The sequence below is a fragment of the Trichosurus vulpecula genome, chromosome 8 (assembly GCF_011100635.1).
Source record: "Trichosurus vulpecula isolate mTriVul1 chromosome 8, mTriVul1.pri, whole genome shotgun sequence".
NCBI classification, from domain to species: domain Eukaryota; kingdom Metazoa; phylum Chordata; class Mammalia; order Diprotodontia; family Phalangeridae; genus Trichosurus; species Trichosurus vulpecula.
Window position 1 is genome coordinate 184,933,309 of NC_050580.1, and position 72,089 is coordinate 185,005,397.

At 37.1% G+C, this 72,089-nt stretch overlaps 1 protein-coding gene and 1 pseudogene across 1 annotated transcript; both read left to right on the forward strand.

The window, feature by feature from the left end:
- The first annotated feature begins 835 nt into the window (after positions 1-835).
- Positions 836-42,215, forward strand: KATNBL1 (katanin regulatory subunit B1 like 1). Its single transcript, XM_036737226.1, has 10 exons — positions 836-960; positions 32,341-32,468; positions 33,019-33,059; positions 33,459-33,738; positions 35,517-35,635; positions 36,012-36,062; positions 36,138-36,227; positions 36,530-36,619; positions 38,070-38,163; positions 40,973-42,215. Exons 2-10 carry the CDS (start codon positions 32,355-32,357, stop codon positions 41,003-41,005), a joined length of 912 nt encoding a protein of 303 aa, XP_036593121.1. The 5' UTR covers positions 836-960; positions 32,341-32,354; the 3' UTR covers positions 41,006-42,215.
- A 13,130-nt stretch (positions 42,216-55,345) lies between these two features.
- LOC118830079 lies at positions 55,346-55,784 on the forward strand (annotated as a pseudogene).
- The last annotated feature ends 16,305 nt before the right edge of the window (positions 55,785-72,089 follow it).

A 72,089-nucleotide genomic window follows, 5' to 3' on the forward strand; every position in this document is an offset into this window, starting at 1 on the left:
ATCTTACCCCAAAATATTTCTCCTGATAGTCCATTACTATTTTCTGGGACTTAAGTAAGTCACTTTATCCTATTGGATCTCAGTTCCCTTAGTTATAAGATGAAGTTGGTGGACCAGATGATCATCAAGCTCCCTTCTTGAACTAAAATACTGTTAATTTTTGATGAATTCTCTATGTAGGTTGAAGGAACATCAAGGAGAATTTCTGATTACTTTAGGATATTGTTTACAGACAGTTCCATTTAAGGGTCATCACCTTAAAGGTGGAGATCCTTGGGTTCAAACCCCACCTTTTACACTTAACTGTAATCCTGAATAAATCACTGAACCTCTCAGTCTCCATTTTCTTATCTGTAAGATGAGGTGTTTAGACTAGGGTGATTTTAAGGTCCCTTCCAGCTCTAAATTGATAATCCCATAATCTCTGAGACGTTCCCACAAATGGAGCATAGGGAAGATAACTTCTATTCTGATAAGTTATCATCATCATGGTATAGAGATCAGAAGGTTGCAACAGGGGATTTAGGGATGAGCCAGTCCATTTGATTGTAAGCTCCTGAGGGCAGGAACTGTTTTTTGCCTCTTTTCATCCCAGCGCTTAGCACAGTGCCAGGTATAAAGTAGGCGCTTCATAAATGTTTATGAATTGAGAATAGAATTGGTCCAGGGTTCCAGCTCTAAGGAAAGAGCCAAAGGGACAAAGCGACCGCAGTGCGCAGATATTGCCGCCAGGGGGCGATGTAGCAGAAAGTGGGGCACTAGAGCCCTTGGAAATGCGGGCTGCTCGTCCCTTCCCCTCCTCCCGAGGGGCGGGGCCGGAGCAGGGCGAGTTGCTATCCCAGCTGGCTGCGCGGCCGCTTTTGAATGGCGCTGCGTGGGGGCCGCACTCTGGGGGCCGCGGAGACGCTCTAGGCCGTCGGGGCTGCAGCTGAGGAGGCGCCGCTGTACCATGAGCCGCCGGTGAGTGACCTCTTACTCCCCAGAACCCCGGCTGCCCCCTCCACCCAGCCAGGCTGGGAGGCCTCCCTCTGAACCCTCTGCTGCCCAGCCCCGGGGCGGCTGTCTCGCTGTTCCTGCTGGGCCTGACTCCCCTTCCTCGGCGCAGCCGGGGAAGAGGCCGCCGCCCCCTCGCAGCTCCCGGCTCCCTTCCGTCTCGTGAGCGCGAGCGCGAGCGCGGGGCCGCGCGCTTCCCGGGCCTCTTGGCTGGGGGCGGGGGGAGGAGAAGGGAGGGGGCGAAGGAGAAGGAGAAAGCGGGGTGTCACGGAGGAACCCGCCGTCTCTGCTGTCCCAGGGCGAGGAGCAGCGTCTTCTGGGGCCGGGACCTGGGGTGGCCCGAGCGAGGCGGCTGGGCCGCTCCTACGGCAGCATCCTGAGCTATGCGAGCGGGGGAGAAACTGAGACCCTCTGTCACGTAATAAATTGATCCTTTGGGTGGAGCTGACATCTGCAGGGTGCTTTAAAAAACCCAAAAACCCAAACCCAAAACATTTGTGTTTCGGGAGGGGAAAGACTAAAGGTGTTTCAGGTTGGCCATTTAAAGATCAGTGAACTTGATTTTGCAGAAAGTGCCCTGTGCCCACACACTGGATTTCTCTGATGGCACTTTGGCATCTTTCTTTTCTGTTTGTTTTTTTTTTTTAAGTTAGACTTTTGTTTTGCCAGAGAGAAACTTGGAATAGTTGCAAAAAATTTGCTGACTGCGCCTTTGAAAACCCTCATTGTGTATTTTCTGAAAAGTTGCTCTTCTGTTACAGTACTCGCGCATGGTACCTTCTTAGGTAACTTAAATATAGCGATAACAAAGAATTGTTTTGTTTTTCTTTTCTTGTTGCCTTTTGAAGTTCCTTGAAAACAGAAGTGTTCAAGCTACTTGCTGAATAATTTTAAAACACACACACACGCACACGCACACACACACAGCTGGAAGAGAGATTTATTTTTAAGTAATTTCGATTTTAACCATTAAAAACGGTCTGGAATCTCATCAGTAGCTTAAAATACAAAAGAAAGTCGGAGATCAAATTCTTGGTGGGAGAGTGGAACTTGGAAGAGTTCCCCCTACTCACTCCTCCCCACACTCACTCAAAAAAAAAATCTGCCCCTCAATTAGAAATTACCTAGCTTTGACACAATTTTGGCATTTCTTCTAAGCAGGGATTCATTTGGGTTGAATAATAAAATCCTTTTTGTAAATGCTCTCATAAGAGGTATCAGTCTTTACCACCTTAATTAGTTTAGCATTTTCTTCTGAACTACAAGAGTTTTTATGGGGCAGGGCAGTAATTCGGGGAGATTGAGGCACTAAGGAGAGGCTTTGGGAAGCTTGCGGCTTTTAAAAACCTAGTGGTATGAGGGAGATAATGAAAGGGGTGTGAACAGGGTGATCATACTTACAACTTAGTCTAGGGCTGGCCCTTTGACTCTTCAAGCAGGGGCCTATTAGGACTACAGGTAGTGATATTCATTATTGGTACTGGTGATGACTTTGGAAAGCTAGATTTAGAGGGGATAGGATTGATCATTAGTCTCCCATTTCTGCGCCCCACCCCCCCACCCCCATTAGCCTAAGTGCCAAGACATACACTCCCTGGATGTTACCATAATGGAAATATCCCAAATTTTAGATATAGAGGTTTTAGAGTCAATGCCTTTTCAAAAGTGTGTCTGAAGATTTTGTCTTAAGAAAATGAGGAATGCTCTGTCAGAAGAAGGAAAGAAAAGATTGTGAGTTGCAGCTTTCTATGGTGGGTTTTTTTCGATTTCTACATTTCATAAGGTTAGTGCTGTGTTAAAAGTGGTTATTAGAAGATACAGAATAAATTAAAAGGGAGTGAGAAAAAATAAGTATTTATTTAGTGATTACTACATCCTAGGCACTGTGCTAATACTTTTACAACTATTATCACCTTTGATTTAATTATAAGACTTTTATAGCAGTGTTGCCCAAACTAATTTGGTCATGCAACTTTTTTTTACTTAAAATACATTGATGTATGAGTATGGGAAACTTCTGGGAAAGGTGGGAAAGGTAGGAAGGGGCCAGGTTATAAATGCTTTGTATGTCATATAGACTGTTGCTGTAGACCAGGAATGAGGTGATAAGGGTTTGTACCAGTATGGAGAATGGGGCACAAATGAGATGTTGCAAAGTTAGAATCAACAGGACTTGGCAACAGATTGGATGGGGATGGGATGGAGGGGTGAGAGAGAGTTTGGAATTGAGGATGACACCTAGTTTGAGAGCCTGGGTGACTGGGAGGCTGCTGGTGCCATTGACAGTAATAGGAAAGTTAGGAAGTGGGGAAGGTTTGGGGGAACAGATAATGAGTTCACTTTTGGACTTGTTGAATTTAACATGTCGTTCAGAGACCTATTTGAGATGTCCAATAAACAGATGGAGATGTAAGACTAAAGGTATGGAGAGTGGCAAGGGATGAGTAAATTTAAGAATAATCAGCAGAAGGAAAGATGTAGTAAGAGACTATCCTACACATAAAGGAGGATATAGTGAAATGTAAATGGTTTAGTTGAGTTTGGTTAGAATAGTTAGCTGTGTGATGGCAGTATGTGGTTAAGCTGGTTGAAGCCAGATTATGAAGGACCTTCTTTGTTAGACTAAGGAATTTATATTTTATTTGTAAGCAGTGGTGAGACATTGCAGATTTTTTGAGCAGGCAATTGATATGGTTGGCCTTGTGCATTGGAATTATTATTATGGTATTGTAAAGGCTAGATTGGAGAAGGGGAAGATGGAAGGAGCACATTTAGGAGGCTATTACCTAAGATTAGAGGTAATGAAGTCCTAAACTAAGTTGCTTGTAATAACTGGAAATGGAGGGTATGAATGTGAGAAATATTAGAGGGGAGGGAGATTGACAGCATTTGGTTGCTGATTGGATGTAGGAGAGGGAGATTTGAGAAGGAGGGAGGAGTGGAAGATAAGAGCTGGTATTTATATGGAGCCTTAAGGTTTGCAAAGCATTTTAGAAATATATTATGAAATATGCTTCTGACAACTCTGAGAAGTAAGTGCTATTACTGTCCCCAGACCGAGGCTAAATGACTTGGGTCACACAGCTAATAATTGGCTGAGGCTGAATTTAAACTCAAAACCTCTTGACTTTAGCTCCAGACCTCTAATCAGAGTGCCACTTACCTGCCTCTGAAGAGCATGGATGACTGGAAGAACAGTCTTTGGTGCCATCAACAGAGATAGAGAATTTGGGGATATGTTTTGAAGAGAAGATGAGTTTAGTTTGGGAAATAATGAATTTGAGGTCATGGCAGGACTTTTGAGTCTAACAGGTAGTTAGAAATGAAGGACTGGAACTCAAGATTAAGGCTAGAGATACAGATTTAGGATTCATTTGCTTAGGGGTGATAATTGAAACTATGCAATATAGATCGTCTTCATGGGACTTGGAATTGAATGTTGCCTCTAACAGATTTGATGGCTCTGTTTTCTCATGTAAAATAGGAATAATATATGAACATTCTGTTTGGTGGGGTGTGGAAAATGCTTTGCAAACTTCAGAGTACTACATAAATATAAATTATTTTCCATTTCATTAGAGATAAAGTCATTGCTAAAGGAGCAGTGAAATAGAAATGAAATTCTTTGTTTGAGTAGAGTAGTTACTACAGGGAATCTGTTTGGAGAATCAAGATGAATGACAAATTATTTCTTTGTATCCTTGAGGGCCCATTTGAGGTTAAATGGGGGTAACCTTATAGTGGATCCAATTCGGATCATTTTATGACTTCTTGATATAGCCTGGTGGCTTGGAAGTAGGAATAGAGAAGTCTGATGGTGTGGGTTATCCGGTGCTGGGGATTGAGTGGAAATAGCAGAGGGATGAGAAAGTATGGGATTAAACAGTAAAGAGCAACATTGAAGTAGCTAATTATCGAGTGAGATTTGGGCTGGGAAAGAAGTAAGGCTAGAATGGGAGTCCTGGGGCTCAACAAAAGAGGGAGGGGTCAAGAAATTGGAGGTTGTGGTGAGAATGAAGATCAGTTTAGAGAGGAGTAAGCATGTGGAAAGGTAGAAGGATGGGAAATTGTGGTTAGAGAGGGCTATTGAAAAATTCAAGATCTTGGAGGGGGAATAGTTTCAAATGCTGGTGAGGTCTGAGGTATCCATTTGGGGAGCAGAAGTAGAATACAGGTGGTGGTTCCTGGATTTGAAGAGTTGGAGATACTTAAGTGTATCATGATTATTTGTGTACATTTCTTATATCCCTTCTAGATTGTAAGCTCTAGGAAGTAAAGGACCTTATTTAAACTCTGTATCTCCTTCAATAGCTAACACAGTGCTCAGCACACGATAGGTGCTTACTGTACATGGAAGAGTAATGTCAGAAATAAATTTCTAGATTTTTAAATTTTTTCACAAAATAGATTTTACACAAAGGAAAATTTGAGGTTATTTGTATATAATGTAAAGTAGGGCTGATGAGCTTCCTTTTGGATCTAGAATCCAGTCCCCAAGCATAGGGGGCAAAAAGATTTATTTTTAAAAATTGCTCAAAAAAATACTTTTTGTTCAAATATATTTTTAGCATTTAAAAAATGCTTATAGTTAAGTAAATGGGAGGAAAGAGCAGGCACTGTAAGGCATTATGGTTTAGTAGAAAATGGGCTTGACTAGGAGTCCTCAGGAGTCATGGATTCTTGTCCCAAACTTTTTACAAATAGTCAACTTTTGTAGGTGATGTTGGGCAATTTACTTAAATCTTTTTGGGCATTACTTTCCTCATCTTTAAGCTGATTTGGACTGGAACATATCTCTAAGACCCCTTTCAGGTCTATGTTTCTATGGCTTTAGGGTCATAGTTCCACCCCAGTGCACAACTAAGTTTACAAAAGATTTTTCCCCTGCTTGTTGCAGATATCCTCCTTTTTCTAACCTATATGAGATAGACTGGGAAGAAAGACTACAGAAATTCGAGGCAGTAACAATAACTTTATATTGAGGAGCATCATGGCTTAATAGAGAACCAGTCTGAATTAGGAATACTAGGATTCAGAGCCTTCCTCTGATGTACCCTAGCCGTGTGACACTGGACAAGTTGCTCATATGCATCGGTAGAGGGACTTCCTTTACTTTTTCTTTTTTTCTTATATGAATAAAGTCAGAGGTCTGGTTTAAAAAAACATAATGCTTTATACCTCTCTCATTTCAATTTTATAAAACTTGCTTAGGAAAATTGTGCATGTAGTGTGTGTGTGTGTGTGTGTGTGTGTGTGAGAGAGAGAGAGAGAGAGAGAGAGAAATAGATAATGAGATATGAAAGGGAGGCACTATGCTGTGATCACTTCTATTTTTTCTTTAAGAACTGGCCCCCTTAGGATTAGAAGAAGAGGGGAGAAAGAAAATGACTAGCATCTAAAGGGGTGCTTTAGATTGCCTCTTAGATAATTGAAGAATGGCTGAATAAATTCTAGTATATGATTGTAATGGAATTACTATTGCACCTTAAGAAATGATGAAAGGTATTGAAGAGAATCCTGCATTATCCTGCAAGATAGCATTAATTTTGATACTCACACCTTATCTAGAGACTTAGTCTCTGAGACCCCTCTGCATGGAACATGGAATGGAGAGTTCCTCCCAGAACCTCCATTTAAGGAGTATGCTCAGGCCAACCATCTCTTCATTTTCCTACCTAGCCGTACTCTTTTGGACTTCTCCATCACGCCACCCGTATATATTCTCCATACATTTCTTTCTCTTTCTACCCTTTTCAGCTTCCTTTGTGTGTTGTCTTCCTCTATTAGTTGTAAGCTCCTTGAGAACAGGGATTGGGTTTTGTTTTGGGTTTTTTTTTGTATTTGTTTCCCCAGCATTTAGTACAGTGCTTGGCACATGATAGGTGCTTCTTCTTTGCACACCTCTTTTATGTGAGAAAAGTTTCCCCATTCTACCTTTCCCTTCTCTCAGTGAATCCCTCTTAATTTTTTTTTCAAGAGAGCATCCCAACTTAATCGACTCATACCTGCCCTCTGTCTAAGTATATTCCTTCTAACTGCCCTACTAATGATAAAATTCTTAGGAGTTACCGGTATCATCTTATATAGAAATGTAAATAGTTTAACTTGAGTCCCTTATGATTACTTTTTCACATTTACCTTTTTAATCCTTCACTTGAGTCTTGTGTTTGAATGTCAGATTTTCTATTCAGCTCTAGTCTTTTCATCAGGAATGCTTTGAAGTGCTTTATTTCATTAAATGTTTATTTTCTCCCCTCAGTTTTGCTGGGTAGGGTAGTCTTGGTTTTAATCCTAACTCCTTTGTCTTCCAGAATATCATATTCCAAGCCCTTGGTTCCTTTAACATGGAAGCTGATAAATCTTGTGTGATTCTGACTGTGGCTCCACAAAATCCAAATTGTTTCTTTCTGGCTGCTTGCAAGATTTTGTCCCTGACCTGAGAGCTCAGCAACTTGGGTATAATATTCCTGGGAGTCTTTATTTGGGATCTCTTTCAATTTCTGTTTTTTTACCCTCTAGATCTAAGATATTGGGTCAGCTTTCTTTGATAATTTCTTGTAATATGATGTCTAGGGTCTCTCTTTAATCACGGCTTTCAGGTAGTCCAGTAATTCTTAAATTCTGTCTTTTCAATCTGTTTTCCAGGTCAGTTGTTTTTCTGATGAGATTTCACATTTTCTTCATTCTTTTGACTTTGATTTATTGTTTTTTGATGTCTCATGGAATCATTAGCTTCCACTTCTCCAATTCTATTTTTTCAGGAATTATATTTGGTGAGCTTTTGTACATCTTTTTCCATTTATCATACTCTGCTTTTCAAGGAGTCTTTTCTTCAGTGAATGTTTGTATATCCTTTTTCATTTAGCCTAGTCTGCTTTTTAGGGAGTTCTTTTCTTCAGTGAATTTTTGCTCCTGTTTTACCATTAGGCCAAATTTTTTAAAGGTATTTTTTTCAGTGTTTTTTTGTGCCTCTTTCTTCAAGCCATTAATTCTCTTTTCATAATTTTCTTGCATCACTCTCATTTCTTTTCCCAAGTTTTCCTCTAACACTCTTATCTTTTTCTTTAACTCTTCTAGGAATTCTTATTGGGCTTGGATCCAATCAGCATTTTTCTTTGAGGCTTTGCTTGTAGTTGTTTTCACATTTTTTCCTTCTTTTGAATTTTATGTCTTGGTTTTCCCTTCCTCTAAAGTAGCTTTTTATGGTCAAGTTCTTTTTTTGTTGTTTGTTCATTTTTTCCAGCCTGTTTCTTGACTTTGAATTGAAGTTGAAGATGCACTTTCTCAAGCATCAGGGTTTTCATGCTGCTGTTTTCAGAGGTAGTTCTGGGAGTCTGCAAGTTTTCTGTGCCTCCAAAGTGGTATGGTCCCATAATCATACTCTTCTGGTCTACACTCTGGTCTTTACCTAGGAAGGGCCCCTGCTCACCTGCAGACACAAGCACGAGTGTTTGTCTTGGCCCTGGAGCTATGACCAGGTCCCCTGCTCTCCTGCAACCTACAAGTGTTGGTGTTCCTCTCTTTCTTGGAACTGGGAACTGCCTTGTGACCGACCATAAGCATTTCTGAAATCTGTGCCCTGGAACTGTGACCTAGAACTGCCTATGGTAATAAAAGTTGCCAAATAGTGCCAGCAAAGGGTCCACTGTAATCTGTTTTCAACCAGTTGCTTGATCGGCTTACTGTATGTGGGTTGAGAGCTTTTGAAGCTACTGCTGCTGCTGCTGCTCTGGCAACCTCTAAAACCTGCTGTTGTTGCTGTTGTGCTCTGGGTTTGCACTTAACCTGGTATTACAGACTTTTCCTACAGACTTTCCCTCTTAAGTTGTCTTAGGCTGGAAAAATGTCTCCCTTTTGTTGGTTCTGCTACACCAAAATTTGTTTTGAGGAGTTTTTTTTTTATAAATTTATTTTTTATTTTTAGTTTACAACAGTTCCACAAGCCCTTGGGTTCCAAATTTTCTCCCCCTTCTTCTCCTCCCCCTTCCCCCCAAGACAGCATACAATCCAATGTAGGTTCTACCTATACCTTCACATTGAACCCATTTATATAATAGTCCAGTTGTAAAGAAAAATTATAACCAATGGAATGAATCATGAGAAAGAAGAAATGAAACCAAAAAAGAAGGGGGAAAAAAAGAGAGCAAATAGTTTGCCTCAATCTGCATTCAGACTCCATAATTCTTTCTCTGGATGTGCATAGCTTTTTCCATCATGAGTCTTTTGGAGCTGTCTTTGAACCTTGCATTGATGAGAGGACCCAAAGTTAGTCCTTACAGATACCGTGTGCCTGTAATGATGTATAATGATCTCCTGCTTCTGCTCCCTTCACTCAGCAGTTCATGTAAGTCTTTCCAGGTTGTAATGAAGTCTGTCTGCTCCTCATTTCTTATAGCACAATAGTATTCCATTATATTCATATACAACAATTTGTTTAGCCATTCCCCAATTGATGGGTATCCTCTTAATTTCCAATTTTTTGCCACCACAAAAAGAGCTGCTATAAATATTTTTATATATACTGGTTCATTTCCCACTTGTGTGATCTCTTTGGGATACAGCCCTAGAAATGGTATTGCTGAGTCAAAGTGTATACACATTTTTATAGCCCTTTGGGCATAGTTCCAAATTGCTCTCCAAAATGGCTGGATCAGTTTACAATGAGGAGTTATTTTTTAAGTTGTTTGGAGGGAAATGTTGGGAGAGTTAGGTGGATGGCTGCCTCTAATCTTCCATCTTGGTCAACCCATCAAGAGTAATTCTTGGCAAATTAAACTCATTACCTTTTTTTTTTTTTTGACAAGGGTACTAGATTGGTAGATCACGAGAGCACTATTTGACAAGTAAGGTGGAGGGTACCCTAAAAGCAGTTTTAGTCTTGTAGAGGAGATAGGGTCATAAGAAGGTTTGGGACAAATATGATAGAAATTTAAAGGATTTTTCTAGCCCTATTTCATATCTCTATATACACCCAAATTAGACTATTCTCTGACCTCCATATCTTTCAGAGTAAAAAAGCCAACCTTCCTGCTTGGAATGTTCTCTCTTCTTGTGTTTACCTATCAAAAACCCTTCTTATTGGGGGATTAGCTCAGGAGCAGTCTTCATTTGTGAAGTTGTTTTTTTTTTTTAATATCTTCCAGCCAAAAGTATTTTCTCCCTCACTTTTTTGTAGGATATTTTGTCTAGCTATTTCTTTTTCCCCCATTGCAGTCTGTCTTGTCCTGTATTTATCTGTGTGTGTGTTGCGTGTACATGGTAAAAACCCAGAAGCCTGGGATTGTCTTTTTTCCCCATTGTTCCCTCTCTGGTATCATAGAGTCTTGCCCATAGTAGATCCTTAATAAAACTTGGTTGGTTTTTTTTTTTTTTTTGAGTTGGGTTATCATGGCCATGATTGTCTGTCTTTGTTGGGAATTAGTCATGGATGGGATACAAAGTCAAGAAAGCTTTCCATGCAAGAATTAGAATCATAAAGCCTTTGAGCTGGAAAGAAACTTAGAAGTTATCCTGTTTGTGTGTGTGTGTGTGTGTGTGTGTGTGTGTGTGTGTGGAGGGGGTTGTTTGTTTTTTTTGAGGTTATCTCATTTTACAGATGGACAAATTGAGGTCTAGTTAGGTTAAGCAAAATGTAGAGCTGCTGGTAGAAGTTTTGGGGGGGGGCTTAAAAGCATTTAGGATGAGGGAAAGGGGCAGTGACATAGAAGACAACATGACAATAGTTGGAGTTGTGCCAGCAGGGAGTGTCATCCCAGAGATAGGATTGTGGAGGTAGCAGCTGAGCCACTTAGAAACAGCAAAAACTAATAAAGGACTATGAGTTACAGGCCTGAAAGAAATACACTCTCTGTTGCACATGAATACAAGTGCACATGTGTGCGTACACACACACACCCCTACACCCATACCAATGTTGGTAACTCAGCAGAAAAGGTCCCTTTTGTCCCATGCTAGTTATGGTTCCTCCTAAGTGACTTAATTGCTGAGGGTCACACAGATAACCATTCTGAGACAATGTCACTATGATTTCTTTGCAATTCTTTGTCTATGTCTTCCTGTAATTTCCATAGTACCCTTTCCCAATGTACATGGAGGTCTTTTTCTGGCTCTTTTTATTTTTAGAAGGTATCAGTTTATCACTAAGACCATTTTGTCTCTTATCCCTCATTTTTTCTACATGACCAGTCCACCTCATTTTCCAGTTTTCCAGTTGTACAAACCCTTAAAGTATCTTATAATACTTTTGCAGATTTATCCTCAATAATGTGTTGTACCATACACATACACACACACACACGTATATACATACATATATATGTATATATATATATATATATATACACCATAATATACCTGCCATATAACTTTCTTTTTAAAATTTTATTTATTTTAAAAATTTTAGTAAAGTTTATTTTGTAGTAATACTCTGGATTTCCTCTAACAAGAACAAGAAAGTATACTTTCCCACATCAGGGTTCTAGCTGGGGATTCTTCTCTTAAGCCCCCTTTCTGTAATGTCTCTTCCCATTAGCTGCCAGTGATTAGCATCCCAGTTCACTTAACTATAATCAGTTTCTACAAAGGAGTATTTACTACCTAGATATAGCAGGAAGGTAATTAAGTAAAAAACATGACCCTCCAATACCTGAGGGCACATTCTCTCTGGTGTTACTGCCCTTGCAGTGGGGAATTGGCTCAGGCAGATTTCAGTTTCTACATAATGCTCAACCCACCAAGTTCATTGGTAAAATGCGACATGACTGATGGGTGGATGAGTTGAGTTTGTATCTCAAGTTAGAGATTTTGCTGGACTGGACTGGGGAGGTCATTTGTGATTTGGCTCCTTATCAACAGGCCTCAACAAGTTCCAGAATGGATTCCACTACCATATTTCTGTTGGCTTGCTCTCCTGATTCTTCAAATGTCGTAAGGTTATAGCCATTTCTAATCTCCTTCACCTAAAAGCAGGAAAATATGACAGAAATAGAAGCAACAAACAGGGCCATTATGTTTAAAGGCTGCTAGGTCCTCTTGGGGACATAGAGTCCTGAGGCCTTTTTCTTATCTGAGCTTAGTGCTTGCCTCCTTCCTTGAATACTATCATCCAGAAACTATGAAGAGCCTACCATACATCTTGCTATTGCCCTTTGGGTCATTCTTCTGAGATAAAGATTTTCCATTATTTACCACTGTATTGACTATATTGCTTGGCTGGGAGATTATTGGTAGTTTTTTTTTTCCTTTCAGTTACATTGATGTGTTTTGTTTTTACATAATAAGCATTTATAGATTATTCTTCTATTTTGTTCAAAGTCTCTTGTAAAGAAGCAAAGATAGTTAAATAAAATGAATAACATTGTCCTCTGAAAGGTCATGCAACATTTCACATCTATAGCATTCTCACCTCTATGAAGGATATCACAAGAGTCTGTCGTTTAACTTGCTGGAGACCTGATAAATCATAGAGTTAAGCAACATGATTTCTAGTTGTAGCTCTGTTGTAAATTATGTGTGCCCTTAGATAAGGCATTTGAATACTGAGGGCCTCAGTTTCTTTAAGTATAAAATGAGGATATTGGGCCAGACTAGATAATCTCTAAGATCTCTCCTAGCTCTACTATTCTAAGGCATTTTATAATTTAGCAATCTAATAACACTAGCTAAATAGTTGCTTCGATGTGACTTATGCTGTTCTCTGAGTGTTCTTTTCCTTAATGTTCACAAGTCTGTGGTTTAATAGTTAATTCTATAATTCTGCCAGGGATAGGTGCCAAACTTAGATCTATAGTTATTGGATATTTTTCCTCTTTCAAAAGTCCCTCCAATATTTTCCCTTGTCCATCGTTCTGTGATCTTTCCTTTTCTTTGTGATTCCTCAAAGATGACTGACAACATTGCCATGTGTACGTCCATAAATTCTTTCAGAAGCATGTAGTATAATTTGCCTGAGACTGGAGACCTCAACTCATTTAAAATCAGGTCTGTGTGACTCTCTTGCTATTTCATTATCATTCTATTTGCTAATCATGTTTGTGTGCATTATTATCCTTATCGTACGGACCGAAAGAGAATATAACAGAAGCATTTAATAGTTCTGCTTCTCTGTGTAACATTATACCATTTTCTTCGAGAATAGGTTTATCCCTTTCTTAGTCTTATTCTGAGCCTAAAAAAGCCCTTTTGTTACCTTTAGTATTTTTTTTTGCCAAGACTGAGCCTTCTTCAAACCATTATAGAATTTTGTGCTGCTCCTTTGTATGTGCCTTTCATATCTGACTCTCTTTTCTGTCTTTTGTGGATTGTTAGCCCTTTCACAATATTAGCTTATTGGAGAGAGCCAGTATACAAGTGTATTAGTGTTTTTTTACCATCTTATTTTTATTGATATCTTTTGTTTTTAATGCCATCTTCCTTTCCAAACATATCTTCCCTACCCCCTTAAGCTCTCTTGTAACAAAAGTTTTTAAAAAGAGAAAAAAGGTAATTCAGCAAAACCAATCAGTACATCAGTGCTGTCTGACAGTATGTATAATATTCCATATCTGTGTTTATTCACTTTGCACTATATGGGAGGAAGATGCATTTTCTTAACTCCTTTCAGGGCCAAGCTTGGTCATTGTAATTTAATAGCATTCTTTTAAAATTTTATTCTTTCCATTATCATTATTTCTGTTGTTTTCCTAGTTCTGCTTATTTTATCATTTCAAATAAATCTTTCTATTCCCTGAATTCTTCACATTCATCATTTCTTAAAGTACAGTGGTTTTCAATTACATTAAATCACTACAGTGTTTAGAAATGCCCTAATTGCTAGGCATCTAACCCAGGAAGGTTAAATTACTTGTCAGCCTCAAAAATGGTGCCACAATTAATATTTTGATATATAGGGGACCTTTCTGTTTTTAATCTTCTTGGGTACAGCAGTGGGACCTTTAAAACCTTTGGGTTTGGGATAGCTTAAGCATTATTTTTAGTATAATTCTATATTATTTTGCAGAATGGTTGGACTAGTTTCCAGTTTCACCAATATTAAATTTGTGTACCTGTGTTTCCATGGTTTCTCCAACATTGACTATCAGTTGTTATCTTTGCCAGCTTGCTGGATGGAATATAAACTCATTGTTTTAATTTGCCTTTCTCTTATTGGCAGTTTGGAGCAATATTTTATATGGTTGTTAATGGTTTGTAATTATTTTGAGATCTTTTTATTCATACCTTTTGACCACTTATTTGTCAAGAATGGCTCTTACTCTTCCATATTTGTGTTAATTTCCTATTTACCTTGAATGTCAGACCTTTGCCAGAAATATTTAATGGAGATAGCTCCCCCTTAATTGGTTTTCCTAGCAGCATTTATTTCGTTTGTGGAAAAGCTTTTCTGTTTCATGTAATCAAAATTATTTTGTCTTTTCTCATCACCTTTATCCCTTGTTTGGTTAAGGGCTCTTCCCCTAGCCATAGATATGAAAGGTACTCAATTTCATTCTCTAAATTTTTTTTTTGATGGTTAATATCCAGGTCTTATATCCATTTTGCTTCATTGTGGCATATGATGTAAGACAGTGTGTGTGTGCTGCATATTGACTTTAAAAACTACATATTAACATTATCTTTGTTTCATTGTATTTTTCTTTAGTTTGTTAATACATTTCCCAGTTACATTTTAGTTGGTTCAGGCTGCACTCCCAGTGGTATGTTTGACACCTCTGATACAAGATTCTGATCTAAACTCAGTTTCTGCTAAATAGCTTCTGAGTTTTCAAGGCAATTCTTATGTAATACACATTTCTCTAAGAATTTGCCATTTTGAGGTTTATTGAACACTGGGTTATTGATTTCCATTGTTTCTGATTCTTTACATTTCACTGACCTGCTTTTCTATATTTTAACCAATACCAAATAATTTTGTTTACTATTATATAGTATAATTTGCAGTCTAAAAGTGCTATTTATTCCTATTTTTTTTTCATTATTTCTCTTGAGTTCAAAGACTTTTTGATCTACCAAATGAATTTTGTTGTTTTACCTAGTTCTATAAAAGAACCTTTTTGGTATAACACTAAATCTGTAAATTAATTTAGGTAGTATTGTTTTTATTATATTGTCTGGGGCCAACACTGAGCAATGACTATCCCTCCATTTAAGTACTTTCTTTAAAGGTTGCTTTATATTTGTATTTACATAAGTCAAGTGTGCCTTGGTAGATTGACTCCCAAATGTTTGATGTATCTCCTTGTATGAGATTTCCCTTCTATTATTTTTCCTTTATTTTCTTACTGCTGCCTATTACTGATCTTCTAATAGCCAAATGCAGTGACCTTTTCCCAGTATCATTCATCATTTGTGATCTCTGCAGCATTTGACGCTGTTGACCATCTTCTCCTGCATTCCTTCTTCTCTCTGGATTTTTATGACACTATCTCTGTTGGGTTTCCCCTTACCTGTTTGGCTACTCTCATTCTTCTTTGCTAGATCATCATCCATGTCACACTTCTTAACTGTGGATATGCCTCAAGATTTTACTTTGATCCTTCTCTTCTTTTTTCCTTCTTTCTGTTTTGGTGATCTCACTGACTTCAGTGGGTTCAGTTATCTCTATGAAAAGGACTCCCAGATCTATATACTCACCCTATTCTCTCTCCTGAGCTCAGGTCATACATCACCAAATGTCTGTTAGATGTTTCCCCTTGAATGTTCCATAGGCATCTCAGACTTAATGTGTTTAGAATCCTTTGGAAGAATCAGTGGTGGAATACTGTAAATTAGGTCAATCAGATTTTTGTTAGCTTGTTTAAAGATAAAAAGATTGCTGATTTTTTGGAGAATGAATTGTACTCAATAATGACAAACTTTATTCCAATTTCATTTAAAAAATTAATTATAAGAAAAATTATTACTGGGGGTGGGGTGGGCATGGAGAACAACTGTGTATCTATAGTTTTAATGGCAGGAGTAGAATCAGTCAATCAACAAGCATCACACTTTCTATGTGCCAGGCACTGTGGTAGGTCATACAGAAACAAAGAATAAAACAATCCAAGAATAAAACGATCCCTGATTGCCTACTACACATGCAGAGTTAAAATAAAAAGGCTTTTTTCTCTTGATTCAGATGTGTGATTTCATCATAAGAGGGAATCCTAGTGTGAAAGCTCCCTCCACCAATGCAGATCAACAACTCAGGTAATTTATGGTCCTAGAGACTTGGCTTGGGGGCACTGAGAAATTAAATGACTTGCCTCTGAGATACAGTGTGTGTCAAAGGTAGAACTTGAACCCAGGTGTGCCTTACTTTAAGATGAGCTTTCTCTTCACTAGGCAATACTGCTTTTTATAGACAGGCATAAGTTATTTTAATCTTGTTTTTTTACTTGAATTATTGAAGATGTAAGTCTAGGCAAGTCTCATTCCTTTGTGGTGAGCTTACCTTCCCAAGTATTGTGGGCATGTAGGGAAAAGTTGAACACTCTTTGCCATTTAGTCTTTGACTTGGCTGCTGTCAAGGTAGACTATGAAAGATAATACCTTTTTATCTTTCTTGTGGGAGATATTTAATTTAAATAATTAATTCATACCTAAAGTTCCTTCTACAGGCTACTGTTTTTCTTACCCTTTAACATAACAACTTTTGTAATGCTTTCAGAAAGACATTGAGTTGTATTTAGTTGTCAGGATAGCTATAAATGAAATCATTGGTTTTTGTCTCCTCTCTCTGTCTGCTGCCCCTTGCTTTTGTTTTAACTGCTAATGTTGGATTTTTTTTATTAATATATAATTCTTTTCTGTTCCATGAATTATTTTCATATTCATTTTTTACGCAAGTTAGGTAGTAGAAAGTTCTGAATTTAGAGTCAAATCCTAGCTTTGCTACTCAATGTCTGTGTGACCATGGACAAGTCAACTTCCTGTTTTGAATCTCAGTTTCCTCACCTCTAAAATGGGGAGTTCTACTTATATAAACTTCAAGACTTTTTCCAGATTTAAATCTATGATTCTGTAATACTACTTTTGTGCAGTGTCATTGGGCATATGAAATTATATTTCCAAGACCATCACCTAAAGCAGTTTGGGAGTAAGATTGTAAAATACTGTAGTATACTTTTGTTCTGGAGAAAAATTATTTCAGTGATCCAATTGATCTGTCTACTGTAATGTTCATGATAAAACATGGGATTCTTTCTAAAATTTCTTTGATTCCATGGGAAAGTATTCTAATAAACTATCTGGCTTATCTATTTTTAAGTAAAACCTAATAACCTTTTATTTTTTCTCTAAGAAAACTTTTTCATTTGCATTACAACTACTTACAGATTTTAGATTTAAACCTTTTTTTTCTTTTACTGCCTCTCTTTTTTTACCCCTTTAAATACCCTTGTCATCCTTATACCTTTTAAAAGTTATACCATCCCAAAATTGAAATAGCAATCTAACCAGAGCAAAGCTTTTTAAATTTCTGTTAACGCCTATTTGGTTTTTATACAAGTATGATACTTATGGATAAGTCCTACTTTTAAGGGCCCATTTGTTATACATACAAATCCAACTTAGAAATGAGTTGTGTTTTAAAAGTTCATTTACAAACAAATTTCTTGAAACTCAGATTTTATTGTCATACAAGAACAGTCTTAATAGTAACTAGGTAACAATAATAATAAATATTTACACAGTAGTTTAAGAATTATACAGTGCTTCACATATTAATCCTCAAAAAATCCTGTGCTATAGATGCTATTATTTTCTCCGTTTTAAGAATGAGGAAACTGAGGCTCAGGGAAGGTAAGTAATTTGCCCAGGATCAAAAAGCTAGTAAATGTTAAAGGTAGAATTTTAACTCACATCGAATTCCAAGTCCAGTGCTCCCTCTGATATACCAAGAATGATAATACTATTATCAGCTACGTAGTAAAGACTTTATGGACAATGTTGGCAACCTAACAACTATTTATAACAGTTTCTTTGCACTAATACACTGTTAGTGGAACTGTGAACTGCATTTTGAAGTGCAATCTGGAATTAGGCCCAAAGAGTCATAAAACTATGTATACCCTTTGACCCAGCAATACCACTATCAGGCCTGTTTCCCAAGGTGATCAGAGAAAAAGGAAAAGAACCTATATGTTCTAAAATGTTTGTAGCAGCTCTCTTTGTGGTTGCAGAGAACTGGAAACTGAGGAGATGTCCATCAATTGGGAAATGGCTAAACAAGTTGTGTTATGTAATTGTGATGCGATACTACTATGCTGTAAGAAATGGTGAACATATTGAATTTAGAAAAACGTGGAAAGACTTGCATGAAATAATGGAGTGAAATGAGCAAAACCAAGAGAATATTGTATACAGTAACAGCAATATTGCTTGAAGAATAACTGAATGACTATTCTGTATTATAAATATTCAAATAACCTACAAAGGACCTAAGGACGTATGAAGGAAGATGCTATCGACCGCCAGAGAAAGTATTGATAAACGCAAGTATGCATAGTGTAGTTTTATATACACATACACAAACATACATATACCTGTGTCAAATGATGGCCTTCACTAGTGTGGGGTGGGGAGGGAGGGAAGGAGGGAGACAGTTGGGAACTTAAACTGTAACAAAATTAAATTTAAAAAAAACCAGCAGTGTCTTTGGAAAAAATTTGATTGAATTCCAGTTTGGGAGGCCGAGTACACATTTACACATCTTTGCCTGTAGCAATCTTGGCAGGGATTCTCAAATCCATGGCACCAGTCATTTGTACATGAAACAATGTCTTTGTCATTTCCTGCATTTACTGGTAACCACTGATTCTCTAGCTTGTAGAGTGTTGCTTTTTCTCAGATGTGGTACGTTATGCTTGTCACCGCAGAACCTCATTCTTCTTGTTTCTGAATCTTCGTTACCCTTCTCACCTTTGTCTTTTTTTATTCTCTCCCCCTCCTATATGAGTACAACCTATCTTCAAAGACCTAACTTAAGTTTTGCCTCCCTTATGAAGTCTTTTTTGACCTCTAAACTAAAAATGTTGTTTTTTTCCTTCTTGTTTGTACCACTCATTTTGTCATTTTATTGCTTGGTGTTATCTTTTCTTGTCTCTGGTAAGCTCCCTGAGGGCTTTGTTTATTTTTTTTCCTTTTTATTCTGAGCTTAAACAACAGTTCAATAAACATTAAGCCCTTATGATGTGCCAGGCACAGTGCTATATGCAACATGGATAGAATTTTGAGATTGGGGGATGAGAGGATATCAAGGTAAAAGAAATAGCATGAGCAGGAAGGTGAGAAAGCATAGGCAGTATTTAGAAAAGTCCATTTTGCCTGATTCTTACATATAGGGAAGAAATATAAAACTGGACAGGTATTTTGTAACCAGATTTTGAAGGGTCTTAAATACCTTGTTATTTAAGACATCATTAAACCGTCAAAGCTTTCTGAGTCAGAGGAGTGATGTAGTTAGAAAGGTGTTTCTAAGTTTTCCCTAGCAGTAGTATGTAACTAGGAGAGACTAGAAGCAAGGGGACCAGATTAAAAAGCTATTGCAGAAGTCTCAGTGAGAGGTAATAATGGCAGTGGGGATAGATTGTAGAGGCATTAGAGATAGAATTGAAAAGACTTGATAGTTGTGATTCATTATGGTAGATGAAAGGGAGAAAGAGTCAAAAATACAGGTGTTCTCCCATCATGAGTAGATGAAATGATTGTCCCATTAATAGAAGTATGGAGGGTTGGAGGTTTAGGGAAATGGATGGTAGCGTTCTGCTTTGCACATATTGAGCTTGAAGTAGCTGGCGAAATGCCCAAGTGGAGATGTTCATTAGGCAGCTGTAGATGTGGACCTTAGAGGAACAGTTAGGAGTACTTTGAATAGAGGGAATAGATAAAACTGGGGAGTGGCTATGAGAATAGAGGAATGAAGAGAGGAAGGTTATGAGTAATCTTTCCTCTGGCTTCCATTTATTATATTCATTTAAGGCCAGAGATGGGAGACAGAAAACTAACAGAAAGGAAGGAAAAGAACCAGAAGAATATAGTACATGGAAGTCAAAGGAAAGACTATCAAGGAAGTTGGGGAACTGGTAAACATGTACCTGCAGCAAATGCTTCCTACCCTTAGGTAGGTCATTAGAGTTGATGTTTAGCTCAGAATACGGGGAAAGGAAGATAAATTAACTCAGTTTTAGAGATGTTTATTTTTAAGTTTTGGATGTATATCTAATAGACATTTCATAGACATTTGGAAACAAGGGAATGTGGTTGAAAAGCCAGACACAACTTTTGGTTCTGCACAAGATTACCTTTCTTGTGTTTCTGTTATAAGTGAGAATGTATTAAATAAGTCACTTTGCTCCAGGGCAAAAGCAAGACATGTTAAAGCAGTGGGAATTTCAAAAAGCACTTGAATTCATTCAAGTGAATTTGTATATAGCAGCTGTGAAGTTGTTCGGAGGTTTCTGTTAAAGCATTGAAGAGCAATAATACTTTTGAAGGGCAGTAAGCCATAGGAATATTAGTTTTTTGGTTGGAATTTTTCCCTTTTTTGCCTTGCTTATTTATTAGGTCTGCCATGTGTCAGACACTCTGCTAGGCACTGGAGATAAAATTACAAAAAAATGAAACAATTCATATTCCTACTTTACTCCTAGCTCAATCTAGCTTCTAGCTGATTGTCCCTCCACTTCCTCACCAGCTGCCATGCCCACCTTAGGCTGACCCTGGTCTGACTCCTCTTATGCTGATTGGTGAGTTCCTGGCTGGAATCATTGTTCGCTACACTCCCAGCTCAGTTTACTCTCCAGACTATACTACCTCCCTATCAGCTCCCTTGCTCCCTCACAGTTACCCCCCTCCCTTTTATTTGTTTTGTTTTGTCTTCCTCTCTTGAAATTAGGCTTCTTGAGAGAGAGGATATTGGTGATTGGAGTGAACAGGAAAGTTTTCTTGTGAAATATCAGACTAACAGCCTAAAGGAAGAGAGGGACTCTGTGGAGGAGGCAAGAAGGGAGTGTGTGCTCCAGGCATGGGAAATAGCAAATGCCAAGGCAAGGAGACAGGAGTGTCATGTGGCAGGAACAGAGAAGCCATTTTAGCTTAATCCAGAACAAGAGAGGGAGAGTAATGTCCAAAGTAATGTCTGGAAAAATAGTTTGGACCTAGGTTATGTAGAGCTTTAAAAGCTAAATAGAGAAGTTTATGTTTATATTTAATTCTAGAGGCAATAGGAAATTGAAATTGGTTGTAGAGGAGTTGCATTATCAGATCTACACTTAAGGAAAATCATTTTGGCAACCTTGTGTAGTATGTACTAGAGTGGAGAGAGACTTGAGTCAGGGAGAACAATTAAAAAGTGGTTGTAGTAATTTTTGTGAGAGGTAATGAGGGCCTGAGCTAAGGTGGTAGCTATATGAGTGAACAGAAGGAGTCAGATGTGAGAAGTCTTGTTGATGTTGAAACAACAAGATTTGGTAACTGGTTGTATTATGGGTTGAAGGAAAGTGAAAAGTCAATGATAATTTTGAGACTGTGAACCTGAGAGACTGGAAGGATGGTGATGTGATGAATATATTAAGTGTTTTTGAGATGAAGAGACTAGGAGAAGAGGGAGCTCACATTGAAAACTTCATTTTTTTAAAAAGTACAAAAAGAGGAAAGATCTTCAGCTGAAAGAAGAGTAGGAGGTGGGGGTATAATTAAGAGGGAATAGATTAGGAATAATTTCTTTGAGGAGTAAGATAGGGAATCATGAGGGAAGAATAAAGGGACTGCCTTGCTGCAATGAGGGACCAGTTGATGTTGGATAATGTGAATTTGTAATGTACCAGTCAGCATGGTTGTGAAACTTTTCCAGTTTCATGCAGCAGCTGGTGAGTAGAAGTGGAGGAGGTAGATGGTACTGAGGTTTGGTAAGAGAACAGCAATAAGACAAATGGGCAAGAGATTCAAGAGCAAAGGACAGTGTTAAGTGGAAGTGGGTGACTCTAGGGTTGAGGTTAGAGAAGGATGAAAGTGAAGTCAAGAGAAGTGGTAATGGCCTGAAAAAGTACTGAGGGGGTGGGAGGGGTGGAGGTCTCTTAAGGCAAAGAATAGGTGTAGAAGGGGGAAAGTATAGGGAGAAGTGGAATAATAAGAGGATATGGTTAGACAGCAGAATGTCAGAATTTCTTAATAGGGAAGCATAGAACATTTGTGGATAATATCTAGACCAGACCTGCATGACTTGGCAGTAGGCAGGGGCCAAAATTAAAATAGGCTAAACTTCTTCGGGGCCACAGATGGGTTAGACTAGAAATAGACTCTTGATGGTTGGTTACCATGGGTCATGTGACAAACAGGAGCATGCACAGTGGCAATCTTGCATTTTTTTGCGGGTGACCCAAAATCCTTTGGCAGGCCATTTGTCGTGCAGGCCAGATTTAGACTTAGCATGTGACCATTCCTGTGCGTGGCAGAAGTGAGAAGTGACAGTGAGTGAAGAGCTTAAGATATTGCGAAGATTATAAGCATGAGACATTTAAAGAATAATGTGAAATAGTAAACTCTTGGGGGAGATGTTACAGGAAAAGATAATGAGTTCAGTTTTAGATGCTTAAGTTAAACTTTGAGTTTAAGTTGTCTCAGGACATCCACTTGTAAAACCTTCCAGTGATTGAAGTCAAGGGAAGAGCCTTCAAGGACTCAGGATCACCTTCCTGCCTCGATGAACCATCATTTGTGTATATTATTTAGTGGAAAGAGTGCCAAAGTTGGAGTCATAAAGACCTAAGTTTAAAACTACCTCCAACAATTACTAGTCATATGACCATAAGTAACTCAAACTCCCTGAAGAGGTTTCCTCATTTGTAAACAGATACCTGTAGTATCCACCTCACAGAGCTGTTACGAGCCTCACATGAAATCATGTATATGAAGCTCTTTGCAAACCTTAAAAGCACTGTGCAAATGTTGGTTATCAATATAAAATTATTTATCAAGTTCTTTACATAGATTCATTTGATTGATGAATTTGTTAGTGGCCTTTTCCCAAGAACATGATAGATCTATGCCTTCCTAATCTGTCTAGCATTTATTAAACAGCTCCTGTATGCCAGGGAAGCATCAAGTAATGCCTTAAAGAATGAATTATATTATATTTTAACACACTGGAAAAGGCTTGTTATTGATGTGGAAGTTTTCCCTGAGTCAGCTGTTTGTGTACAGTCATGCCATTGACTTGTCAGAGCTAAAATCAGTATTAGCAAAAATACTAAGAAAAAATATAGGGCATACAATTGAAACAACTTAACATTTAGTTTTTGAAACTGTTTTACAATAATAAATGGGAAATGGACAAGAAAATGACTGGGACCATAATAATTCTGTGAAAAAGTTTAACCACTATAAATTAATTGCTACAACAAGAAGGCAAAAAGATCTCAGAAAGCACCTTCATCAGCAAACATCTGACTGACTTGCCGGATCAAGAGAGATGGCTTCCAAAGTCAACACCAGGCTGCAATATGAGCTTGTTTGTAAAATCTTACAAAGAAGAATGATGGATCATAATGAGTAATATCTCATAAAGTAGACAGGAACATTGGAGGGTAAAGCCAATTTAAAGAAAGCTTGACAAGAATCCAACTACACAAAGTCATCCCAAGGGCGTTATAGGTAAAATGGAATTAAGACAAAAAGCAGAAGAAGAAAAAAAGAAAAGATTTGTAAAAATTATTATAATAATCATTACAACAAACTTTATTCCCCTTCTTCAAGGATAGTGAAATCAATATACATGGACCCTAATATTACAGACCTAGATGTCTTTATAGAAGAGGTAGAAACATCACTAAAGAAAACAAAGACAAGAACAACAGACAGATTAGACCAAGTACATAGGGAGGGGATCCATGCCAGAAGCAGCAAATCTAATGGAATCTTATAAATTCTCATCCTCCTTGCCCTCTCTGCAGTATGACACTGTTGACTACCTTCTCTTCCTGGATTTACTCTCCCCTCTAGGTGTTCATGACACTGTTCTCTCCTAGTTGTCTTCCTTACCTGTCTGACTTTTCCTTTTTAGTTTCCTTTGCTGATTCATCATCCATGTCATGGCCCTCTTCCATTTCTCTCTACACTAATTCTTGTTGGTGACCTCATGAGCTCCTATGCATTTGATTATACATCTGTGCAGCTGATTCCTCTTACTATATATGCAGCCCTAGTTTCTTCTCTGAACTTCAGTTCTGCATCATCAGCTACCTACTGGACATTTCCAACTGAGTGTCCTGTAGTCATCTCAAACTCAGCAGTTTATCTTTCTGTTTAAAAATATTTTATTTTTCCCCCAATTGCATGTAAAAACAATTTTTAACATTTGTAGTTTTTTTTAAAGTTTTGAGTTCTGTATTCTATCCCTCCCTTCCACTCCCACTTCCTTGAGACAGCAAGCTATCTGATATAGGTTATACATATGCAATCATGGAAAATATTTCCATATTAGTCATTTTGTGCAAGAAAGCTCAAAAAAAAAAGAGAAAATGAAAAATAGTATGCTTTAGTCAGTATTCAGACACCATCCATTCTTTCTCTGGAGGTGGATAGCATTTTTCATCATTAGTCCTTTGGGATTATCTTGGATCATTGTATTGCTAAAAAGAGCCAAGTAATTCACAGTTCCTAATCATACAATATTGCTGTTCCTGTGTACAGTGTTCACCAAAACCACCATTCTTCCAAACTTTCTCTGCTGCTCTTGAGGGCACCACTGTCCTTCCAGTCACCAGAGTTTAAAAACTTGGTGTCATCTTCAATTTCTCGCTCACACCCTATAGGCAATCAGTTGCCAACAGCACTTGTTCCTTCTCTGCATTTCTCACATAGCCCCTTCCTCTCCACTCACACAACCACCACCCTAGTTCAGCTGCTCATAATATCTCACTTGGATTATTGCAGCTGCTTCCTCTTTGGTCTCCATGCCTGTAGCCTCTCCCCATTTCAACCATCCTTCATACACCTGCCAGAGTGGTTTTCCTAAAGTGCAAATCTGATCATGTCACTCCTTTGCTCAGTAAACTGTAGTGACTCCCTTTTTCACCAGTGGGTCAATATAAATTCCCCAATTTGACTTTTAAAGTTCTTCACAACTTGACCCTGTCCTAACTTTTAAGTCTTCTTATACTTGACTCTGCTGCTTACACTTTGTTACACTGAACTGTTCTGTGCTGTACACGCAGTGCTCCATCTCTAGTCTCTACCAGGGGTGGGGAACCTGTGGCCTGCTCTATACTTTCTGCACTACCCTCAACAAATCCTATGCCTGCAATGCAAATCTTCCTAATCCCTGGCTCTTGGAATCCCTGGTTTCCTTCAAGATTCAACGTAAGTGCCACCTTCTTTCTGAAGCTTTTCCTGGTTCTCCCAAAACTCCTCGTATTCATTTTGCATATATTTTGTATGAATTTGTATGCATGTATACATTATCCTCCCCATTTAAATGTAAATAACTTGATGGCAGGAACTGTTATACTTTTGCCTTTGTATCCCCAGATATTAGCATAGTACTGCTATATAGGGGCTTATTTACTTAATTGATTGACACATTTGTGAGGGTGTCAAGGGGCTATTATACCAGGTATCTTGAGGAGAGGAAGATACCAAAGACATGGGGAAAAAAAATCTCAGACCTTATTAATACCAAAAAGTGCAGCTGAAAGAACATCAGTAACTACTGCCATATATGCCTGCTCTTCAATCTGTACAAAAGTTTTGAGGAGTCATCTCTGTGTGAAATGAAGGCATCCTTGATAAGGGTGTTATTAAGGAAGAAAGCAGACTTTTGCAAGTGAAATTTAAACATCTTTACCATTTCATAATTAACTGAAAGAGAAAATATAAGATGCCATTATGCATATTGTTTGTTGATTATGAAAAAAACTTAATAAAACAAAATGCTGCTTTACATACTACTTTTTTAGTAAGGTATCTCCCATCTATACATTAAATCATTCAAGATTCCATGAAAGATATAACAGCAGGGGAAAAAAATCTTATTCAATTCAATAAAGATATGATGAAAGATATCTAGCATAGATAGCAGCCAGAAAGAAACAATTTGAGTATTGTGGAAACACAATCAGAATAATCCAAGATCTAGCAGCTTCTACATTAAGGGACTGAAGGGCTTGGAATACAATATTCCAGAGGTCAGTGGAGCTAGTATTAAAACCAAGAATCATCTACCCAGCAAAACTGAGTATCATGCCCCAAGGCAGAATTTGGACTTTCAATAAAATAGAAGACTTTCAAGCTTTCTCAGTGAAAAGACCAGAGCTGAATAGAAAATTTGACTTTCAAACACAAGAATCAAGAGAAGCATGAAAAGGTAATCAAGAAACAGAAATTGCAAGGGACTTACTAAAATTGAACTGTTTTGTTTACATTCCTACATGGAAAGATGATGTGTATGATTCATGAGACCTCAGTATTAGGGTAGCTGAAGGGAAAATGCATATATATATATATATATATATATATATATATATATATATATATATATATATATATATATATGTATATATATATATATATATGTATATGTATATGTGAGTGTGTATGTATGTATATATGTATGTGTAGAGAGAGAGAGTGGGCACAGGGTGAGTTGAAGATGAAGGGAAGATATCTAAAAGAAATAAAATAAAATTAAGGGATGAGAGAGGAATATATTGAGAGAGGGAGACAGGGAGAGATAGAATGGGGTAAATTATCTCGCATAAAAGTGGCAAGAAAAAGCAGTTCTTTAGGAAGAGAAGAGAAGGCAGGTGAGGGGGAATGAGTGAATCTTGCTTTCATCAGATTTGACCTGAGGAGGGAATACCATACATACTCAATTGGGTATCTTACCCCACAGGAAAAAAGGAGGAAGAAGATAAAAAAAGGAGGGGGATGATGGAAGGGAGGGCAGATAGGGGGAGGAGGTAATCAATAATGAACACTTTCAAAAAGGGACAGGGTCAAGGGAGAAAATTCAATAAAGGGGGAGAGGATAGGAAGGAGCAAAATATAGTTACTTTAACAACATGAGTATTATACATAATGATACGCATGTGGCCTATGTTGAATTGCTTGACTTCTTAGGGAGGGTGGGTGGGAAGGGAAGAGGGGAGAGAATTTGGAACACAAAGTTTTAAAAACAGATGTTCAAAAACAAAAACAAAAAGTTTTTACATGCAACTAGAAAATAAGATACACAGGCAATGGGGCATAGAAATTTATCTTGCCCTGCAAGAAAGGAACGGAAAAGGGGATGGGAGGGGAGTGGGGTGACAGAAGGGAGGGCTGACTGGGGAACAGGGCAACCAGAATATAGGCCATCTTGGAGTGGGGGGAGGGTAGAAATGGGGAGAAAATTTGTAATTCAAACTCTTGTGAAAATCAATGCTGAAAACTAAATATATTAAATAGAAAATTATATGATGGGAAGAGATGATGGACTGGTCACACGTGGTAAAAGGGAGGGCTGACAGGTAGACAGCCAAAATGTTACACTAATAACATTTGTGGTGACAGGAGAGAATAAGGAAGGCTTCTACTCAAGGGTCAGCAAACTATGGCCTGTGGCAAACTAAGAATGCTTTTTACAGTTTTAAATACAATAAAACTGTATTTAAAAACTGTAATAACCATTCTTAGCTATAGGGCAGTACAAAAAGAGACTTTGCATACCCCCTGCCTCACACATTGAGTAGAACTCATATGGCAGATTTCTCTGAGGGCATCGTCCAGAGCTACCCGGAATGAGCATGCTTGGATGGGTTGCAGTTTGTATCACTGGAGGGAACATCCAAATTAATGGAATCATAAATCCGTTTGAGAATATGTCAGCTACTGTGCTAAGGCCAGAAATACCAAGGCAAAAGTGAAACAGCATAATCAACAAGTACTACCTCAAGAAAATTAGTCTGGTTGGCTTTTAATCTAAAGCTGTTTATTTGCTTAACTAATTTAAAAGACTGACAAACATTTGTGGGAGGCAGGTTTTCCAGGTAAAAAAGAGGCTTTTGTTTTGGACTGAGTGGTTTCAATTTGATCTGTCTGTATATCAGTGGTCTATAAAGTTTTTTAAAAGTTTCATGGATTTTTAAAAATTTGCAAATTACTACTACATTGTGAGAAATCTCTTGTAACAAAGTAAAGCAGTTAAATAAAACTAATAATACAATGGCCATAAAAGAAATTGTATGTTAACGAAAGCACTGTGGACTAGTGGGGAGCTAGCACTGAGACTAGAAGTCAGGAAGATCTTTGTTCAGATTCTCCCTCTGACACTTAAGAGCCATGTGACTAGAGCAAGTCCTTAAGCCCCTCAAGAGCCTCAGTTTCTCATCTATAACATAGAGCATTGGACTAGATAGCCTTTTCAGTCTCATGTAGTTATAATTCTATGTATGCAACTGAAAGGCATTACAAAAACTATAGAATGGTGTTTCATAAGCTGTTCATACTAACTTTGTCTTTTTGTGGGTTGAGTTGGGATTCTGTGAAAATTTCAAGATTCTTCCTTGTATAATGTGACTATGTATTTGTCAAAATGTAATTTTTGCGTCTTTTTTGCTTTGAAATATCCTGTTTCCCACGTTCTTTTCCCAACCCCTCATACTGATTGAAGCCAGCATTTTTGGGTTCCGTGATTATATTTCAAGCCTAAAATTGTTCCTTGAACAAATTAGTTTTGGGAAAATGTTGATCTACAAGATTTAGGCCAAGATTGTGAACCAATTTAATTAAGTGCTGGGAAATTAAGCTTGTTGACAGTAAGCTTGGGGTAATCATTTAAAATTTATAGAACTTAAAAAATACATACAAAGAAGCTTTTTCGAATATGACTAAGACCAGTTATCTTCTACTAGGTTACTTATTATAGATATTTTCACTTTGCATAAAAAGAGAAACTACACTACATTTATTCATGGATTATGAGGGTTATTTGATTTTTTTAAAAAAAGACATCTGTCATGTCATCAAATTTAATAGAGTATGTAGATGAATAAGGGAAAGAATAAGATATTTTTGCCCATAGTGTTTAAAAGGATGGCCTAGTTATGTTGAAACACTTTAGTTAAGCATCTACTGAATGCCCAACACATTATCATTTTTGAAAATATTTTTTTCTCTATCTTTTATTTTTATATCACCTATATTTCTCAGTATATCCCTTGTCCTACCCTCTCCCAGAGAGCCGACCCTTATAACAAAGAAAAAAAAAAGAGGAAAAGTTCAGCCAAACTAACATATCAAAAGTCTGACAGCATGCCATGTTCCACACCCTGCTTATTTTGCCTTGTATCAACTCTACATCATCTTTCAGGAAGAAACAGCATAATAAAGCAGGTTTTGAGAATGTACCAGCCAATCTTCAGACATATTATTGGAGCAAGTTAAATGACAAAGATTTGTTGAAATATGTTCAAGTAAATACCATCTCTCTACACCACATAAATTGATAGAGGCAGTGTGTTATAGTAGAAAAATTATTGAATTTGGAGTGAGACAACCTGGATTTGAATCCCAGCTCTACTGCTTAATACCTAAGGACTTTAGTAAAGCCACATAACTCTTTTGGCTCTCTGTCTCCTCATCTGTAGAATGAAGGAGCTGGACTAGATGAACTTAAAAATCCTTTTCAGTTCTAAATTTTTTTTTTTAATCCAAAAGGTGATTCCTTTTGTTAAAGAGGATAGACTTGAGTTAAATGAAAGTTACCGTTTAGGCTTAGTTCTGTTTTTCAGCTCTTTTACAAATTAGAGTTTGTTTATTTAACCTAAACTGTTATTAATACATCTCTAATCTCTGAACTCCAATTGAGTAAATATTAATTAAGGATCTACTGTGTTCAAGGCACTGAAAATCAAAAGATTAATTTATAAGCAAGGTTATATGAGTACTAGTGAAATCCATTAGCATTCAAAGAGCCACTTTTGAGAAACAGGTCAATTATTAGTACAGTTTAAAAAACAGTAACTTATTTTTAAATGGTAAAATTGAACCAGCTTCTCCAGCTCAAATGTGAAGATACCTTTGCTTACTACAGTGTTGTATCACAAACTACATTTCAGATTAAATGCATTAAACTTGCATTTCAAACAAAGTGCTATATGCATCTCAAATTCAGTATATTCAAAATAAAATATACTGCTTTTTCCCCAACTTCCCAATCACCATCCTTCTAGTCACCGAGGTTCACAACCTTGGTGTTATTCATTCCTTTTTTTTTTGTTTTTATTTTATTTTATTTTTTAATTTTTTTCCTTGGTGTTATTCTTGGTGTCACACTTAACTGCACATATTCAATCAGTTGCCAAATCTTGTCTTTTTCTACTGCCACAACATTTCTCATATGTGTCTTTCATTCTACCTATACAGCCACCACTCTAGTTCAGGTTCTCATAACCTACATTCCAAATATTGTAGTGTCTTCCTCTTTAGTCTCCATTGCCTCAAACCTCTCACCACTCCAGTCCATCTTCTTCCTCACAGCCAACAAAGTGATCTTCCTAAAGAACAGGCCTGTCCGTACTGTGATCATGGCATACTCCCTTTTTCCTTTCCCCATAGTAAACTCAATTAGCTCTTCATTACTTGTGCGATCGAATATAAACTCCTGTGTTTGCCATTTAAAGCTCTTTATAACCTGACCCCTTCCTACCTTTCCATTCTGCTAACACATTACTCCTCTCTATACTCTTTACAATCCGGCCATATAGGCCTACTCTCTGTTCCTCACATAATTCATCTCACTGCCTTTATATTGGCTATCTCCCTCTACCCCTACCTCTACCCCATCCCTGGAATGTACTCCCTCTCTACCTCCTGGAATCTCCTTGGTCTCCTTTAAGACAGAGTTCAAGTGCTACCATTTGTTGGGGGCTTTTTCTGGTTCTTCCAGTTGCAGTTGCCTCCCCTTCTAAGGTTGGTTTTTTTATTCAGTGCGAGTATGTTAGTTTATATCGACTTATATAGATATTGTCTCTCCCAGTAGAATGTAAGCTTCTTGAACTCAGAGACTATCATTTCTGTCTTTGGATCCCCAGCACTTAGCACATAGTAGGGGCTTAATCAGTGCTTGTTGATTGAGGGAGTGATTTCAGCATTTCTGTGAAGTGGATCCCTACTTTCTAAATCCGCATTTTGGATTTGGAAAAAGCAAAGTGTAAGGAAGTTAATGTTTGCTCAGTGATGATTGGGTACTCTTTGTTCCTGGTGCAGTACTAGCTGCTGTGGGAGGATGATGATGATTAGGGGATGATCCCTGCATGTAGCATGATAAAGGAGATGAGGCATAGGTAAACTACAATACAAAGTAGAATATGAAAGTTCAGAGAGACATAAATAAAGTGTGAGATTTCTGAGAGATTACATTCAACTAGGGTGTCAGAGAGAAGGGTTTATGGAAGAGATGGATTTGAGTTAGCCCTTGAAGGCTGGGTAGGATTTCATTAAGGAAAGATGGACAGTGTAGCTAAAATAGGGCACTCCAAATAAGGAAATTTTTTCCACAAAGATATAGAAGTGGGAAAATAGGAAATCAGAACATGAAGTCTAGCTTGGCTAGTTTGTAGGGTGTATGAAAGGCTATAACTGTGGAGAGACAAATTGGGACCAAATCAACATTTGGGTTTTAAATATCAGGGTAAGAGTTTTGAATTTATTTGGTAGGTAATAGGGCGTTATAGGTTTGTGACCTATGTGGCAGAGCTGTGCATTAGGGAAATTACTCAAGTAGCATTGTGTAGTATGGGTTGGAGAGTATGAAGGGAATTAATTCAGAGATTAGACAGTTTGACTAGAATGTTTTCATAACTTAGCAGCACTGAAATTTGCAAGTATGGGTCTTAGGACTTTATTGTAAAAGGTGGCAAATAGGAGGAAAGTTTCCCATTACCTGGACCTTCCTTTTTTACTACATTTAATAAGACCTGTGATTTCACTAGCACCAAACTGAAATTCCAAGTTGAAGCCTGGTGAATGTGAGTGAGTGAGTGAGTAAGAGACAACTATCAGGGAAAGAGCAGCAGCACTGGGAAGTTTTCCTGACTTCTTGGCTTCCTCAATCCTCAAAATAACTAAAGCTAGCTATCATGTATTGCCAGTAGTGTAATGATTTGGTTTTCACAGTCACTTTTCTAGATTTCTCTGGCCAGATATGCCCTCACTATTGAAGGTTTTGTAAATAACAAAATAGAATTTACTTTGTGAATGAAGCAGAATGGGTGTGTGTGTGTGTGTGTGTGTGTGTGTGTGAGAGAGAGAGAGAGAGAGAGAGAGAGAGAGAAATGATGACAGTATTTCACTATGTGTAGTCGAAACTAATTTCTTTCAAATTTTGTCAACCAGGGATTTAAGAGATTATGGCATCTGAAGCCCACAATGATAGAAAACGGAACCTTTTGCATATTGAGGGCCATCCCATTGATCTTCCTAGGAAAAGAATCTCTCATTTCACTAATAAGAACATGAAGGAGGTATGTTAATATTTTTGTAAATTTCTCAGCTAATAAGTAACAGATAACATGTTATAGAATCTAAACTTTTGTGGTACCTGGTGAGTCCTGGTTAACTGTTTACACAATGGGAGAGTAATAATTTAGCATAAAAAAGTGTTTGCTATGCACAATGCTAAGGCTTGTTAACCTTGGCATAATTTCTCCTAAATTATGATGAAATTCTTATGGCAGAAAAAATATAGTCAATGTATTCTAAAATATAAAATACATTCTAAATGAGAATGGAGTAGCTGAGATTGACAAATTACCATATACTAGTGAAATCAATTGAACCATTGAAGATGATGCCAGGTAAAAGTGGGAAAATGTGCAGAGTTTAATAATAGTTAGGGGGATGCTGAATAAAAATAGAATTCTAATTTTTCCCTCACCTCCAAATATTAAGAACAGTGAAGAATTGCAGATTTATTGGTGTCACCTACTTATTCTGGCACAATCCCATTAACAGAAACTTTTATCTAAATATACTTGTTCTTGGGTAACACTGATTTTCTGCTTTTATTGATAGGGTAAGAAATCTCCAAAACAGTTGGCTGCTTATACAAATAGGTAAGAGATACTTTGAAATTTGAGAGAAGCAACAAATCCTGAAAGCTGGGAATGGTTAAAAATAGTAGTGTATTAAACATGCTATCAGTAAAAAGAGGTTAGACAGTTATAATCTTAGGGTTTCTCCTATGTCCCAAATTCTTTGATTCTGTTTTTGATTCTACATTCTTTGAAAGAGCAGTGATTGCTTTTAAGCCAATTCTGTGGCACGTATTACTCCCTCAGGCCTAAAATTATGTTGTCAGAAACATTCAAACTTAAGTACAACAGACTATATGTAGCACTTGGTTGGATGGATGTCAGATGACCAAAACTTTACTGCAAAATTGTCCCTTGACCTTTAATTTTTAATAAGATTTTATGTCCTTGTTTATTTAAATGAGCTAATTGTTTTTACAGAACAGTTGGATACGCTGTGAAAAGTCCAGACAAATTGCACAAAGAAGTATATTACAGAAAGAAAGTTCGTCATTATTTTCCAAATCCTTGTTACAAAAGAAAACACTTCCCTAGAAGCAGGGGCTGTGACATGGCAAATAAAGAAAATGAACTGGCTTGTGCAGGCCACCTGCCTGAAAAATTACGCCATGAAGGTCGTACATTTTTACTTAATGCCAGTGATTCTAGTTCTTCACAAACGGAAAGCCCATCATCAAAATATAGTGGATTTTTTACTGAGGTGAGTGGTTCCATAAACTCATTTTTAACCTAGCATTATTATTTATAGTTTTTCTTTTTGTTGCTCTCTTCAGTCTGCAGAGTACCTCTCATCCTTTGGGTGAGCTTTCTCATAGTCAGATCAAGCAAACTTGAAACAATTATGTCCACTTTTAAAAGTTTGTATTTTTCTGTATAAATTGAATAGATTTAACCAGTTACCTATCTCCTACAGGATCCACACTAGCACACTGATAAGTGGAGGCTGTAGGGGACAGGAAGAAAGAAAAGATCAGATCTTATAAGAAAAGGTAGAGCTCCTCTGTATAGATGCAGGAACCGGCTCTCCTGGCATACTTTACCTGTCCCTTATTTCAGTGGAATCCTGTTTAAACACCCTAGTGTGTTAGGTTGTTGGTCGTGACCCTGGCTTTAGTACTGTAGAATAGCTTAGCCCAAAGTGGTCCTTTGAGTTTAGTAAACTCATGTTTTGTTTCTAGAAAACAACTTCTGTAGTCCTCCACGCAGTAATTGATTTAAGGTAGCATAGGTGATAGAAGATGAATGTGATGATTAAGAGAATGACTACAAGTATATAGTATTTTTAGAGAGATTTTTATTATGGAAACACAGGGTCTTTTGATGGTACTTGAAATGATATTGGAATTATGTAGCAAGATTCTTCAACTTGCTCTTTGGAAAATTATGAATAGAAGTTTCTAGAGGAACAGAAAGTTAATCAGTATTAGACAAAAATCATAACAAGGAAGGAGACTAGAATCAGGTTTTCTGGGACATTGGTGAGAAGTTAAAACATTAAAAAAATTCTTCATGAAATGACAGTGAGCCAACATAAGAATTAGAGAATGGGTAAAATGATACTATAGTTCTGTGTAATAAATGTGAGAAGAATGTAACTATCTCCATTATAGAAGTACTGTTTCTTTGGGGGATCACAGGGATATAGTTTCTAATAATTGATGACCTAAGTATAAAATGAAGGATCACTATGGTTGTTTAGGTGGAATACAATTATAGTTGTTACCAAATTGTGAAAAAACTATACACAGTCTTCCTTTCCTTTTGCCTTATCATATTCAAATCCCTTTTCCAAGAAATACTTACTGTCTCTGGCCTCCATCTACCCTGTGCAGTTTTCAAAGGTTTATCATTTACTGCCTCATTGTTAGAGACCTCATATATCTTGCTTTACTCATACTTAATTTTAAATAGTTTTTTTACCCTAAAAAAATTTAAATTGATGCCATAACATTGTAGAAAGAAGCTGTTCTTTCTAGGATATTTTCTCTTATATCCTTATCCTCATTCAACAAGAAAGAATAGTGATAGCTAAGGAAAGGGTATTGATGCTTCAGACTGCTTGATGCTCATTTTCTTCAAATGTTATATTACTCTAAATTATGAACAAAGCTCATAAATATTTTTAGTTTGGAGAAAAGGGACTAGCATTGTTTAAGTCAAAAATCTATTTACATTGACCTGATCTAATTGAATAACTACTTTGGATCTCCTTTCCTACTTCATATTTTTTTTCCTTCAATATAGCCTTTTACAAATAAGCTTGCTGCTTGTCATAAGGTATCCATTGTGATACAGTGGAAAGAACTTTGGACTTGGGAGTCAGGAGACTTGGATTCTTGTCTTGGTTCTGCCAACAACTAACTTTGGCCAGTTGCTTTACTCCCTGAAACATCATTTTCATCATCTATAAAATGAGGCATTGGATTGAATAATATATCTGTTGTCTTCCAATTTTAAATATCGTTCCTTTACTTGCAGGTTTCTCAGGACCATGAGACAATGGCACAAGTCCTTTTCAGTAGAAATCTGAGGTTGAATGTAGCTTTAACTTTTTGGAGAAAACGAAGTATAAGCGAACTGGTGGCCTATTTGGTGAGGTAAATCATTATAATCTTTTCCCATTCTTGGTTCTCTTAAACTGTAGCATCCAGTTTCAGGGATAGCAGTGTAGAGTCAGCTTTTCAGCTTGAGATAATGTTGCTGACCAGAAAATTTTAACTCCCTATACTTAATTTTAATTAGAACAATAGTGTCCAAAGTCAGTGTAGCAGAAGAGTCATTAGTTTTGTCTTTACTTGCTATGTCATAATGAACAAACTTGCTAGCCTCTGTAATTCAGATATTTATATTATAGATAATCGGTTAATTTGGGGGAAAAACTAATTGTGTTAGTCACATTTGCTGACTAAGGAGAAGATGACTTGAATGTGAAAATAACTAGCTACTTAACCTTTGCTTCTCTTAATACTATAGGATAGAAGACCTTGGAGTGGTGGTAGATTGCCTTCCTGTGCTCACTAGCAGGTAAAAAGAGAATATTTTTTAGAAGAATAGAAATCATGATCTATACAAGTTTTTATAACCAATTGTATATTTTAGTTTACAGGAGGAAAAGCAGTACATTTCACTTGGCTGCTGTGTAGATCTGTTGCCTCTAGTAAAATCACTGCTTAAAAGCAAATTTGAAGAGTAAGTGTCTAATGAATTTCATCTTTCATCTTCAGCACCATTTAGTGAGGTTCTACTATATACGTAGTGTAGTATTAGGCTCTGCAGGAGCTAAGGGCAGTCTGGTTGGGAGAATAAGATTTATATGTATGAAACAATTGGGGAAGATTGAAATGTTATCTTGCCAGAAACTCTGTAATACTTTAGCATTGATGGTATTGTCAAATGCTGAGAAAAATTCAAAGTAAATGAAAAAAGTTTATATTTATCATTTAGCACTTTTTTGAGGAAAAGCATGATTTTTACACAAAATATTATTTCAGATATGTGATAGTTGGTTTGAACTGGATTCAAGCAGTCATAAAAAGATGGTGGTCAGAACTGTCTGCTAATACAGAAATTGCAAAAGATAGGTGAGTATTATAATGAATTTCTATACTTTGCAAATATACTGCTATGCTAGTAAAAATTGTATTGTCAGGATAGCATCAAATAGATAAATAGCAAGAAAGAACAAAAGAAAGACTCTGTTAAGCTCTTACTATGTGTCAAACACTGTACTAAGCACTAGGAATACAAATATAAGAAAATAAATCAGTCCCTGCACTCAAGGAAATTATTTTAATCTTTTTTTTTGAGGGGGGAAGGCAGGGCAATTGGGGCTAAATGACTTACCCAGGGTCACACAGCTAGTAAGTGTGACAAGTGTCTGTGGCCAGATTTGAACTCAGGTCCTTCTGACTCCAGGGCTGGTGCTCTACTCACTTTGCCACCTAGCTGCCCCAGAAGCCAGCCTATTGAGAGTTGTTCCAATAATCCGGCTAGTAGCTGTTGTGGGGGTGAAAGACCAAGACAAGCCCAACAACAAGAATGCTGCCAGCACTCTTCAAAAGCACAGGTTTTTTTGATCTGCTTTAGTAAGGAAAGCAACTTTAAGGGGTTGACAAGCTTACTTTAATTCAGCATACAAATACCATTCACTTAGTCCAGGGGAAAAAGCCAGCATCCTGAACTTCAGAGCAAAATACAAACAAAGTACAAACATCAACAGGCAGACCTTGTCTGATTCAAATCCCAATACATAGTTACCAGAGTTTAACAAAGTCCCAACATCCAGGTTACAAGCTGGAGGGCTCTTAGCTACAGGTGCCCGGAGTCTGCATCAGCACTCGCCACCAAGAGTGAAAGCCCTGCGCAAATAGCTCTGTCCTCTCTTCTTACACCGTTTTAGACATCATCAAACATCATCTGAATGACCAGAACTTAGGCTCCTATGATTGGCTCTTGAGTTAGCACCTCCCCTTAGTACCCTGGAGGCTTCACACCCACATAGGTTTAGCAAGTAATAGGGGTTTGGGCCTGGGGCTTAGCACCTAGTAAGACTCAATGAAATATACTGAATTACTCAAAGGAAACAAAAGCCAAACTCTTCAAGGGCACTTGGTTGAACTGAGTGCTAAGAGCCCATTTTGCTTACCAGCACAAGAGTTCAGCATATATTCCTTTAGTTTTGGAAATATGTAGATTATTCTGTAGGCTGTGTCAGATAATCTTAAGTAGTTCCTGACTTTCTCTTAAGGGATTAGAAGACTACCAGAATCAACTGTTCCCTGTATTGTATAGGCACTGTTTTCAAGCAGTTATGGTAATTGAGCAACCTGTAATCTCCATGAATAACTGACACACATGACTATAAATAATTCATTTGAGTTACAATATCATGTTGCCTCAGAATAAATTCTTAAATATTAAAGTTTATTCAGTTACCTTTGGATGTATCTATATTACACTGGACTATATATAATATATATTTATAAAGTCATTAATAAATTGTTGCTTAAATTCTTTTTTTTTTTAATTAAGAAATGTTTATATTTTAAAACAACAATTAAGTGGATTGTGGAAACAAGAAAACCATCTTACATTGGTTCCAGGATACACTGGTAATATAGCTAAGGTATGTATATAACCAAAGGTATATCAAATGTTTGACTTTAGATGTTCAAAATACCTAATAATCTAGCCTGATGGATTTGTAAAACTAGAACTACTAAAGAACAAGTCAGTACATTACTTAGCTAGTTGAGTAAATGATAGTATAGAGTCCTGAAAGCAAGTATACCTCCAAAAGTGCCAGAACATTCTGGGTGTAGGTATAGCATTCTGTTGTTTGGCAGGGACAAAGGGACTACGCATTAGATGTCTTTCAGATGCATTTCAAAAGACAGCTGTCTTAAATGGGGTATGATATCCTGGTGTGATTGTCAGAAGTATTAGAGAAAGCATTTAAAGAGTTTTAAAGAGACTTATGAGAATAGACAGTGGTACGTAGGAAGCCAGAGAGAGAGGATAGACTCACAGTAGAACAGTTGTGGACACTTAGAGTAACTCGCTGTCACACTTGAATGAGGACTCTCTGAGTGCAAGTTTTAAAAATGAGAAGGAAACTTGGATCAGTTCCTCATACCCATTTAATTCTTTTATTTAGTGACAGATACCTCTCCAAATGAAGTATTATGTGTTAACTCAGCATTTTCACTAGAGAAATCCACACACAATAATTGTGTCCAAAAAAGATTTATTAATTATCAACTTATTCAGCTATCTGGATAAGGGAGTGGAATGCTATAAATCTACAAACCTAAATCTATGTTAGAGTGTTAGTGGGACATTTCTCCAGATTAAGATGCTGGTGTGTCAGTTGTGAAGATGATCTCCCCAGCCTTCTCATTTTGTATAAGAAAAGTCAAATTTCTGACATGTTAGAAATGTTCCCTCCTTTTCCAGAGTTGTAAGATGATGATTAATGCAGAGCAAAGTGTTATCTGCTACATTTGCTACCATTTGCAAGTTGTGACTTTGAATGTAGTAACAAGTTGGAGGGAATAAAAATGTGAGAGTAGAATGTTTCTTGATTTACTCAGTCTTAGCTAATGGGGATATGGAGGACCTTATCTATGTGCCAGGTTTTTTGAGGTCATTTAGGCCTGGTTGAACACTTATTTTTGAAATTAAATTGGGGAAAGAGTAGAACTTCCAGGCTGGTTTTAGCAGTAAAAGCAAAAGAAAGCAAGAAACCAGGGTACTAGCCAGTAGATATGGGTATGAACCTTCCCAGAGAGTTCAGGAAAAGTGCCAGGAAGATGTCATTGGGCTGTTTTCTTAAGTGAGAGTCAAAGACCTTAAATAGGGGCTTATTACTTTTTTCTTTGGGATTCTACATCCGAAGTCATAGCACAAATTCTGTAGCAAAGATCCTAATGAGAAAAAGAAACTTTGATTATTGATGCAAATATGTATACATTTTGTATGCTTGTATGTATTCTATAACAAACTGGCATTTTCATTTATGAAAAATGTCTTATTACATAAAGGTCATAGAAACCACAAACTAGACACCGAGTAATGAATTTCGGTAGTCACAGTTTAACACACTCTGCAGAGACAAACTTCTAATTTTCCAAGTGCTTCTTTTGTGCCTCCTGAGAAAAGTATCCATTCAAACCATAAAATGAGTTTATCACCAGAATCGATATTTAATAGTGAAATTCCAGGCTCTTAAAGGAAAACATAAGCTATGGTTTTTTAAACTCTAGGAAAATATTTATTTATGAAAAAGTTTGCCTTCCCTGAAGAAAATACTTTAAAGTACCTTGTTATTGGGAATATTGCCCCTTTTTAAAAATTTTTAAAATTTTTAAAAATATTGGAGTACATTAGTTAGTAAATTTTAACAAAAAAATCTTCCTGTTAAGACTTCTCAGATGTCTTCAAGAAAAATAAAATGATTTAGTGTGTATATTCTATATAGAATTTTTGTAATAAAAATATTGCCAAAAAACTTGTTCAAAATGTTTTCTCAGTTGTGGTGAGATATAGATGTTAGAAAATGATATGCTATCATTTAGAATGTGTATTTATATTGTATTACATTTTAGAAAATTCATGACAACAGAATTCATAGGACATAAGAGAAGTTTTATTTTTAATTTGGCCAGGGAACCTTTATTATTGAAGATAATACTGATTTTGTTTTGAAGTTATGAATACAATTCCTAAGTTTCTTTATGGGAAAATGCTGTAAACAATTGAAAACCTAAAATGACTGACTCTTTTTTTGAGGGTGGAAAACCTGAAACAGAGTTCAAGAAATACCATGATTGGTTGGCCAAATGACCCAGAAGTCTACAAAAACAAGTCTGTGAGACATGGAGAATAGAAGCAAGAGGAGGCCAAGGCATATGGAAGAGGCAGGAGGGAAAGGAAGGAGAGGAGCATTAGGAGAGCACAGCAAAAGTGTCAGGGACAGAAAGAAGTGATAAGGTGGGAATAGAGAGACCATGCAGTTGACATTTTTATTTTACTTTAATGAGACAAGGAAATCAAGGTTTTATAGAAATTACTTCGATATTCCCTGGGTCCAAGTCATTTTAGCCTTGTCTCTTATGCCTTCTACATCTTAATTTGTATAGCTTTATACTGTGATAATTGATACTCAGAATTGTAATCTTGAAGCACTGTAATATCCTGAATAAGCAGAAAAATTTATTTGTATTTTCTATAATGCATTTTGAATGATTTCCAGTAATAAAAAGGAAGCACAAAGGGTTGCTGTAATGTTCGTTAGTTAAGCAGAAAACTAATTTATTAAATTGTTAATCAAAAGTAAGCACTTGAGTTAAATGAAAGGATATTTGTATAAACACAGGAGTGGGGGGTGGGGGCTAAGTATTGGCTAATAGTCTGTTTTTATTTTATTCTCCAAGGATGTAGATGCTTATTTATTACAGTTACATTGAGAAGTATCATCACCTGAAGAGGACTTCCTTATTCAGAATATTCCTGGACTTTGTAGCTTCCAGAAAGAGATCTCTTCTGAGAACTATGAACCAAGGAAGGAAGTGGAATCTTCCAAAAATGCCATTTAATGAAACCACTAATGAAATCCTAACAATCTACTTCACATTGAAGTGGAAAAATATCCACTAGGAGTATCTTTGACTTCAATGAGGTGAAAGTGCACTATGAAAATTGTACGCCTTTGCTGCGTTTGGGATTTGTATGGTTATTTGGGGAAAAGTTGTTTAAGTGCTTCAGTGTCTTATTGCAGTCCTTCACATTGCATAAAAATATAATTTATACTGACGTGAAAAGATAAAATGGGCAAGACATTTTGCTAGGAGCCACAAAGACCAATCACCATTAATATATTTTTAAGACTATGTTTTATAAAAAAAACCAAACAAACCACTAAATGTGTGCAGCTACTTTGTGATCATATTGAAAAGACTTTAAAGATGTTTAAAACAACATAGCAAATAATGGATAATTTTTCACACTGAGATACTGTATAAAGCAAGATGCCTTAATTATTAGTATGTTTGAAAACGCCAATAATGTTACTTATATCTTTTAAAACAGCCATGCATACAGGCATAAAATCAGGGGTTTTACAGTCATGTAGAATATTGATTTTGGAACCTATTTCACACAGTTTGGAAAAATTGACATTTTTCTCTGATTTTTGCCAGAATCTCTGTGCGTGTGTGTGCGCGTGTGTGTGTGTGTGTGTGTGTGAGTGTATGTGTATGTGTATCTGTGGATATAAAAAAATATTAATTGGATGAATGCTTAACTGGAAATGTCCTTGGAATTAGCTAATTTATATTCACTTTTTAAAAATTATATTTGAATTTCTATTATTTTCAGTTCTGAATCATTTAAACTCCTTTTTATTTGAGTAAATATACTAAATGTTTCTCTTTTTTGCTTTTTTAAATTCATATAATGTCATACATGTTCTAAATTCTTTCTCATCACTTGTGTTTTGGATAGTAGTGTCTAATGCTTTAGAAATGTTTACAGCTAGAGTTGACCTTATGTTCTCTATCCAAATAATTGATACACTACCTCCTCTAATGGTTGCTTTGAAATGGGGTTCATAAATACTCTTGGTGTGTACAAACCCAGCTTTGGTATGATTAAACAGTGGTATGTGTTAAAATTCCATGACTTTTGTCAGTACACTTTATATTACCACTAGGTAGGGATAGGAAAGTTTATATACCACCAACTCACTTGGAACACGCCTGTACATCTGGCCAAATAATTTTGGGAATCAGTTTTCCCTGAAATGCCCCCTCATGGGCATGAATGTAAACCTATAGCATTTGCCCAATCAGTGACTACTGATGTGTGAATACTGAATTTGCATCTTTCTTGCTTTAAAAGGGTAGCTTTCACTGATTCTGGATGCTTTTGTTATGCAGTTACGTCACACAGTGGGAAGCCTGTTGTAATCATTGCTTTTGTTGAGTCTTTAACTTAGAAACTTATTTCCACATCACTCTAATTCTGTGATCTTAAAAGGATTTTTCCCCCAAGAGATAAGAAGGTAGTAAACATTTATTAATAAATAAATTTGAGATAAGAAAACATTCATTTCCCTTATTTCTCATTTAGTACACTAGTAATTACTGTTTTGATTGAACAAATAGTCCGAGCTAGGTAGTCAGTTGATTGGAATATAGTACTGATGAGACTCAGAGAATAGGGATTTGATTTTTTTTTAGGCTGGTTAGCTTAACAGAAAGATAACTGTGTTGAGTTATTGTATTGAGTGCCCCCAGCCAATCTTCCAAATCTGTGCCCTTCTGGACAAGGGGAACCAGTTGTGGATGGCTCAGCATAAAGCAGTCATTACTGGAAGGTAATTCAAAAGAATATGTTCTGCTAACTGAGTCAGTAGTGTCTTTGGATACCAAAGACAGTGCTTTATGAATACTACTTTTATTAATACAACTGCCATGTTGATCCTTGCTTTGAAATAAAGTTTAAATTTTATCTTCATGTTTTAATAGATGTTTAGTTGATCTTAAGTAAAAATAAGATAACGTATAGTGTTTGTTAGACAATATACATTAAAATAAAAAATGTAATTACCTTCCACCCACCCCACCCCCAACAAAAGGAAAAAAAGATAAAGAGCCTTTGTACCTGAGCTCAGACGTTTTGGATGAGAATGCATGCCACTCCACTTTAAACACTCTAAGCTATATAGGCAGCCTGAAGATCTTCTAAGTAAAAACTATTGAGTAGTCCACATTCCTGTTTTTCTGTTTTTGGCTCTTGTGTTTTTTATTTCAGTACCTACCTCTCAGACATTGAAATTTGACTAGTGTTTGTAAGTGGCTTTTAGATTGAAGAAAGAAAGGTATTAGATAAACAAGTATAATTAAATACTGGTGGTGTTAAATTCTGCTCAGCTACAATAATTTTAATCAGAACAGTGTTGAATTCCAGAAAGAGCCAAAGAAGGTGTTTACAAAGTATTCTGGTAATTGTAAACAGTTCAAACATGGTTTGACCTAGATTAGGACAATTGCGTGCTTGTTGCCCATTTGTTGAACACTAGCAGTGTTAGCACAGTGGCTATATCTTATATGGAATTTAAGAACTAGACAAGGTTCCTCCCCATTAGGAACCAAAGAGATACTTCCACCTTTTCAGATTATTTTCTTAATTTTGCAGTCTAGCAAGTCGTTGGGACTACAAATTTAAAGATGTGATTTGGGGTTATTGTTCATTTGGTTAGGTTGTGTCCTGAAGAGTTGATCATGATTAGAATGGCATGAAAAGTTATAAGGCAGGGATTATAATGGCATGGTTTTAAGAAAAAGTGTTCTAATGTTAGCAGTACCCTGTTTACATAGAAATTGTCCAGAGTTATAGGATAGTTTGCATATGTGCTACCTATATTTCCTTGGCGGGGAGGGGGGGAGGTTGATAAATTTTTATAACCAAACATTGGAGACTACTGAGAAGTTAACCCAGACATTAGCTGAAACAGAATTCTGCTAAGTTCTGTAAAGAACTGCTGCTTAATTTGTAACTGAACCTTTTGTTGTTAAAATAACAATCTTACCAACCTTAGAATATTCTTACATTTGGAAAGCTGTTGAGAAAACAAATATATGCTACAGAAATAAAGATTAAATTATTATGCTCTCTAAGCCTAAATCACATTATTAGCATTCTTAGCTATTTGCTTAGATACTTAAATCAATATAGGAGCCACAGATGGAGGAAGAAATAGTTTTCATTAAAATCCGACACTACTGCACTAAAACTCTCATCCTTCCAAACCCAGTTGCTTTCTTATTATTTAAAGTCATGATGATATCAGATGCCACTGTCAGTTAAAAAATAGTAATTGCAACTTACGCAGCTGACTCAACTAGTCTGTTCCATTTCATATAAATACAGCAGTCTCAGTCTTTTGACATAGGGTTTTTGCCTTGTGGGTCAGTTCAGCTAGAAATAGTTTTGCTGAACATCTGCTGGCAGGGATTTACTATTCTTTTTCCTCTAACAAGTTACATTTCAGGCTAATTTGAGCATCGTTATAAAGCCTTTCTTTTCTTGTAGCATAGTCTGAAGAAATCTAATATCTAATGGGTTTAGGGTGAAGAAAACATCTCCAGACTTTTAATGCTGATATGATGTGCCACAGCCTTTTTGGTTGTTTAGTAACAGTACTGCATTCCTCTAATTAATAAGAATGTAATAGGTCAGCTTCCACAAGTAGGGTACAAAGTTAGTAGCATCCTTATGTAAGATTAGACTACCTTATTAAGTTTTCCATCCAGGATGCTACATTATTGATTCAAGAATTTTGTTTCACATCAGAATCTGCCATGTATACTAAGCCTCTGTCCATATCATTGCAGTTTAATCTCAGCATAGCAGTAAGCTGGACTTGCAGGAAGGACTTAATGCATATTGGGGGTTTGAAGCTGGCATCCTGTTTCCCTTTTGCTTTAACTGGAAAGGGAACATAATCAACACCTACCTTCTGCCCTGGAAATGAGTCACGGAAGTTCAGATTTGAGGGCTGAAGGGAGAGAGGCCTCAGAGGCAATCTAACACAAATTGTGGAACAGAAATTGATTCTAGAGCATCCCCAAGAAGTGGCTGTATTACTTCTCCTTAAAAAACACTACCTTCAGAGGCCCTCTACTTTTAATGGTTCGGTGACAAAGTTTTTCCTTCTATCAAACAAAAATCTGTCTCTGGCTCACTTTCACTCATTGTTCCTAGTTCTGCCCTGTAGGATCTTTGCTAGGTGACAACTCTTAAAGTAATTTTCTCAAATTTCACAGGGAATCAGAGTTGAGAAACGGACAACATTTGCTGATCTCCAGTTTGTACGCTTCCGAGGTCTGCAGAGGTGACTGATAACTCAGCGGTCACTTTTGGATAGCTATATTTTTTTTTTCTTTGTATCAAGACAAAAGCTGCTTCCTTATACTTCTCTATCCATTGCTTCTGGAGCCAAGCAAAAGTCACAGCCTTCATGTACTTGACAGTTCTTCAAATACATAGAGAGCTATTTGTACATCTTCCCCCCCCCCCAATTTTTTTTTCTAGACTAGTCATTCCCAATTCCTTTAGTTGAACAAGGTTTATAGTCTTTACTGTTTATAGTCTATACTGTCCTCCCACCTCTGGAAGTGCCTAAGTGTGTCAGTGTCTTTTCTAAAATGTGGCATCTAGAACTGACATTTCATATTGGATGTCCCATAAACATCTCAACTTAGTAAGTACAAAACAGAATTATCTTTCTTGCCCTCCACCTTTTCCCAGACCCACTCTTCTTCCAAACTTCTCTGTTACTATCAAGGGCACTGCCATCCTTCCAGTCACCCAGCTTTGTTGGGTGTCATTCTTAATGTCTTCATTCTTCTTCACATTACATACCCAGTAAATTGCCAAATCCTGTTACTTCTTTCTCTACAATGTCTCTTACATACTCCTTTCCACTCATACAGTAACCAGCCTTGTTCAGACCCTCATCACATCTTGCCTGTACTACTACAATAGCCTTCCCGTTGGTCTCTGTGACTTAAGCCTTTGCGCACTCCAGTCCATCCTTCACACATTTGACAAAGCAATTTTCTTATACAGGTCTGATCATCTTAGCTTCTTTCTCCTGCTCAAACTCTAGTGACTCCCTATTAGCTCATGCATTAGATACAAACTCTAAGCTCTTCACAGACTGGTCCTCTCCCTTTTCAGTTTACTAAGGCATTACTTCTATCCTTACACTCCATGAACCAGTTATATTGGCGTACTCATTGTTGTAGTCATGCAGTATTCTGTCGCCAGTCTTTGTGCCTTTACACTAGCTATGTCCCCCTTCCCCACCCCACCCCACCCCCAAACAAATGCCTACAGTGCAGTCCCTCCTCACCTCTGGGTTTTTGGAATCCCTGGTGTCCTTCAAGACTTGGCTCTGCTGCCACCTTCTTCATGAAACCTTTCTAGGATCCCCCAGCTGCCAGAATGTCCCTGCCCCAAACTAAAGTGGATTGATTCAGTGTGTGTGTGTGTGTGTGTGTGTGTGTGTGTGTGTGTGTGTGTGTTTTCTGTATAGACTTGTATGTGTACAGGTCTCCCTCTTTAGAATGTAAACTCCTTGAACACAGGGACTGTTTTACTTTAATCTTTGTATTTCCAGAGCTTAGCATAGTTGTTAGCACATAGTAAGTGCTTAATAAATGCTTGTTGAGTTACTGGTATGCTATCATCAGTGGAAAATACAGTGGGACTGTTAGGCACCCCCTTTGTTATAGGTACTATGCTTTTCTTAATGCAGCCTAAGACTGTTAGATTTTCTGGCTGCTGTTACGTTATTGACTCAACTTGAAGTCCACCAAAACACCCTTGGATATTTTTCACATAAATTAGTTTAGCCATACCTTCCCCATTTTGTACTTGTGTGGTACACAAATTGATTTTTTTGATTTTTTGTTGAACCCAACTTTTTTTTATCCCTATTAAATTATCATCTTATTAAATCTTTACCCAGGTGTTTCTTACCAAAACTCCCCACTTTGGATTGTGTATAGTTCTTTGTCACCACCTCCTTAACAGAGTACTAGACTTGGAGGCAAGAAGAACAGGGCTCAAATACATGCTCAGATACTTATTAATTATGTTTTGCCTTAGATACTTTTTGGCTGTTTTAGTTTCGTTAGCTGTAAAGTGGGGCTAATCATAGCACCTCCCTCATAGGTTCTTTATGAGGATTGAATGAAATAATTCATGTAAAGCACTTTGCAAACCTTAAAGTAATATCTAAATGTGAGTTATTATTTTGAATATGATATACTAGTGATGGCACACATCTAATGGAGTCTTTGATACTTGTGAAGGTCATATTTCACTCTTGGCATTAAGACATCTAGTTTACCTTGTTTATCACCCATACTTTACAACATTTGAGTATAGCTGTCCAAGGCTATGAATTTTATTGCTTTTAACTCTTTTGCACTTATAGTCTTTATCATAATTGTTATTTGTTGTACTATCTGATTTCAGATAGAAATATGACTGGTTTTTTCCTTTACCTTTCATTTTCAATTTAAAATTTTTTTGCAGGTCTTCAAGAAAATTAAATTTTTTCCCAGCTGAATTTGTATCCATTTTTCCCTGGCAAAGTACTAATCATTTTCATAAAGCCAGGTTCCAGAATCTGAATTATGTTAATCAGATACCATCTTCTTAACCAGTTGTTTACATTCCCAAATTCACCTTTTTCTTTTGAAGCCCCTATCTTCAATTGGCAATGGTAGTGAAAACACCATTTATGTCATTAAGTTCTTCAGTTTCTTGGGGATTTTTCTTTTCTTGGAGGGGGGAAGGCAAGCCAGTTGGGGTTAAGTGACTTGCCCAAGGTCACACAGCTAGTAAGTGTGTCAAGTGTCTGAGGCCAGATTTGAACTCAGGTCCTCCTGACCCCAGGGCCGGTGCTGCACTCACTGTGCCACCTAGCTACCCCAAGTTCAATTTCTTGCACAAAACTTCATTATCCAGCAACATTTTCTAGGTTTCTTTTGGTGTGCTGTATTTTTTCCTCCATATGAATTATCAGTAGTGCATAGCAGTTACCACATTTGACCAATATTGGGAGATTTTATATCAAATTCTAAACTTTTTTCCCTCCTGGAAAATGGCATACTTCTCTCTTTATTTACACCAGGTCTACAAAAGACTGTCCTAACACACCTCCCCTACCCCCCAGCCCCTAAATTTCACTTCTTCCTTTGACTAGAATATGAACTACTTCCTGGTGGCACTTGTGAAAACTCATAATCATTCACCAAATATTAAGTGTCTACTGCGTTCAAAACATTTCTAGATATTGGGGATCTTTCTGTGGCATATGAGAAGTTGTTTCTGCCGGAGAACACCTACAGTTTACCCTTATCTTCCTTTGGAAGAGTTTTATACCTATGTCTATTGCCAAAAGTTTAGTGGTTCTTCCTTTTTTGTTTCATGTTCTTCCATTTTTGACCCTCCCCTACAACTTAGAATTCTTCTGTAGTTCTGTAGATTTTTTTTTCCTCTTGGTTTCCCCTTTAGCCCTTTCTTTTTATTCAAGCAACACTTCACTTTCCCTGGTAATTTAGAGTAGAGAGGGTTCTTCAGCTCATTCACTTTCTGTAGTAGGAAGGCCAAGCAATTTACTGTGCACTTTAATGCTTCTACTTGTCACTGGCAGAAATTAAATTATAGCACATTCTCTACAGATCAATGTAAAATATTCTTTGCCCTCTGTACTTGATAGAACCAAAATCCTTAAGTCTTTGTCATTCTTGTGGCTCTAACTCTTGGGTTGGTGGCCCCTATTTGCTTGCTTTCTCAGCCTGATCCACAGTTAGTTTCCTGCCAAAGCACTAATGTAAGCAGGAACTGCCTTCCATTCTCTCTGTGAAGGTGCTGTGTAAAAATCCAGCTTCCAGTCATCTTTCTGCTCCTCCATTTCTCTTGTTTTCTTTCCTTCCACTGCTAATCAGACCTCAGATACCTACCTGATTCTTAGTTTTTCAATATTTCATTCCCTCACCTTGATTGTAAAAATCATTATAAACTCTGCAGTACTATCTAAAACATTTCTAGAATTCAGTATCACATTTGTGTTTTCTCCTTGTAGGAAATGAGGCATTTGGACTTTTTCCTTTAAGGATTTCACATGCCTTTTGGGACCTATTATACAAGGAAGTAAATTTAGTATTCCACAGAGATGTGTGAGACCAAAAGAACTAAACTGCCATTGTCTGGAACAAAGATTTTATTCCCTCTCTTTGTTTTTGTTTTTTACTAAAGCAGGTGGGTTTTGTGCTATTTAAGTTTTCATGCTGTTGCAGAAGTCAGTTGAAGGAACATTAATTTCCTACAGGTTATTGCTACAATCGTCTTTCTGTTTGCTTTTCACATAAAGCACATAAACCATCTCTACATTGAGGGCTGCCTTTGTTGATGTGTTTTCTGTTTCTGCCTTAGTTTGATCTGAACACAATCCAGAGATTTATGTGAGATAGTATTTCACCCTTTTTTTTAAAAGGTGAGAAAAAATTTTTCAATATGAATTGCCTACAGATCTTCTAGGAGAAAAGCAGGAAGAATGTAAAAAAGAGTAGTTTGAAGAATACAGCTCACAATATAGGAATCCATTTTCTCTGACAATTTCTAAATAGTGAAATAAAAAAACCATTGACAGAAAGATAGCACATAGCTATTGTTTTGGTATTTGGAGAAGAAACATTAGTCTTTTGGGGATTTTGTTTTTAATTAGAAAGATTTGGGGGCAGCCTTTCATTTTAATGTATTGACTTTTCTTCAAACTTCAGAAATCATTTTCTGAATCAGTAAAAAGGTTATTATTCATTATTTGAAAAGCTTAGGTATCAATATTAAGCAGGTCTATTGAAATAAGTGAGTATGTAGAGCTGGGAATCGATTTTTAGATGAATTCCTACTTGTGATAGCCATCATACTCTCATGCTTTGGAAAGAGGGACCAATCCAAGATATCTTACAGTTTTAGCTCTAATAGGTTAGGCTGATTGAGTCCTTTCTGGTTATTGTTGAATACATTTCACAAGAACCTCATGACAACAGTTAACATTTACACTCAAATATTAATCTTAAGATTATTCTCCCTTTGCAGTTAAAGCAAAATGTTGGCATTTCCACAGGCTTTCTTGGGGAGGAGGGGAGAAAATTTTTCTCTAGCTGAATCTAGACTGAAAATTATAGAAGTTCTCCTTCTTCAGAACAAGCAGAAGCAAAGATGTAAAGATTGTAGCCCTAGTTCTTGGCTGAGGAGGCAAAAAAAAAAAAAAGCAAATTACCTTTTTTCTTTCCTGGCCTGCTCTGTTGCTTTTTAGGAAGTCTGGATGAATAAGCTCAAATGCTGCAGTTAGTTTTGAAGACTCTACAAATTGAATATTGTTAAATGGTTATTCCAAGTAGGAACTGATTTTAAAATAAACTTGGCCATTCCTATTTACATTTACCTTGAGTAAAAGGGTGTGTTTGTGTATGCATATGCATGCAAAAGAGGAAGTGTAATGATGTTCTGTTAAAATGTATCCTGAAAGCATAGGCTTATTTCCCTACAGTGTTACTTTTGCCACAGCAGAACCCCTTAGCAAACTCTTATAATAAGGCCTGTGGTTTACATTGGGTTTGTTTAAAACGAAAGTATTTAAATGACTTTACAATATCAGCAATAAAACTGTATTCTACAAATTGACTGGTGGTAGTGTTTGTTTTAACCTAACATAGTTTTTACCTCTGACTTCTCAGCTTCTCATTTTAACAACAGGAGATCAATGCAGAACTGTTTGCACCCTTATGTTTGACTTCTTATGAATTATTCTTCATTTTGTGATTTTTACTTCATTTATAAGCACTTTCTTTGAAGGAAAAATGAATATTTCTCAAAGTACAAAAAAAGTACAGTGTATTGAAGGTGACTCCAACTTCTAGTCTTTGAAACTGTTCTCTCTGAAGAGAAATAGGAGCGTCAACTAAAATGAATTTAGCAGGTACCAACATGTTAACATTCAATAATATTTGTTCATGACTATACTACTGCTGATGTCTTTTTAAAAATAGCTTGTTCAGTCATTATTGCTTTATCAAATTCCCTATGGATTGAACAGTTTTATATTTTCTGCATTATAGAAACCATTAAATCTACATGTGAACCATAATGTTTTCATTCTAGCAAAAGTTTGCTAAAGTTATTCCTTTGATATCTGGAAAATTGTATTGCTATAAAACATTTTGATCAGGTGATATTTTTTCAGTTATTTACAGATAACATCCATAATCAGCTACATAGTGAAATTCACTGAGCCCTGGAACAAAAATGATGGAAGCAATGATGGATCTATCTGAAGGAAAGTTTTTGAAGTAATAGAAAAAACTTATTACAGTGTGACTCCTCATATTTTTCCTTCCAGGAATAATTTTGTTTTGTTAGCAGATTAAAAACATGACCTCATTTTCCTGTATTCTGCTAACTACATACTTTTAAATTTTAGATAGTTAACCATAATAGTTAACCATATATTTGTTTTGTTATCTACTAACTTTTTGTCATTGTTTAAAAATATTATTTATTTTTTATTTTTAAAAATTTTTTTGAGTCCCATTTTCTCTCCCTCCAACCTTCCCCCTGCCCATTCAGAAAGCAAACAATATGATAGAAGTTATGCATGTGAAATCATGCAGAACGTATTTCCATATTAGCTATGTGGCCCAAAAAAAAGCAAGAAAAACAAAGTGAAAAAAACTATACTTCAATTTGCACTCAAAATTCATCGATTCTCTCTCGAGGTGGATAGCATTTTTCATCATGAGTCCTTCGGAAGGCAATAGTTATTTAGTAAACTGATATTTAAGTTCAAATTTAAACTGATTTAGAGGAATTTATTTAGGCTTTGTCTTTAAAAGACAAGACATTTCTATCATTCTGTCATAGTACTGCAGTTGTCTACCAAGTCAATATTTACATTAGAAACTTCCCAACCCCCGAAACAGAACACGTGAAGATCATAGCAGCAGTTCATTCAATCCTTAATCAAATCATGTGATCTTTGTTTCTTTTTCAACATTTTTAATTCATCATATTCTTGCCTTAAATAGTATTTCTGTGACTTTTCTTTTAATAAAAGAGTAACAGTTGTCTAGACAGAATGAAAAATTTTACCTATTCTGTAGTAGTTTTAAACTTATATGTGTGTATATATCTACACACAATATCTACCTATGGTGATATAACTAAATTGTGAAGAGGCAGAAATGACCTGTGGGCATTCTAATCTAGAGAATACACACCAGCTACTTTGAGTTACAGAGAAATCAAAAGAATATGAGTCAGGTGAGTACGTACAAAGAACCATGGATTTGGAGTTAGACTCCAAGTCCTTCTATGTGGGACCTTGAGAAACTCAACCTTTTTGATAAAGTGTCCCCGTCTGTAAAAGAAGGGATTGAAATATATGACCTCTCAGATACCTTTTAGTTCTAAAGCTATGATCCTTTGGTCCTAGTCATAGTTCTAGGGATACTTGTTTCACAAACTGTTAATGAGTTTAGTTTTGTGTGAAGAAAACATATTTAAATTTGAAATGAAACCATGGACTCCCCTCTCCCCCACCAAATAAATTGAAATTGAGAGCGATATAAACCTGCTTTTTCCTTTACTTTCCTTTTATGCAATACCTTAGAATCATTTCACATAGTCTTACCCTTTTCCCCCAAATGAGGGAACTAACCATTATCTCTTTTGAGTAATTTCCTTGACAACTTTTTAAGTAAAAAATTAAAGGGGTCAACTTTTCACTTCAGTGGATACAAACAGTGAAGCTAACCATCTGCTGGGTACCATTGTTATGAGATGCCCCTGGGCAGGGTGTACCTGGCATCTAGTCATATATCAGCTGTTGGTAATGATAACAATCTGGCTCCCACAGATTATTTGCTATGTTCTCATGGGGGCTAGACACAGTACAAAACATACGCAGTGCTTGTTCTTAAGAAGTTTCCATTGAGCATGAATTTCAGTGCCTTCTAAGTAGCAAAGCACTATAATAAACTATGGAGTTGCAAAAACAAAAACAAAACAGGCTATTCCAAAATTAGGCAAATAAAATAAGGGATTATAGAATTTTAAAATACTTATACATTAAAGGATTATAGAATTTAAGGACTGAAGAAGACTTCTGAGGATACCTTTTGGCAAACTTCACCTAAATTATTTCATATAGTGTAAGGCAGTCTACTGAACAAATCAAAAATTAATTGGAAATCCTTAGAGATCACAGACAAGCTGAAGTATATTTAGAGAAAAGCAGCCAGGATTGTTTGAATGTGTTAACGAAGAGACTAAAGGAGAGAAGTCTCAGTTGGGGACGTAATGGTTGACTTCAGGTATTTAAAGGACTGGCATTGGAGAAGGGATTAGTCTTATTTGATCCTATGAGATAGGAAGCTGCAAAAAGGCAGATTTCAACTGTATTTGCTTTGAATGTGTTTTATATTATATCTATATAGGCATGTAGTCTTCCCTCATTAAACTCTTTGAAGGTAGGTACTTTCTATCTCCAGATCCTGGCACATAGTAGGTACTTAACAAATTCTGGTTGATTCATTTGCTATCAGGAAAAATTTTCTAAACAAAGCCAGCCAAAATTGGGATAAGTTGCTTAAACATATATATCTTGAATTTCGCTTCTCCTGGCATACTTCAAGCAGAGACTGAATGTTTGCTTCTTAAAATGTAGAGGGGATTTCTGGTTAGGTAGAGGTTTTGAATAAATGAATCCTGAATTGACTTGCCCAGATGCGCAAGGCTTACAACTGGTAGATCCAACATTAATTTCAGAGTCTCAATTTAGCATACCCTGCTTCTCTCAAATTTTCCTCTTTGTACGTACACCCTTATTTTTATTGGCTACCTTGCCACAGAAGAAGAAAGTGAAGTGAAAGTGGTGAAGTGTTTCTCAGCCCATAATCTAAGCATACTTTAGATTATATAGGTTGGTGTACAGGTGAGAAAACTGAAATTACAGTTATTCCCATTTCTTGATTTACGTATGTTCAAAATTATCCATTAGAATTCATGTTTTCCTCGCCCCCATGAACTATGGGATATGCTAGGACCAGGATACATTTTTTAAAAGACATGTTAGGTTGTTAGTGGTTCTCCCTCACATTTCCTTGCATATTATGAGTTTCACTAGCATAGATAGACCTGTTGGAACAGGCATCTGGCTAGGGAGTTTTCCCTAGGAGAACATGCCCTAGAAGAATTCTGGTTACACAATTCAAATCATCTCTTCATACCTGGGCTGAGAATATCGAAGGCATTCTAGTGTAGTCTGCTGCCATTACCTGTGTATAGCTAGTATCTTGTTTATTCACTAACACTTTTGAAATCATTTAGTACTTGGTAGACTACTTTTAAAAAACTCATTCTGTATTTGCTTTTTAATTGAATTTAATTTAGATTCAGAAGCTAGTAAAATGGAAAATCTGTGGTCATAGGATCATAGATTTAGAGCTGGAAGCAATCTCAGAGGTCATCTAGTACAACTGACTGACATTTTACAGATGAGGAAGATGAGGAAGCTGATGCCCAGAGATGAGAAAGATGACTTGCCTAAGGTCACAGGGTAGTAAGTGGGATGGGTGGAATTTGAAACTCAATCCTCAGACTTGAAAACCCAATAATTTTTCCAATATACCACACTGGGTTCAATGTTTAGCAGATATGCTGGTTTTTACCCTAGTTTTTTGTAAGGAATTCCTTGCTAGAAGTAGGCACTGCCAAGATGCCATGAATATTTGTTGTCATCATTGTTGCTCAGCTGTGTCCAAGTCTTCATGATCCCATAGACCATACTGTCCATGGGGCCTTCTTGGCAAAGATATTGGAGTGATTTGCCATTTTCTTCTGCAGTTGATTAAGGCAAACAAAGGTTAAATGACTTGCCTAAGGTCACATAGGTGTCTGAGACCAGAATTGAACTTAGGTCTTCCTGACTCCAGGTCCAGGGTTCTATCCACTGAGCCAACACTGAATATTGGATATTTATACAGGCATAAACCTGTATGGTAAGTTACAGTGAAACGAACAATGGGTTTAGAGTCAAAAGATTCAGGTTTGCCTAGTCACTGAGCCACCATGAAGGACTCAGCAGCCTCCTTGCTTCCCGATGCTCCCGCCCCAGCCACCCCCTTCTGCAGGCCATTTCCACCGAGCTAAAGGAATCGTATCGTATGTCCGCTATATAGAACCTCCACTCATTTGATCCCTTTGCTAATGCAAGTAAGGGTGATAACCTGCTTCCTGCTGGGACTGAGGATTATATCCATATAAGAATTCAACAGAGAAACAGCAGGAAGACCCTCACTACTGTCCAGGGGATCACTGATGATTACGATAAAAGGAAACTGGTGAAGGCATTCAAGAAGAAATTTGCCTGCAATGGTACTGTAATTGAGCATCCAGAATATGGAGAAGTAATTCAGCTACAGGTGACCAGTGCAAGAACATATGCCAGTTCCTCGTTGAGATTGGACTGGTCAAGGAAGACCAGCTGAAGGTTCATGGGTTTTAAGTGCTTGTGGCTCACTGAAGCTTAAGTGAGGATTTCCTTGCAGTCAGTAGAAAAATTCCCTTCTGTCCCTTGTCACAAGTTTAAAAACCTCACAGCTTGTATAACGTAACCATTTGGGGTCCGCTATTTAACTTGCACTAGTGTAACTCGTTTGTGTAATAAACTGAAAAGAGCTGTGCTGCCTAGTCTTGCAGTCCCTCATTTAAACAGAGGTAAAGCTTAGCAATGCCCAGCCTGAAATGCAAATGATCTAATGTTTCAGTCAAGTCCAAAGCCCTAATAACATGAGACCATGTGTGTCCACAGGCTCCTTGGTGCTCCCTTTTCAGAGCTCCCTGTCCATTTACGAGAACATTACTACTCTCTGAGCTGCCGTGATGCTCAGAAGAGTAAGTTAAGGCCACTGCCACCCAGTCCAGTTATACCACCAAGATAAAGAGTTAGCCTTTGGTAGCAGAACAGGGATTCCCCTGGTGACTTGCACCACCCAACCAGGGAGGAGTTTCATTTTGGGGCGATGGCAGGACATCTTCTTTCTTATATCACACCAAGGTCCAATTTTGTCTGTCCAGACTTTTTTTTTTTTTTTAGTGATAATAGTGCCCTACCTCTGGGGGATGCACAAGTGGAGAAAGACACCATACTGTGAGGCTGACTTTACCTGAATTAAACTTTTGACAAGGGAACAAATTTTGAACTAATGTATCAAAACAGTCAGCGGAGCTTGCAATTTACAACAGCTGCCCAATGCCATGTGAAGTAACAGACTGGTTTGGTTATGGTTTCTTTTTTCTTTTTAGTTTAAATGTTATGTAATATATTTAAACACTTATTTAAATAAAATTGGTTTTCAGAAATGTGGGGGGAAATAGATTCAGGTTCAAATTCTACCTCTCCCATTTATTGCTTTGTGACCTTGGGTACTTACTGCTTTCAATCTTGACTCCTTTCACTTCAGTTTCCTTATCTGTAAAATGAATGCATTTTACTAGATATCTTCCAATGTCCCTTTCACTCTAAATGTATGATTCTGTGAGCCTAGGATTTATCAGTCAGAAAAGGCATACTCACACTGATGAAATCAGATACTTAAGTTATTGAAAGCATCGGTGCAGTAGATACCTACCTAGGGCTTAACAGAGTACATTGAAGGTGGTGAATGTTAACATAACATACATTGAAAGTAGTGAATATTAGTGATATCATTTTTTATAAATACAAGTATTTTTAATCCTAGAAAATTCCATCCTCTATAACCTGAAGGTATTTGTTTTGTGACCAGTAAAAGCTCAAAGCCTACAATAATAACGATAGCTAGCATTTATACAGCACTTTAAGGTTTACACAGTGCCTTGTATGTGTTATCTCATTTGGTCCTCACCACAACTGTGAGGTGGGTGATATTACTCCTATTTTGTGATGAGGAAACTGAAGCACACAGAAGTGAAATGACTTTTCCTGTGTGACATCACACAGCTAGTAAGTCTCTAAGACATAACTTGAACTCAGACCTTCCTGCTTTCATTCCAGTACTCTAGTCCAGTACACTGGACCACCCACCTCAATTGAGGGCACACCATGATGACCCATGGGGACCCTCAAGATAGTGTATCAGGAAAGACTTTGTAGAGGTCATGGCATCTGAGTGAGGCCTTGAAGGAAAAGATGGAGATGTGCTCTAGGGAGGACAAGAGTTACACTCTACATGTGGAGGACATGAGAAGCATCAGTCGGTAAGGAAAAGAGTCAGGACTATTAAAAACAATTTTCCCCTAATTCCAGTAAGTAGTGACTTGGGCATTTTAGAATGGTTGCTCAATGAATGGAGATGGCATTTCCAAAGCATTAGATAAAGCCATATACCAAAAGTACTCCCTCTCTCTGGGTGTGGTTAGTATAGAAATAACTACACACCCTAACCTGTCTCAAATGAAATAGCCAATTTCTTAACCCTTTAAAATACTATCCTAGAAATTTATTAAAGATCCAGTTTTGGTTTGGTCACACCACATATTAAAGGAATTTCCAGTTTTTTCTTTTTAATGATTCAAAAGAAGGAGGTGCCTTAGTCCTTCAAGAACTGCATTTCTTTAGAATATATCCAAACAAAGTTTAACTTTTAACCTAAGTTTTTTGGACCATAAAATTAAGGAAGTATCTGAATTCAAATATTCTACCTCTGAGGAGATTGTGTGTGTACTCTAATAGCGTAAGCACTAAGATGGTTACACTAATTTTTCTTTGACCTGAGGAAGGGAGGCTTAGAGAGGGGGCCTCATTGTGGCAGACATGCTTCTGCTGAAAACTTGTGCCAGAAAAACAGCTGCGAAGCTAAATCCTTAATAAGCTTAACTGACGTCACTGTAACCTGACTTGCCTTCTTATATGTATAAGATATTAAGAATCTGAGTATACACACAGGAGTAACAAATTTCATTTCAAACTCTGAACTCCTGTCTACTCTAAGCCTTGCAACATATGTTTTGGAAGTTTACTCAACTTGTATGAACCCCGACTATGGCATTAGGAACAATAAAATTAGTTTCCTGATACCTTTCCTGACATTTTCCATTGTGTTCAGGTTTGACTCACCCCTTAAGACCATTTACTGCTCTTATACTTCCATAGTAGTTCTTATATCGAAAAGACCATCAATACATTTTGCAGAACCTGCACTCAAGCCTTCCTTTCCTTGGATTGTGGTCTTCCTGCACTATTGGTCCAAAAAACTTTATGCAAGTTCAAAGCTCTACAAGGGTGATCCCTGAAACATGAAGAGAAATGTGAAACATTCAGAGAAAAATCTAGAAACAACTTTTACCCTTTGGTCGATTAATAAACACTTGTCTAATTATTGATTATGATGTTGGAATGTTATGTGCATCTTTGTACGCTAAAGCTAATGTCAATGATGGCAGTATCGGAGTGGCTTTGTGTTACTGCAAAGAGCCTAATATGAGTCTTGCAATTTTGTTCTCACTGAGTCTGTGAGTATATTTTAAATTCTGAACGTGAGATACATTAAACATGATATGGATGTTTTGATTAAAATCGAGTATCAACTAAATTTTATTTCCACCTCCAGTTAAAATAAACTTTAGGCTTCTTATACTTATTAGTCATATAAAATCTATGTCACTTATCTACCATACAGAATCACAGTATTACCTAAAAACATTTTTATATATTGCATTGCCTTTTTGAGAGCAGGAAAATTAAATGTAATTAAAAAAAAACCTTTTTCAGATTTGGTTACAATTATATTAGAGGCTTTGGTAAAGGACAGGGTGTCTGAACTGTGGCTGAATTCCGGTGACTAGTTGAGATTTTATACCATAATAGCAAATATGCATTCAACCAAAATGTTAAAGTAATTTAAGAAAACTGAAGCACAATATATGATAGTTTTTGTCTGCATATGTAAAGAAAAATATAGAATTGATGTAATTTTTCCACATAATTGTTTGTAAATTGTTTCCACAAAATTGTGTTTTCACATAATTGTTTCATTTTGAATTAGAAAATATCTCACTTCACTTTTGTATGTATAAGCTCTAACTGAGCCTAAAGTAATGTGAGGAAACAAGACAAATCAGAAAAATAGTTTGTGAAGTGTTAAATACCTGCAATTAACTGCCCAAAGCTTCAAGGGAAAGAACAGGGACTTGAGACATTCCCTCCAGTCATGGCACCAATGTGATCCAACAGCTGGACAACTTGATGCAAACTGCCCAGGAGATCATCTAGTGTAATCCCCTCATGTTATAGTTGAGAAAACTCAGTACTAGAAGTGTCAAAGGAATTGCCCATATAGATATTCATTGGCAGAGCCAGAATTTGAATTCAGGAAATCAGACTACAAATCCAACCCTCTTACCACTGTGCCTGAAAACATCAAGATGAAGTGTAGGGAGTTAGTGCCGACCCCGGGGCTGCTCGGACCCTAGCGCTTGGCCTGTTTCCTGGGTAATACCAGACAGGCTTAGTAGGAGTTGGAACGGTAGGCGCCCGGAGGAAAGACTTCCATCCCTAACAGCACCCCCCCTCCTGCTCTGATAGCCATCCTTTCTCATGCAGGCAGAGTCCATCCACCAAGGACTCACAAGCCCAGTAGAAGGAACACACTACCTAATGCTCTTGAACCAGTGCCTAACACAAACATGCTTTAATTAATGGGAACTTCTTTGATACTTTACAAGGGCATCCTGCCCCATGCCTCACATAGCTCATACAGCTCTGATATCAGCTGGCTACATGCCTGAACCTTCCCATGCCTCCGTAGATACTGTAGGACAGCACCCCGCTCTGTTCCCATACTCCCATGGAAACCACCTTACCACAGCCCTAGTTTTCCCATACGCTTGTAGGCAATATAGTTTACAATAATCCAGATTCTTCCCACCAGATATCGCTACTTACATCTAAACTAAGTGCAACAATACATTACTGAAGCACATCTCTTTTTTCCCATGCTTTCATCCCTTTAAACACCTGCTTTTGCTTATGTAGTGCAAAAACCTATAAATATGGATAATGGCTTCCAATAAATCGGAGTTATATCCATCTTTGCTCCCGCCTCATCATTGTGTACTGAGATAGGGCAACTTGCTGGTCAAGACCCTAGCAATGAAGCGTGAACATTCTTCCTCAAAACAGATTCTAGAAGAGGTTGTACTTACCTAGATCTGCTTTCCCCTTCTTTTCCAACTACTCCTGTCAATGACTATAACTCATTTTCTCAGTCATCTAGGTTTGGAGTTTAACTTCCCTTTCTCATCCTCAAATATTCAGGGTTTTTGTTTCTTCACGATTTCACAAGCTACCCTAATTTGGTCCCTTTTCACCTTAGTTCCTGGAATATTTAGGAAAACAATCAGCATAACTGACCATATAAAAACAAATCTAACAAAAATAGTATGATTATCTCAACAGATACAGAAAAAGCTTTTGACAAAACACAATGCCCATTCCTATTTAAAAAACAGCGAACACAGGAACAAATGGAGTTTTCCTTAAAATCTTAAGTACCATCTATCTAAAACCAGCAGCAAGCATTATCTGTAATGCGGACAAACTAAAAACCTTCCCAATGAGATCAGGAGTGAAACAAGGATGCCCATTATCACCACTATTATTCAATATTGTACTAGAAATAATAACTTTAGCAATAAGAGAAGAAAAAGAAATTGAAGCAATTAGAATAGGCAATGATGAAACAACCATCACTTTTTGCAGATGGTATGATGGTATACTTAGAGAATTCTAAATAATCAACTAAAATAGTTGAAATAATTAACAAAGTCACAGGAGGTAAAAACATACCCATATAAATCATCAGCATTTCTATATATTACCAACAAAGTCCAGCAGAAAGACATTGAGAAATTCCTTTTAAAATACCTGTAGACAATATAAAATACTTGGGAGTCTACCTGGCAAGACAAACCCAGGAACTATATGAACACAATTACAAAACACTTTTCACACAAATAGTTGTGAATAACTGGAAAAATAATTGCTCATGGGCAGGCTGAACCAATATTACAAAATGGCAATTCTACCTAAATTGATTTACTTATTCAGTGACATACCAATTAAACTACCAAAAATTAATTTATAGAGCTAGAAAAAATAATAAAATTCATCTGGAAGAACAAAGGCCAAGAATGTCAAGGAAATTAATGAAAACATGTGAAGAAAGGTAGCCTAGCCATACCAGTTCTCAAGCTGTATTATAAAAAGATAATCGCCAAAACTATCTGGTATTGGCTAAGAAATAGAGTGCAATAATCAGTGGAACAGATTAGGTCAGGGGTGGGGGACCTTCGGCTTCAAGGCTACATGTGGCCCTCTAGGACCTCAAGTGTGGCCCTTTGAATATAAACTTCACATTAAGGGGTTCTGTGAAGTTTGGATTCAGTAAAAGGGCTGCACTTGAGGACCTAGAGGGCCACATGTGACCTCGAGGCTGAAGATTCCCCATCCCTGGATTGGGTACACAAGACTCAGTAGTAAATGACCATAGCAATCTAATGTTTAGTTAACCCAAAGACCCAAGCATTTGGATTTGAAAAAGAAACCTCACTGACAAAAACTGCTGGGAAAATTGGAAAACAGTATGGTAGAAACTAGTTACAGACCAATATCTCACCAAGATAAGATCAAAGTGGGTACATGATTTAAACATAAAGGGTGATACCATAAACAAATTAGGAAAGCATGGAATAGTTTACCTGTCAGATGTATGGAGAAGGGAAGGATTTGTGACCAAATGAGATAAAGAGCATTACTAGATGCAAAATGGAAAATTTTGATTATATTAAAAAGAGTTTGCGCAAACAAAACCAATGCAACAAAGATTAGAAGGAAAACAGAAAGTTGGGACATAATTTTTACTGCAGGTATCTCTATAAAAGCCTTATTTCTGAAATATAAAGAGAAGCTAGTCAAATTTATAAGAACACAAGTCATTCTCCAATTGATAAATGATCAAAGGATATGAACAAATAGTATTCAGATGAAATCAAAGCTACATGAAGAAATGCGTTATATGAAAGTTATAAAGCTATACGAAGAAATACTCTAAATTGCTATTGAAAAGAGAGTTGCAAATTAAAACAACTTCGAGGTACCACCTCACATACATCAGATTGGCTAATATGCCAAAAAAAAAAACCAAACCCAAAAAGGAAAATGATAAATGTTGAAGGGGATGTGGGAAAATTGGGACACTATTGGTGGAGTTGTAAACTGATCCAATCCTTCTGGAGAGCATTTTGGAACTATGCCCAAAGGGCTATAAAACTATGCATACCATTTATCCAGCAACACCACTACTAGGTCTGTATCCCAAAGAGGTCCAAAAAAAGGGATGGGAGCTATTTGTTCAAAAAATATTTATAGCAGCTCTTTTTATAGTGGCAAAGAATCGGAAATTGAAGGGATGCCCATCAATTCAGGAATGGATGAACAAGTTATGATTGTAACAGATCATTACTATGCTATAGAAATGATAAATAAGGTACTTTCAGAAAAACCTAGAAAGAACTGATGCAAAGTGAAGTGAGCAGAACCACAAGAACACAGTAATAGCAAAACTGTATGATGATCAACTGTGAATGACTTTACTGTTCTTAGCATTACAATGATCCAAGACAATTCCAAAGGATTGATGATGAAAAATGGTATCTGCCTTCAGATTAAGAACTAATGGAGTCTGAATGCAGATTGAAAAATATTATTTTTCACTTTATTTTTTTGTGATTTTTTCCCCTTGGGTCGGTGTCTTCTTTCACAACATGACTCATGTGGTAATGTGTTTTGCATTATTGCACATGTATAACCTATATCAAATTGCTTACTGTCTCTGGGAAGAGGGAGTTAAGGGAGGGAGAGAGAAAATTTGGAACTCAAAAAAATTTTTTAAAAAGAGTGAATGTCAAAAATTGTCTTTACATGTAATTGAGGGAAAATAAAGTATTATTAAAATTCAAAAAAAATTCCTGGAATATTGCAATAGCTTCTTCCTAACTGATCTCTCCAAGTCTCCTCTCCCAACATTCCTGCACTCTGCTGCCAGATTAACATTACTAAAGCATTTCTTTTATTATGTCACTGTTTTGATTAAAAATCCTAAAAGATACCCTATGGCATAAAGGATAAAGTTCAGCCACAGCATTTTGTTTATGTCCCAAATCTGTTCGTCTCTAACTTATAGGGGCATTGTACCAGCTAATTGTATGGAGGATGTCTTCTACCTTGTGGCATCCTTTCCCTTTTTTGTACCATTCTTTTCACAAGAGAGGTCCTGCTATTTTCCCAGACACAGGTCAACTCTGATTCTTTCTTGACCATGCCAGTTGAAAGTGATTTCCCTTCTAACCTTCACTAGATAACACTTTTTGGTACCACTCATTTGATACTCATTTACTCTTTTATTTACTTTTTTTAACTTTTATTTACTTTCTTTGATTTAATCCTTTCATTTATCTTCTCTCTCAATTAGATTCTGAAGGTCTTGAAAGTAAGAACCTTGTGTCCTGCACAGTACCTATTGCACATAGGAGATGCTCGGGTATTATTTTTGGTTGCTTGTATATTCTAGAATAGCTTCATAGCCAATGTTGAATCAGTCTTAAAGAGCTGCAAAGGATCTTTCTAAGGTTGTCTTGTCCGATACTTGGAGGATGAAGTTAAGGTTAACTGGTGAAAAGATGCCACGGTTTATCTTGTATCCCATTCTAATAAGTACTTTTGTTTTCTTTTATTCAACTTTTGTGAGGAAAGTAGCATAAGAAGCCCCTTCTATGAAAAATCTCAGTCTGCGACTGTTTGAATTTTGAATCTTTAGGGTTGGAGTGGGTCAGGCACTTAACATATGTCTCAGCTGGCTAAATACAAATAAAACTAGATATTCTCAACACTTAATGCTTAGCACTTCAAGGATACATGATTTCATCAGAAAGTACCTACCTCCACTAAGATCGTGACTCCTCTGTGCTTTGGCAGGTTTCATGAGTCATTGTAGACAAAAAAAATAACTGGTGACTAGCTTTCTGGTGATGAGCCTTGGAACTTAGGCTATTGGTCCTCCCCCTGTAGATACAAAATTTGTTGCCCAGCCATATTTAATGCCTTTCCAACTTCGTACAACTATACACATTTTGTGATCCATTGGCACTAACCTTTGAGAACCCAAGGTCTCATCAAGAGCCTCTACAGCACAGTGAGGCATCAGAGGAGAACCTTAATGGAAGTTTATCGTCCCCTAAAAAAGAAGTAGGACAGTGCAGCACGGGTCAAATAGCTCATACTCATACTCTAGGGAGCCATGCCTTTAATGAACATACCTCCTCAACTTTCTTATATATTTCCTTACCTTAAGTTATCCTGGCAGTGTGAATTTGTGACATACCCCATATATGTGGGTATTTTGTGCCTGATGTGGGAGTACACTAAAGAGAAAGCCCAATAACAGATAGTTTGAACTTAAAAGTTATAATTACTATATATGAAGCTTTTAAAGGGATGGGTAGGATAAAGGGTAGAGAAGAGCAGAGATTCCCATAGTCAAGTCCCTTGCCGGTCCTTTTTTTTTCACACACTTGGAAAATGATGTTGAGGGCTAAAGGCTTTGGGCTGATCTATTTGAAAGTTCCTGCTAACTCTAAAACTGGGGATCCCTTCAATTAGGCAATCCAAATATTTAAGTGTACACTATGTGGTCAGCTCTATGCTACAAAAATGATCTCTGAGGCTGGAATGAAAATTGTTCCCTGCCTGTAAGCAGCTAGGGAAGGGAGAAGTGGAATGATGACACATTCATCTAGATAAAAAAAAATAATCCAGCAATTCAAGGCAGTATATCAGTGCTAGATGAGAGTTACACGTGATCATTGCTTGAGGGGAACATTCACTTTTACCTGGAATAGTTATAGTAGGTTTCATCAAGCTGAGATCCGATCTGGGCTTTAAAGTTCAGGGAGAATTTTAATTTGGGGTGGGGGGTGAAGGATAGGGAGCCAAGAGAAACCTCTATGGGGTTACTTAAAGTATTTTAAATAACAGATTGTACTTTTATCCTGACACACCACCACTTAAATAAGAAACCAAAATTGTCGGTTTGCTGAGTATAAGGGTATACGAAAAGGAAGGATAATAATATTTATTTTACCTCACAGGGTGATTGTGAGGAAAGCATTGTAGCAAATTATTTCCATTTAAATACTTCCTCAAAACGGTTTAATAAAATCTTGTGTTTCGTACCCCTGGTCCAATTCACACTGTGCCCAAATCTTAATACTGGTATGTATCTCCTGGAAGGAATTCAGAAGATGGAACTAATGGGGCAACTATATTTAAAGAGGAATGCTTAAAAAAAAACCCAAAATTTTATGATCTCCTTTTGGGTTTTTTTTAAATTTAACCTTAATTTTTCAAATTCCTTGCCTTTTGTTTTCTCTTCAGGATAGTTCTGCTTCTGATATCCATGTTTAGGTAAAACTTTTGTATTCTTTATTAGGCTGGGCTTGATTAGTTACAGCTAAGGAAGTCAACGTTAAAGAGTACTAACTTTTCCAAAGAAAGAACCTATACCTGTCACGCTTGGCTCATATCAATTGATTTAATTATTCACAGTTCTCTACTACCAGTAACCTATGAGCAGCTTCCTGCCAACTTAGTATAACTGTAAAGTATAAAAATGTAAGCTCTAGATGAATGTAAGCTCTTTTGAGAGCAAATGCTGTTGAACATGTCTTTGTTTTGTACAGTTTCTGATATGTGTTTGCTGATGGATGGATGGCAAATGAAACTTTTAGATGCAGAAAAATTTACAGAACCCATTAGACTGTCTTTGGGCATGACTTAAAGAGGACTTCTCTGTCTTCTTGTACCTTATCTAGCCATGACGGACTACTAATTAAAGCATAGTTGTTTGTAACCATTCTGGTGTGTTTATAACTGCTAGAAGGCTGTGCAGACCAGGGCCTGTGTGTAGTTGTCAGTCACACATCATCATGGTCTGTGGTCTTTTTGACAGAAGCACTCAATGAACTATCAGTATTTCTTCTACTATGTCAAGATCAGAGAGACAAAACTTTGTCGTGCAATCAAAACCAATGCAAAATGTATTTCTGCTTTTGGAGATAGTTGTTGCAAACATGGGTCATTGTAAAAGTAAACGTTTTGGTGAAAAAATAAAGTAACCTGCTTACCTTCTATGTATACCTAGTCCAGTGCTCTGTGTGTAGTAAATGAGTGCTCAATAAAAGTGGGTTAATGGTGGAAATACAGGTAAAACAAGGTCAGAGATTTAAAACTGGGTGCTGCAATCACACAACTTTCCAGGGTGTGCTGGGATTCCTACTGGGGAAGAGAGCAAAGCACTAGTAGACTTTACTGATAGCACCTCTAATCCCCTGACCCCACTTTGTCACCCCTGGTAGTCTCAAGATATTAGGGAAATTAAAAATAATTTTCCAAAAGTTTACAGTTTTAATATGTATAAAGTATTTTACATTCTTTTCTGATCCTCACATCTAGGTCTCATCTGACTTACATTCAAATCAAAGTCAAGCACTCTGTCCATTATGCTCCTTTGCCTGTTATTTCCCTGATCTTTCAGAGGAAGAATTATCTTTTAGACTTTTATCTCTTTTCAACTACTCACACAATCTTCCCCTTTTGTTCTCCATTCCATTCCTGCTTTATCAGTCCAGCCAATATCCAACTGTTTCATCAGTTTCTCTCTCTTAAATGTTTAATTTTTCTCTCATTACTGGCTGCTTCCCTTGAGCCTACAAATGTACCCAAACTTCCTCTATTTTATGCACGTCTAACCTAATTCTCCTGACTCCAAATATAGTCATCTTCCCAATATACTTTATTCTTAAAAGGCAAATAAATCTCTTACCTTTTACAACTTAAACTACCATCTTCTCTCTCCTTTTCACAAGGTTCTAGAAAGTTATCCAAAAAGTGAGCCTCTTTCAGTCTTATTTGAGCTATCACCGCTACACTGAAACTGCTTTTTTTGTTTTTGTTTTGTTTTTTGGTTGTTTCTTCTTTCTCATGATTCATTCCATTGGTCATAATTCTTCTTTACAACTTGACTATTGTGTAAATAAATTCAATGCGAAGTTATATATAGAAGATATATCAGATTCGATCTGGAACTCAAAATCATGTGGAACTGAGTATTGTAAACTAAAAATTAAAAATCTCAATTTGAAAAAAATGTCACCAAATATTCCAGTGTCCTTTTCTTTGTTCTCATCTTCTTCAACCTCTACAGCCTTTGAATTCCCCATTCTCAAAACTCCCCTCTCTTGGCTTTTGTGACACTGTACTTCTTTCTCTTCTCTATTACCTTTGTTCTTTCTCTCTCTAGCTGTCTTCAATAAAAGCCTATCCCTTAAATTGGGGTGTTCCCCCAAGATTCTTTCCTTTACCCTCTATTGTTTCTCTATACTCTCTTACTTTGCTATCTCATCTCCCATGGCTAGCTAGCCCTTTATGATTTCAAATATCACAGTGTGTGAATAATTCCCACTTTATTATCTCCAGCCCTAATCTTTCCCTATCATTCCTGTTCCAACTGCTTGTTGGATACTTCCACCTAGTTACTGGGTAAACAACTCAAAGTTGGTATGTCCAATACGCCTCTCAAAATTTGCTCCTCCTGATTTCCCCTTTTTCTGAGTAATCATAACAATATCTTTACATTTATTCAGGCTAAAAACTTTGGAATCATTTTTGACATTCCCTCTCTCTAATTCCCCATTGTCACACCAAATCATGTTGCTTTATTTATGCAGGGCCTTATATCTGCCCTTTACTTCCATGGTCACCAATCCTGAAGGTTGGGTGGTCATTAACTTTCACTCGGACTATCTATAGTAGACTCCTACTTTGCCTCCCTGCCTTTAGTTTCTAATTTTCTAATATTCTAATAAGAATAAGAGTATTCTTTCTAAAGTATAATATTGATCATATTAATCCCTACTTGAAAACAACCAGTGATTTCCTTAGCCACCAGACTGGGAGTAGGGACAGGCAAAGTGGCTCAAGCTGAAAATGAAGCCCATACAGGTTCCCATGCTGATCAGTAGTGGAGTTAGGCCAAGTAAGTGTCTACTTCATCTTTGAGGCCCAGTCTCAAAAAAAGTAAAAATAGCTATGAAGAAGAAGAAGAAGAAAAGGAGGAGGAAGAAGAGGAGGAAGAGGAAGAGGAGGAATATTTTGAGACCCTGTTACTGTTGGTGTGGGTACTCTTTTCTCTCCCACAAAGCACTGTGACTTGGCAGGTGGTCTTTAAGAGTTGCAGTGATCAAAAAAAATCATCATATTGTACTCACCCTGATAATAAATTTACTTGAAGCCTTTCCAGAGCTTGCACTCAAGTGACACAGCCTTTCAGTGCCCAGGGTCATGTGCATGCCACCATGAGCCATCAGAAGACTCTAATGGAAACTAAACAAGCAAAACAAATTATCTTGGGTGTGTTTAATGGAGGTGCAGCTGTTTTTTTCCTCCACTGAAACACATGTACTGTAATGGGAGAGCTAGATTTAAATAGATTCCTTTTCATAATCCTACAGTAAAAATAACAGAAAAGGTCACATCAAGGCTATCTTGTGGTAGCCATCTTTCTTGGGTTGAGAGGAAGGAGTAATTAGAAAAAGTACTGGGTTTAAGGGTCAAACAATCTGTATTGAAGTCTTAGCTCTATCACTCCCTTTGTGATCATGAGAAATTCACTGGGGGCATGTTTGCTCCTTCAAAAAACAGATTATTATCCCTGATGAGGCAGGATGGGATAGTGGATAGAGAACCTGAAAGCCAGGAAGACCAGGGTTTCTGTCCTGCCTCTGACAAATACTGGCTATGTGACCATGGGTAACTCTAACCAGCTCTGAGACAAGTTTCAGAGAAGGTGCTAACATATTTGGTAGAGGGAGTTTCCTCACCTGGGAGTGGCCTAAACCAATGAAAGCACAGGTCCAGGCCCTATTTTGCCCTATTTACCTCACCAGTCTATGTGGAACAAATGTTTATAGGACTCTAGAGTGGTTACATAAACATGAGTTGATATAAACCTTAGAAGCATCATGGAAAATGGATAGAAGGCTAGTCTTGGAATCAAGAAGACCTGGGTTCAAGTTCTTCCCTTGAGTACTTACTGTGTGACTCTGAGTAAGTCAGTTAATTTTTCAGGTCTCCCAGCACTACCATAGGACTATAACTTGCCAATATTGATGAAATTACAGACCCAGACCAAAGAAAACCATTGAATGTAAACTACAGAATAATTCTTATGTTTTCTGTAATGTCCACATGGGGATATTTTAATGTGTGTTCCTAGAAAGATACTAATGACCAATGTCATCCAGGAAGCATTAAGTTCAATAATAAAGCTCAGGAGCTTTATTAGGATTCTTAATTGTTTAATTTACATGTTACTCATAGGAAAGAGACTAATATAGGAACACTGCCCTTAGGGAGAACAGAGACTTGTGGTCACAGAGGAAGTTTGGGACTGGGAAGGGTTAGATCTCAATAATCTTGACTCATTGCCCTTTGCTCAAGTGGTAAAAAAAATTACATAATTCTCATTTGAATACATGCATTTAGAGATGCAAAGATCTTTAAATGCCAACTCTCTGATTTTGCAGATGAGAATGCTGACTCAAAGAATTTAAGGGACTTCCCCATGATCACGGAGACAACAGAAGCATGCTCAGAAGTTGTTCCTGTAACAGCCTGCAGTTGGGAACATTTACTTCCCAGAGGAAAAGAGAACGACCAATAATAATTCATGGTGGAATATGCCAGTGCACTCTCTAGTCATGCTTATGAAACATAGTGAGAGATAGAACCCACAATCTTTGACTCCAAATCCAAGAGTCTCTGCTACGCCATTCTGCCTCCAAAGGGAGTCTATAAAATAAAGAGACTGTCTTTTAATTATATTCAGAAGTATATGCAATTTTCCCTTTTATTCACTGGGAAAAAACTAATACAAAATGCAAAGATCTTTTCACATTTCACCTGAATAAAGATTTCTTTCTTTCTTATTGTTCAATAGATTGTAAACTCCTTGAGGGTAAGGACTTTGGTTCCATATATCCCTTATAGGGCCTAGCACTGTAACTTAACCTAATAATGTTTTCATGTTACTGTCTTCTTCTAAGTTTGTGTCTTGAACTTTCCTGTCACCATAGTAGCTTATTATGGTCAGGTTCTTTTTTGTGGTAGTTTGCTCATTTCTTCAGCCTATTTATCAGCTTTGGACTTTATGTTAGAGTTGGGCTTTCCTCACCTCTGGGAGAGGTAACTAGCCTGAGCTTCAAGCTTTTATGTTCTGCAGATTTCACAGATAGATTTGGGGGCCTGTAAGTTTTTAATGCTTCCAAAGTGGTATGATCCAAGGTTTGGTCTGGTCATTGCCCTCCTGGTCTGGACCCCAGGTAGGGCCCTTGTTTCCTTGTAACTGAGCCACTTCTCTCCACTATGAAACTGCAGCTGGGAACTGGGTACCAGGTGATGGAGCTGCCAAATGGTACCCAATACTGGGTATAGTACTAGCACAGGCTCTGTCTGTAATCCCTTTCTGACCAGATGTTCATTCTCCTTACTGACCCCTGCCATTAGAGGCTATGTTGTGGCCACCTCCAAGACCCACTGGAGTTGCTGTTTCTGCTATGCTGTGCCCTGGGCCAGCCCCCACCTTAGTGTCCATAGACCTCTCTTTCTGTTCTCCTAAGTTGCTGGGCTGGGAAAAATAACTCAATGTGCCTTTTTGTTGGTTATGCTGCTCAAAATTCAGTTTGACATGCTTTTTAAAGTTATTTAGAGGGGGGAGGCTAGGAGAGCTCAGCAAAGTTGCTTATTGCATTCAGCCATCTTGGTTCTGCCTTCTTCTACCAATCAATGGGTCTTCAATAAATGTTTAAATAATAAACAGAAAAAAGAAAATTTACTACATTGTTCATACCATTTGATCTAGAGATTCTGCTAGTGGAACTAAATCTTGAGATGATTGACAGTAAGAAAAGATCTATGTGTACCAAAATGTTTATAACAGCATCTAGAATAGATGGCTTCGAAGGTCCCTTCTATCTCTAAATCAATGATTCTATATGAGATAACAAAAAACCAGAGACAAAATATGTGTCCAGTAAATGAGCAGATGACAGAGTGAATTCTGTTTTACCAATGCAATGGAGAATTACCAACCCATAAGGACAAAGATGAAGAACTCAGAAATTTGTATGAAATAGTAAAGAAAGCAGCTTCAAAAGGATACTATCATAATGACCATGTAAATAAAATCAACCTGGAGAGGCAACAAAACTCTGGTCAAATGCAATGGTCAATAATAATTGTCTCTTGAAACTCCAAGCTTCCTTTAAGGATCTCTCCAATGCTATCTCCTTCAAGTGATTCCTGCTATCTCCTGATTCTGATGCTGCCTCCTGATTCCCCCACTTCTTAGTGTTCTGTTCATCCTATCCCAGACGCCCAGAAAAATTAACATGTATTTATTTTGTGTAAATCTTGTATTTATTTATCTGTGAACATATTGTATTCCTAAGGCAGAATATAAGCTCTTTGAAAGCTGAAACTTTAATTTTTGTTTTTGTATCCCTAGTTCTTGATACATAATAAATGCTTATTGATTCACTAGTCAATCAACGTTCACACCATATTGCCAAAATCAAGAATACTTCCCTTTCTACTAGCAATCCACAATCTCTCCAAAGAAGAGATAGGAGGCTACACCTCCCCCAACCTTCTTTGCTGATATGGGGGATCATGAGTGTGGAATATTGCCTATCACATTAGACTCTTCTCAATATTTTGGTTAATTTTGTTGAAATTTACTAAAAACAAAACCAAAC

What these genes read in the sequence shown, in the direction of transcription:
- KATNBL1 (XM_036737226.1), top strand. Translation starts at nt 32,355, where the DNA reads ATGGCATCTGAAGCCCACAATGATAGAAAACGGAACCTTTTGCATATT. An exon ending in CTAATAAGAACATGAAGGAG is followed by an intron (nt 32,469 to 33,018) that starts GTATGTTAATAT and finishes TTTTATTGATAG; the next exon opens with GGTAAGAAATCTCCAAAACA. An exon ending in CTTAAAAGCAAATTTGAAGA is followed by an intron (nt 36,228 to 36,529) that starts GTAAGTGTCTAA and finishes ATATTATTTCAG; the next exon opens with ATATGTGATAGTTGGTTTGA.